This window comes from Platalea leucorodia (assembly GCF_965183815.1).
Source record: "Platalea leucorodia genome assembly, chromosome: W".
Classification (NCBI taxonomy): Eukaryota; Metazoa; Chordata; class Aves; order Pelecaniformes; family Threskiornithidae; genus Platalea; species Platalea leucorodia.
The window spans coordinates 34,134,348-34,206,050 of NC_138859.1; the positions used below are offsets into that span (position 1 = coordinate 34,134,348).

A 71,703-nucleotide genomic window follows, 5' to 3' on the forward strand; every position below is an offset into this window, starting at 1 on the left:
GGTGGAGGTGACCATTGGATGGCTGGAAACATTACCCTGTGACCCATACCACCACCCGAAACACCATCCTGGGCCTTGAAAAGGAAGTACTGTGGTGATACAGCACCCCAGTAAGAACTGAGTCAGACAACGGGACTCATTTCCAAAACAACCTCATAAGGACCTGGGCCAAAGAACAGGACATTGATTGGGTGTGCCACATCCCCTATCACACACTAGCCTCTAGAATGACTGAACAATATAATGGACTGTTAAAGACTATACTGAGAGCAATCGGTGATGGTGATGGGACATTAAAGCACTGGGATGCAAATCTAGCAGAAGCCACTTGGCTGGTTAACACCAGAGGATCTGCTATTTGACCTGGCCCTGCCTAGACAAAGCCCCTAGATACTGTGGGAGGAGATAAGGTCCCGTAGTGTGCATAGGGAGCTGGCTGAGAAAGACAGCTCCTCAGGAAATGGCAAATCCATTTGTGGGACTGTTTTCGCTCAAGGACCCGGGTGCACTTGGTAATGAGGAAAGATGGGGAAGTCTGATGTGTACCTCAAGGAGCTTTAACCTTGGGGGAAAATAACCCATGATTTGACTTTATGTTATAGGAAGTAGTACAGCAGGAATCACCTGAACCAATAGAGAATGCACCTCTCAAGAAGCTGGGCAAGTGCAGCAGTGACCCAACCTGAGCCAGCTTTGGCACCTAATAACTAAACACAGTATGCCACCTCTCCTGTCCTGAGCGACTACCATAACAGATGGAGCCCAAGTCATGGACTAAAGGAACTTTATGGACATTTTCTGGACATTTTACAGGGGTGGCCCATAGACTAAGGGAATGATATCTGATTATATATCAAAGGACTGGAAGGGGATGAGGGTGTAATATGTGGATAATGTAGGACCTGAGCATGATGTAAATGGTATGGAATAAGGGCTGGAAAATGTACTGGGTCTGGCTGGGAAGGAGTTAATTTTCTTCATAGCAGCGGTAGGGTGCTATGGTTTGGATTAGTGACTCAAACAGTATTGCTAACACACCAATATTTTGGCTAGTCCTGATCAGTAGTTGCACAGCATCAAGGCTGCCTCTGTTTCTCACTCTGCCCTCCCCCCCCCAGCAAGTAGGCTAGGGGTTGGCAAGAAGTTGGGAGGGTTTTGGGGGTGAGCAAGAGGTTGGGAGGGGACTCAACCAGGACAGCTGACCTGAACTAACCAAAGGGATATTCCATGCCATATGACGTCATGCTCAGCAATAAAAACAGAGAGGAAGGGTTTTGAGAGGGGGAAGGTAGCCATTGCTCAGAGACTGGCTGGGCATCGGTCCCTTGTCCTGCTGGGGGGAGCTGAGCGAGGGGTTGTGTGATCCTTAGCTGCCTACTGGCATTAACCCCCAACACCTGCTCTCTCTCCTTCTCCCCCCCCACCCCAGTCTCCCTCCCTCTCTCTCTCCTGGTGTCTCTCTCCTGGTCTCTCAGTCTCTTCTCCTCTCTCTTTCCCTTTTTATTCTCTTCTCTCTCTTCTGGTGTGTCTATCTCTTCTGGTATTTATCTTCTCTCATCTCTCTTCTGGTCTCCCTCCCTCCCTTTCTTTTGGCCTCACTGTCTCTCTTCATGTCTCTCTCCCTGCCTCCTGCCTCCTGCCCTCCCCCCCCCCCCGGTCTTGCTCTCCTGCATTCTTGCTTTTTCCTGGTCTTGTATTCTCTCTTTTGGCCTCTCTCGTTCTTTCACCCCTCCACCCCCCAGTCTCTCTTTTGCTCTCTCTCTTCTGGTCTGTCTTTTGGTCTCTTACCCTTTCTCTCTGTTCTACTGTCTCTCTCACCCAGGAGTCTGCACAATCTATTGGATAGATGATAGGTATGAAAGACTGGTGTATGCCAGTGTTACTTTTGGCCATTTCTTTATACTGTGTAGCAATTTTGGGAGTGTGTGTTATGGGGAGATCTTTAATGCATGGATATGCCATATCTTTTGAAATGTGTGCATGACCTTTATATCTGCTGGGCTTAATATTAGACTCCAGTACTGTCATTAAAAAAATTTCTCTAAATCTCATTGCAAAAAATAACCAGTATTTTCTGTTGGACCTTACCCTTAAATCTTTGTGGTTAGTATTATTTTTTGTGCCTTGCTATATAAATAAATTAACAAGTACATGACTTTTATTATGTGGACTGCGGAAATTATCCCTACTGATATGCCACTGCAGATTTTTTTAAAGGTTTTTAGTGCAGAGTTTTAAAATGTTTTTTAAAACTGCTGACCAATTGACTCCTTTGAGTAGAAAAAAACCCAACGCTGGAATGCTGACATAATGCTGGTCCCCTCTACCTGTTGAGCTTATGCCAGTGAATACAGAATGTAAACCTTGCATAATCGGAGAGGACATTCCTGCCTGAATATTCTCAGTATGTGTTGCTCTCTGCCACTGCTGCAGTACAAACATCTAAGGTTTTTTTATCACAATTTATTTAAAACCCTCCCTCGGTATATTCTTTTCAGTCTCTAAATTAGAAGAAAAAGCAATTCTTCAAAGCCATTTCCTTTTATGTGAGTCTTATAGCTATTCTGTATTTCTTTTTCTTTTGGGGATGTATTTTAAGTTCAGTTAGTACATAAGTTGTAGGCAAAAAAAAACTCAGGCCAGCTTTTTAACATTTAATAGGTTATTTAGTATTCTACAAGAAATACAGATGAGCATTGTAGTGATCCTGACCAGAAGACCATTGTACAACGAGGAGTTAGTGATCCACATAACAGTTAACCAGAGTAGGCCCAGGCCTGTGCTGTGCTGCTCTATATGTTGTACATACAGCTTGACATTCAGGCATGTTTTGTGCTGCACAAATTCCTTGGCCACAGGATAAACTTAGCCAGTGTTGTGGTTTAACCCCAGACAGCAACTAAGCACCACACAGCTGCTCACTCACTCCCCCCACAGTGGGATGGGGGAGAGAATCGGAAGAGTAAAAGTGAGAAAACTCATGGGTTGAGATAAAGACAGTTTAATAGGTACAGCAAAAGCCGCGCGCACAAGCAAAGCAAAGCAAGGAATTCATTCACTACTTCCCATCGGCAGGCAGGTGTTCAGGCATCCTCAGGAAAGCAGGGCTCCATCGTGCGTAACGGTTACTTGGGAAGACAAACGCTATCACGCCCAATGTCCCCCCCCTTCCTTCTCCTTCCCTCAGCTTATATACTGAGCATGATGTCATATGGTATGGAATAGCCCTTTGGCCAGTCTGGGTCAGCTGTCCTAGCTATGCTCCCTCCCAGCTTCTTATGCACCTGGCAGAGCATGAGAAGCTGAAAAGTCCTTGACTAGTGTAAACTCTGCTCAGCAAGAACCAAAACATCAGTGTGTTCTCAACATTATTCTCATCCTAAATCCAAAACACAGCACTCTACCAGCTACTAAGAAGAAAATTAACTCTATCCCAGCTGAAACCAGGACAGTATCCACCCCTTATTCCATACCATTTACGTCATGCTAAGGTCCCACATTATCCAATACATCCTCATTAACCACCACCCCACTTATTCTATGGACCACTCCTGTGAAACGTCTGTAAAATGTCCATAAACATCCACAAATGTCCACATAATGTCCATTGAGTTCATTTAGTCCATGACTTTGGGCTCCATCTGTGATGGTGGTCGCTCAGGACAGGAGAGGTGGTGTGTTGCGTGGAGTTATTGGGCACCAAAGCCAGCTCAGGTCGGGTCACTGCTGCACTTGCACTGCTTCTTGTAAGGCTTCTCCTCCATTGGTTCAGGTGGTTCCTGCTATGGTAATTCCTATAACATGCAACTCAGATCATGGGTTACAACAATTTAAAGGTATTTCCATTACAATCTCCACCCCTGGCCCCTTTGGGTCAGGATTAACATTGCAGGGAACTCCTCCCCTTGCTCCTAGCCTGGCTAGTAACAAGGGGTTCCTGCTATAGTAATTCCCATAACATGCAACTCAAATCCCAGGTTACAACAATTTAAAGGTATTTCCATTACAATCTCCACCCCTGGCCCCTTTGGTCCAGACCATTGGGTTTAACACTGCAATGGACTCCTCCCCTTGCCCCTGCTCCGGCTTGGACTTATCCACAGACTGCAGTCCCTTAGGGGTTTACCTGCTCCAAGTGGAGCCTTGTCTATGAGCCACAGTCTCTCCAGGGGTATACCTGCTGTGGCATGGATTTATCCACAGCCGCAGTCACTTAGAGGTGCACCTGTTCCAGCATGGCCTTCTCCATGGGCTGCAGTGCTTTCAGAGATATACCTGCTCCAGCGTGGCCTTGCCCACAGCCACAGTTTCTTCAGAAGTAAACTTGCTCCAGCATGGCCTTACCCATGGCCACACACTTTGAGGTGCTCCAGCATGACCTCATGCACAGCCACTGATGCTTCAAGGTGTACCTGCTGCAGCACGGTCTTATCCACAGCCACAGATGCTTCGAGGTGTACCTTCTCCAGTGTGGACTTATCCTTGGGCCACAATCCCTTCAAGAGGTATACCTGCTGCGGCACAGACATAACCATGGCCACAGGCGCTTCGAGATGTACCTGCTCTGGCATGGGCTTATCCACGTCCACAGACGCTTCGGGGTGTCCTGCTCCCACATGGACTTATCCACAGGTCACAGTCCCTTCGACTCGAGTTCACACTGGAGTTCCAGCCTGTCCAGTACAGCAGCACAGAAACAGCAGCGATGCCCTGGCCATCTGCCAGCCCAGGCACAGGGCTGTTGTTGTTATCAAAATGTTCCCAGGCACAGCAGAGTAAGATGATAAGCAGTTCAGCAAGCAGCAAAAGCAAAAAGCAGCCATTAACGAGCACTAGACTCTAATATACAGTAAGGCAAGCAAGCCCCGTGGCAAGTACAGAAGCCTGCCGATTAATACCTAAACAGCAATAACAGCTATGAATTCAATCATCTAGCACATTCCAATTAAATCTGTCATTATCTTGAACCCTTTGAGTCCCATCTGGGTCGCCAAAAAGGACTGTCGTGGTTTAACCCCAGACAGCAACTAAGCACCACACAGCCGCTCGCTCACTCCCCCTCTGGTGGGATGGGGGAGAGAATCGGAAGAGTAAAAGTGAGAAAACTCATGGGTTGAGATAAAGACAGTTTAATAGGGAAAGCAAAAGCCGCACACGCAAGCAAAGCAAAGCAAGGAATTCATTCACTACTTCCCATTGGCAGGCAGGTGTTCAGCCATCCTCAGGAAAGCAGGGCTCCATCGCACGTAATGGTTACTTGGGAAGACAAACGCTATCACGCCCAATGTCCCCCCCTTCCTTCTCCTTCCCCCAGCTTATATACTGAGCATGATGTCATATGGTATGGAATAGCCCTTTGGCCAGTCTGGGACAGCTGTCCTGGCTGTGCTCCCTCCCAGCTTCTTGTGCACCTGGCAGAGCATGGGAAGCTGAAAAGTCCTTGACTAGTGTAAACTCTACTCAGCAAGAACCAAAACATCAGTGTGTTCTCAACATTATTCTCATCCTAAATCCAAAACACAGCGCCCTACCAGCTACTAAGAAGAAAACTAACTCTATCCCAGCTGAAACCAGGACAGCCAGCTAACTGTAACAGAGTCGTCAGCTCCCAGCAATGATACCACCTGCATGGCCTTCCCTTTATCTAAAAGTGCAACCAGAAATTCTTTCTGACAGTAGAAATTATTAATATAGTTGTTTCCTTGTAAGAAAATCCTATAATATCTAGAATGACCAAAATGGAAGAATGTCTTCTTCTATGAACGGGGACTGCCCAGCATGCTGTGTATGGATCAGAGGCCCATTCTATGCTACACCACTCAGGGTTCCTAACATCTAAAGGGACGTAAGACAATACTATTCTCTCCTTACAGTATTAGCTCTATATATTGGGTTTACATTGCAAAGTTTTGGTAGTGGGGGGTGGTGGTGGCTGCAGGGGTGGCTTCTGTGAGAAGACACCAGGAGCTGCCCTCATATTGGACAGAGCCAGTTCCAGCCGGCTCCAAGATGGACCCGCCACTGGCTGAAGCTGAGCCAATCAATCAGCCACGCTGGTGGCACCTCTGTGATAAGATATTTAAGAAAGGGTAAAAAATGCTGCACAGAAGCTGTGAGAGATAGGATCCACCTATCTAGAAGAGGCAGTAGAATCTTCACTGGCAGATTGGCTGACTTAGTGAATCACGCTTTAAACTAACAAACTTGGGGGGTAGGGTCCACAGCTGTATATCCATAAGCAGCAGGGTGGATGAGCACACCTACCAGAATAGTGAGGAATGCTCCCCAACCCTTTCCAAAGGCAGGAACCCTAAGTCCAACCATGTAGTCTGGGCAATGAACAGGAGGAACTGGAGCTCCGTGCCCAGTCTGGGAGTTATAATGTCATAGGAATGACAGAAACTTGGTCGGAAAACTCACATGACTGGAACACCACAATGGATGGCTACAAGATCTTTTGGAAAGATAGGAAGGAAAGAAGAGGAGGTGGAGTTGCACTTTATGTAAAAGAGAAATTTGAGTGTATGGAGGTGAGCTATGGAGACCATGAAAGTTCTGTCGAATGCCTTTGGATCAAGATTAGATGGATCATCACCAAGAGGGATCTTATGTTAGGTATCTGTTACCAACCTCCCAAGCAGGGTGACGAGACTGACGACAAAACCTTACATCAGCCACTCAAGGAAGTCTCAGGCCAACAGAACCTGGTCCTCATGGGTGACTTCAATTACCCAGACATTTGTTGGGAAAACAGCACAGCGGTGCACAAGTTGTCCATCAAGTTCCTGGAATGCATTGAGGACTGCTTCCTGCTACAGATGCTGGAACAGTGCATTGCTAGATTTACTGCTCACAAACCAAGACGACTTACTTGACAACACAACTACCAGTGGTAGCCTTGGATACAGCAACCACAACATTGTGGAGTTTAAGATCCTGCTGAACACACTGAAGACCAGTAGTAGAACAAAGACCGTGGCTTTTAGAAGAGCCAACTTTAATATGCTCAGAGCCCAGCTGCAAGGGATTCCATGGGAAGCATCCATGGAGGGCAAAGGAGCTTGTGAGTGCTGGGAGTTATTCAAGAAGAGCTTCCTGGAAGCACAAGAACAGTCCATCCCCTACAAAGGGAAAGGAAGAAGGCAGAACAAGATACCACCCTGGCTTAACAATGAGCTTTTGGGTGTGCTTAAAAGCAAAAAAAGAAGCTTACCGGCTACAGAAAGGCAGCCAAATAGCCATCGAGGACTACAAGAACCTTGCTAGGGCGTGGGCTGGTGGTGCTCAAGAACTTGGGAGGGGACAACTGGGTTTACTGGACTGTGTGGGTTCAATGGACTGGCACATCAGCCCCATGGGAGTATGAAGCTCTAGTGGACACCGGTGCACAGTGTACTCTAATACCATCAGATTACAAAGGCGCAGAAGCAATCTGTATTTCTGGAGTGACGGGAGGATCCCAAGAACTGTCTGTGTTGGAGGCTGAGGTAAGCCTAACTGGGAATGAGTGGCAAAAGCACCCCATTGTGATCGTCCTGGAGGCCACATATATCCTTGACATAAACAAAATCAGGAGAGGGTACTTCAAAGACCCAAAAGGGTGCCAGTGGGCTTTTGGTATAGCTGCCTTGGAGACAGAGGAAATTAAACAGCTGTCTAGCTTGCCTGGTCTCTCAGAGGATCCGTCTATGGTGGGGTTGCTGCAGGTTAAAGAACAGCAGGTGCCAATCGCTACCATGACAGTGCACTGGCAACAATATCGCACCAATTGAGACTCCCTGGTTCCCATCCATAAGCTGATTCGTCGACTGGAGAGCCAAGGAGTGACCAGTAAGACTCATTCACCCTTTAACAGCCCCATATGGCCAGTGCAAAAGCCTAATGGAGAGCGGAGGCTAACAGTGGACTATTGGGGCCTGAATGAAGTCACACCACTGCTGAGTGCTGCCGTTCCAGACATGCTAGAACTCCAATATGAACTGCAGTCAAAGGCTGCCAAATGGTATGCAACAACTGATATCGTTAACATGTTTTTATTGATCCCTTTGGCAGCAGAGTGCAGGCCACAGTTTGCTTTTGCATGGAGGGGTATCCAGTACACCTGGCATCGACTGCCCCAGGGGTGGAAACACAGTCCTACCATTTGTCATGGACTGATCTAGACTACATTGGAACAAGGTGAAGCTCCTGAACACCTGCAGTATATTGATGACATCACTGTGTGATGTCCAATGGATGTGGTCAACAAAATAACAGCTATGTCTCCATCAACTAGCAAAAAGGAAACACAAGCTTTCTTAAGTGTCGTGGGTTTTTGGAGAATGCATATTCCAAATTACAGTCTGATCGTAAGCCCTCTCTATCAAGGAAGAAGAATAATTTCAAGTGGGGCCCTGAGCAATGACAAGCCTTTGAACAAATTAAACAGGAGATAGTTTGTGCAGTAGCCCTTGGGCCGGCGAGGCAGGACAAGATGTAAAAAAATGTGCTCTACACCGCAGCCAGGGATAACAGCCCCACCTGGAGCCTCTGGCAGAAAGCACCAGGGGAGACTCGAGGTCGACCCCTAGGGTTTTGGAGTCGGGGATACAGAGGATCGGAGGCCCTCTATACTCCAATTGAAAAAGAGATATTGGCAGCATATGAAGGGGTTCGAGCTGCTTCGGTAGTGGTTGGTACTGAAGCACAGCTCCTCCTGGCACCCCGACTGCCTGTGCTGGGCTGGATGTTCAAAGGGAGGATGCTACATGGAGTAAGTGGGTCGCACTGATCACACAATGGGCTCTAATAGGAAACCCCAGTCGCCCAGGAATCCTGGAAGTGATCGTGGACTGGCCAGAAGGCAAAGATTTCGGAATATCACCAAAGGAGGAGGTGACGCGTGCTGAGGAGGCCCCACCATATAATAAACTATCATAAAATGAGAAGCAATATGCCCTGTTCACTGATGGGTCCTGTCGTCTTGTGGGGAAGCATCGGAGGTGGAAGGCTGCTGTACAGAATCCTGTATGACAAGTCACAGAAACTGCTGAAGGAGAAGGTGAATCGAGTCAGTTTGCAGAGGTGAAAGCCATCCAGCTGTCTTTAGATATTTCTGAACAAGAAAAGTGGCCAATGCTTTATCTCTATACTGACTCATGGATGGTGGCAAATGCCCTGCGGGGGTGGTTGCAGCAATGAAAGCAGAGCAACTGGCAGCGCAGAGCCAAACCCATCTGGGCTGCCACATTGTGGCAAGATATTGCTGCCTGGATAGAGAACCTAGTTGTAAAAGTACATCATGTAGATGTTCACGGACCCAAGATTCGTGTCTCTGAAGAACATCAAAACAATCATCAGGTGGATCAGGCTGCTAAGATTGAAGTGGCTCAGGTGGATCTGGACTGGCAACATAAGGGTGAGCTATTTATAGCTCTATGGGCTCATGACACATAAGGACATCTAGGAAGGGATGCAACATACAATTGGGCTTGTGATCGAAGAAGTTGGGAGGGGACACAGCTGGGACAACTGACCCCAACTGACCAAAGGGATATTCCATACCATATGACATCATGTTCAGCAATAAAACTAGGAGGGGTGGTTGACGGGGGGCCGCTGCTCGGGGACTGACTGGTCATCAGTCGGTTGGTGGTGAGCAATTGTTTTCATTTGCATCACTTGTCTTTCTTGGGTTTTATTTCTCTCTCTTTGTTATTTTCCTTTTCATTACAATTTATTTTTATTATTTATTATTATTATTATATTTTAATTCAATTATTAAACTGTTTTTATCTCAACCCACGAGTTTTTTCACTCTTACCCTTCCAATCCCACTGGGGGTAAGTGAGTGAGTGGCTGTGTGGTGCTTAGTTGCCAGCCGGGGTTAAACCACGATAGCTCCCCATCCGATTTTGTCATAGTGACCCACTCCTGCTCCAATAGAGATCTGATGTTAAAACCTGCACTCTTCAGGTGATCCATCTTTTCTTGTGTTGTGTAATACAAATATCCAGATGTGCCCCCCACCAGATAGTTCCAGTCATTTTCATGGTAGCATTTGATATATCCATGGAAAAAGCACCCATTAAATTCAGAAGCTGTCTGCACCCCATCAATGAGTGCATAGCCATCCAAGAAGCAGAATCCTACTCGATATTCACTACTTTGTAACGCATGATGGATTTGACTATTTTCCTTTTGGCCGCATACATAAACTATCTAATAGAGGGTATTGAATATCTCTCTTTCTTCTGATGGTAGCCATCTGGAGGGAGGAGTGCAACTGTGTTAGGTTTAAGGAAATTCACTGAAATGTGGACATGCAAGTAGAGGCCAATGTAGTTTACTAAAAGGGATCTATACAGTGCTACACCTTCACCTATTCACTGTCCTCTTTCTCACAGAATGTGTGACGGGTCACCACCGTAATCTCATTCCTGTATGATCGGCAAACCTCCCTCAAAATGTTTACATCTTGTTGGTAAGAGTAACTCAGTACTTTTTGCAAGTGAAAATCTCCTGATTAGCTGTGTGCCATGCCAAGAATTGCTTTTTCTTTTCAAGCATCATGCTGTCCACCCCATAATATTTTGGTGGTGGAAGAGGGCCCCCATAACTTTGATTTTCAGCTTGTTGAATAAATGGGGATGTGGTGGGTTGACTTTGGCTGGCTGCCAGGTGCCCGCTCTATCGCTCCCCCATCTGTCACGGATGAGTGGTTAAGCTGCTTAAAAAATCACCGTCAGAGATATTTGCAAATAGTGGTTTTAATAGAAAGCTATAAAAGTGTGATTTAACAGAGTTCAATGGCAAGGTTCACTCTATTACTTATTAAATGAATGGAATATATATTTATAAAGAGAAAGAAAGAGAAAGTTGAGTTTGAAGAAAATACAAGGAGGAAAAGGAGGATTATATATGTTTATCAACAGTTTAACGTTTGCTTGCAGCAAGGAGACAATCACAAAAATTTAGCAATAACTAATCATTAATTAATCTAGCATCTACAAAGTGATTAAATGAAGTTTACTACAATATTTATATCACACACACACAATAGGCCTAAGTACTCATTATATGCGCAGTTAAAGGTACCAATAAAAATTCCCCCGGGTTTAGCGAAATACTCACTTTAAATGACTGTCTCAATGGGCGAGGGTCAAATCTCGAGGAGCAAGGAGCACCAGAGATCAGCTTGAGTTCGCTGCTCTGAGAGGCATCCCACTCAGAGGGAGATTCTGGTGCAGCCCGCTGCGGTTCAGGAGAGCTCAAAGGGTCTCAACTTGGTACCGCTGTTTATAGGGTCATGAGATGATTGACTTTAGGCATCAGTAAATTTCCCTTCTCCTTTCACAGCCCGTGTTGAAGATTACTGAAGTTCTCAAAAATTCCAGTGATGCTGGTACAGATCCTCCTGAGTTACAGCCTAGATAAGATAGGCCCCAAGGCTGCCAGGTGGTGACTAGTACAGACAAAAAATATAGTTCCAAGGTTGTCAGGGCTGCCTCCCTGGTACAGACAGTGCTGCTCCCACCTCAGCCATGTAAGAGTTTTGATACAGTCAAAGGACGCTTAAAATCTCGTAGGTAAAGATAAAGGCAGTTTAATAAAGAAAAGCTAAGGCCACGCGTGGAAGCAAAGGAAAACAAAAATATTTATCCTCTACTTCCCATCAGCAGGCAATGTCCAGCCACTTCCTGGGAAATAGGGCCTCAGTACATGTAGCAGTTGCTTCGGAAGCCAAACATCTTAATAACAAATGCCCCCCTCCCCTCCTCTTCCTTTCTCTTAGCTTTTATGGCTGAGTATGATGTCATATGGTATGGAATATCCCTTTGGTCAGTTTGGGTCAGCTGTCCTGGCTATGTCCCCTCCCAAGATCTTGCCCACTCCCAGCCTACTGGCCTTTGGGTGGGGTGGGGGTTTGGAGAGACAGCCTTGATGCTGTGGGAGCACTGCTCAGCAGTAGCCAAAACACCAGTGCGTTATCAACATCTTTCTAGCTACAAAGTACAGCACTATGAGGGCTGCTATAGGGAAAGCTAACTCCATCCCAGCCAGACCCAATAAAATTTCCACCCCTTATTCCATACCATTTGTGTCATGCTCAGGTCCCACATAATTTAATACATTTATATATCTTCTAACCATCCCATTTTATCTAATTCTCATTACTGAAATCCCTTCTTACCAACACTTACGACTTATATTACATACTTAAACCATCTTTATACCCAACATACAAATTTATACATTCCCATTAACTAATATCTCCTGTCCCTTAACAGATAGATATTATTCTCCCATTCCGTGGGCTTCCGTCGCTTCCCCAAGTGTTCATAATAACAGGCTTTGACTTGGGCCCCATCTGTCAAGATGAGTGCCCAGGACAGGAGGAGCAGCATGTTCGATTCTTGGGCGCCAACACCAGCTTGGTTTGGGTCATTGCTGCGCTCACCCAGTTCCTTGCAAAGCTCACTCTTTGTTGGTTTAGGTCATTCCTGCTACATTACTTCCTATAACATACAACTCACATCACAGATTATTTTCCCCCAAGGTTAAGTCTCCTTGAGGTACACACCGCATCTCCCCATCCTTCTGCATTACCCATCTCATGTACACCCAGGTCCCTGAGTGAAGACAATCCCATGAATGGGTTTGCCTTTTCCCAAGGGAGGAACAACCCACACCACCTTCCCAGACACTTCGCTATGTGCACTGCAGGGACCTTATCTCCTCCCACAGTATGTAGGGGTTTTGTTTGAGCAGGACCAGGATAGTTAGCAGATCCTCTGGTGTTAACCAGCCAAGTGGCTGCTGCTAAATTTACATCCCAGTGCTTTCATGCCCCATTGCCCAACACTCTCAGCATAGTCTTTAACAGTCCATTATATCTCTCAATCTTTCCAGAAGCTTGTGGTTGATAGGGGATGTGATACACCCACTCAATGCCATGTTTCTTTGCCCAGGAGTTTATGAGGTTATTTTGAAAATGAGTCCCATTGTCTGGCTCAATTCTTTCTGGGGTACCATGTTGCCACAAAATTTGCCTTTCAAGGCCTAAGATGGTGTTTTGGGCAGTGGCATAGTATATAGGGTGTGGCTCACTTGACTGCAGCACGTTTCACATTCATAGATGACCTCTGTGATGGCCTCAATGGTCAAGTCCACCCATCGATCACGAGCCCATCTGTACATTGCATACATACAGATGTCTGATGTTTCATGGGCCCATGGAGATGTGAATAGCTCACGCTTAAGTTCTCAGTCCAAGTCCACCTGAACCTTGTCTACCTGCTTGCTGTTTCAATGTTCTTTGGTCACATGGTTCTTGGGCATGTGAATGTCTACATGACATATCTTTACAAGTTTCTCTACCCGGGCAGTGATGTCTTGCCACAACACAGCAGCCCAGATGGGTTTACCTCTGTGCTGCCAGTTGGCCTGCTTCCGCTGCTGTAGCCACCCCTATAGGGCATTTGCCACCATCCAGGAGTCAGTATAGAGATAGAGTACTGGCCACTTTTCTCATTCACTAACCTCTAGGGCCAGCTGGATTGCTTTCACTTCTGCAAACTGACTTGACTCACTATTTTCATCAGCAGTTTCTGCAACTTGTCATGTGGGACTCCATACAGCATCTTTCTAGTTCTAATGGTTTCCTACAACACGACAGGACCCATCACTAAACAGAGCATATTGCTTCTCATTTTCTGGTAATGTATTATACAGTGGGACCTCTTCGGCACAAGTTGCCTCCTTGGACGATGCTCTGAAATCTCTGCCTTCTGGCCAATTCATGATCTCTTCCAGGATTCCTGGGCAATTGGTTTTTCCCCTTTTGAGCCAGTTGCATGATCAATGCTACCCACTTACTCCATGTAGCATCAGTTGTATGATGGGTAGAGGGGATGTTTTCTTTGAACATCCAATGTAGCAGAGGCAGTCGTAGCGCCAAGAAGAGCCATGCTTCTGTACCAACAGATTCTGAAGTGGCTCGAATCCCTTCATATGCTGGTAGTATCTTCTTTTCAGTTGGGGTATAGGGGGCCTCGGATCCTCTATACCCTTGGCTCCAAAACCCTAGAGGCTGACCTCGAGTGTCTCCAGGTGCTTTCTGCCAGAGGCTCCAGGTGGGGCCATGCTCCCCAGCTACAATGTAGAGAAAATTTTTCACAGCTGGTCCTGCCTGGACAGTCCCATAGGCTACCGCACAAGCTATTTCCTGTATGATTTTTTCAAAGGCTTGTCATTGCTCAGGGCCCCATTTCAAATAGTTCTTCTTTTGGGTCATTCAATAGAGTTGGCTCATAAGCTGACTGTAACCTGAAATATGCATTTTCCAGAATCCCACAGTTCCTAGGAAAGCTTGTGTTTCTTTTTTGTTAGCTGGTAGGGACAGGGCTGTTATCTTATTGATCACATCCATAGGGATGTGACGATGCCCATCCTGCCATTTTATTCCCAAGAACTGAATGTCCTGTGCAGGTCCCTTGACCTTGCTCTGTTTTATGGCAAAACCAGCTTTCAGAAGCATCCAGATTATTCTTTTCTTTTTCTCAAACACTTCCTCTGCTGTGTTCCCCCACATGATGATGTCATCAATCTATTGCAGATGTTTAGGGGCATCACCCTGTTCCAGTGTAGTTTGGATGAGTCCATGACAAACGGTAGGACTGTGCTTCCACCCCTGGGGTAGTCGATTCCAGGTGTACTGGATACCCCTCCATGTGAAAGCAAACTGTGGCCTGCACTCCACTGCCAAAGGGATCAATAAAAACATGTTAACAATATCAATTGTTGCATACCATTTGGCAGCCTTTGACTCCAGTTCATATTGGAGTTCTAGCATGTCTGGCACGGCAGCACTCAGCAGTGGCGTGACTTTGTTCAGGCCGTGAGAGTCCACTGCTAGCCTCCACCCTCCATCAGACTTTTGCACTGTCCATATGAGACTGTTAAAGGGTGAGTGAGTCTTGCTGATCACTCCAGGTGACAAATCAGCTCATGGATGGGAACCAGGGAGTCTCGGTTGGTGCAATATTGCCTCCAGTCATGGTAGCAATCAGCACCTGTTGTTCTTCGACCCACAGCATCTAGAGCAACAGACGGATCCTCTGAGAGACCAGGCAAGCTAGACAGCTGTTTAATCTTCTCCATACTCAAGGCAGCTATACCAAAAGCCCACCGGTACCCTTTTGGGTCTTTGAAGTACCCTCTCCTGATTTTGTTTATGCCAAGGATATATGTGGCCTCCAGGACGATCACAATGGGGTGCTTTTGCCACTCATTCCCAGTTAGGCTTACCTCAGCCTCCAACACAGACAGCTGTTGGGATCCCTCTGTCGCTTCAGAAATCCAGATGGGTACCCTGATGGCATTGGGGTACACTGCACCAGTGTCCACCAGATGCTTATAGTCCTGTGGTTCTGATATGCCAGGACATCAAATCCATATAGTCCAATAAACCTGATTGTCCCTTTCCTCCACCTGGACTGAGGCAGGACCCCCCTATTCCTGCGTGGATCATTCATTACCTGGCTCCTATAACTGCAAACCCAAAGTCCCCTCATCAGAATCAGAAGGAAGATCAGCCCTTCTACTGTGTCTGGGGAATTGCTCAATAGCAACTGGAGAAGGAATCTTCCTGGATGGACCCTTTTTGGCCTCTGTTTTTCCTCACATACGCGAGCTTCTAGGTTTGAGGTAGGTGCAACATCCCACTTCCTCATGTCGTCCCCGTGGTTGTACAGATAGAACCACAGGGTGGTATGCGGCCCCACGGGCCACAGTTCCTGCCAGGAGCCTGCTCCAGTGTGGGCTCTCCATGGGCTGCAGCTTCCTTCTGGGTATATCCATCTGCTGCAGTGTGGGGTCCTCCATGGGCTGCAGTGTGGATATTTGCTCCAGTGTGGTCCTCCATGGTCTGCAGGGGGACAGCCTGTGTCACCATGGTCTTCACCACAGGCTGCAGGGGAATCTCTGCTCTGGTGCCTGGAGCACCTCCTCCCCCTCCTTCTTCACTGACCTTGGTGTCTGCAGAGTTGTTTACTCACATTTTCTCACTCCTCTCTCCCAGTTGCTGTTGCGCAGCAGTTTTTATCCTTTCTTAAATATGTTATCACAGAGGCGTCACCAGCGTTGCTGATGGGCTCAGCTTTGGCTAGCAGCAGGTCTGTTTTGTAGCCAGCTAGAACTGGCTCTGTCTGACATGGGGGCAGCTCCTGGTGTCATTTCACAGAAGCCACCCCTGCAACCCTCCCTCCGCTACCAAAACCTTGCCACGTAAACCCAATACAGGGATACATTTAGAAAGGGAACATATATTATGCTGTCAATGTAGTCACTTTAATTTACACCAGCTGAGGATTCAGATACATGTATGATTATGAAGAATGGTAATTCCTTCAGATGTATCAAATCATTCAGGATACAGAATGTCAATATAAAGCATAGCTGAGATAAAGAAATATTTCTGAGAACAATGGAATAAGGTAAGAATAACTACACTGAAGCTGGTGCTAGTTCCTTTACATTTATCTCCATGTATGAGATAAGGACTCAATTTGGTCCACTATGAAGAAGATTAACTCTATCCCAGCCAAAATCAGCACAACAAATTAATTCCTTATGCCAAGTAGCATTCTTTATGTTCGAAGAATGTAATAGAAAATTAACATGATGAAATTAACTCTTGAAATGTTCTCCCATCATTAAGCCAGCACAGATTATAAGTGTTTGCCCTTTAACAATGTGTCATATCTGTCATTCACAAAATACAAGAGGCTAATAGAATCTGAGCCTATGAGAATAAGTTTTGCAAGGAAAATGGAGAAGAAAAAAATTCAATTCCATATATCACAGCTGGCCAAATTATTCGTCTTGATCTGTACATGGTTTTTGACCTGAATATGGGCAGTCCATGTCACAATTGCACTGCATGTTCAGCAACAGTCTGGTGTTTGACTGGAAACAGGCAGCTTTTGGTCATATCCTACGACTGAGCTTTGATATCCCTGGGATGCACCTCATCGCTGTGAGTACTCTTGCATGCTTCCCTCTCCAGAGGCCTTCTGATACAGAAGTTGCAGGCTTTGTGGCTCTTAACATAAGACTTCTGATGTGGGGCCTGCAGGAAGAAGTGGTTTACTTTGAACACTGAAATATATACAGTTCAAGCTTCAACTCAGAAATGAAGATCTTTCTATGTAGCTTTAGGCCTTTACTCTAAATTGAAGATCTTTTACAAAACTGGTACTTTTCCTGACAATGTCAAGCTTTCGCTCACTATTTTGATCCAATATTGTAATTTTCAATTACTTATAATTGCAAACATGTAACTTTACAACAGAAAGAATAACCCCATCAGAGCTCTTGTTCACACAGTGAGCTGCAGAGCTGGGATTTTTATTTGTGATTTTGAAAAACTCAGACTGAATGCATCTCTTTTCTTTCACATATGTTTACTTTTTTTGCAGCAGAATCTTGAACGAGATTTACTCATGCATGATCTTTTGTGGTATGCTGCTTAGAAATTAATCTCCCAATCTCTTAAATCAATCGCTGTAAGCTGTATCCAGAAGCTTGCCTCAATACAAGTTCTATCTAGGAACTTCAGCATGCAAGATTAGAGATGAACTGGGAACAGTTGCTTCAATCTCTTATGGAATTCTGACACACAGATCCAGAAATGGACACGAGGCCCTAACTATTAGATAGCCAGACCCACATGGATGTCGGTTTTTTTATCTTTTTTTTTTTTCTGATAACTGAGGCATCTGTAGAAACAGGTACTTCTAGAGTTAAGTTTTGGGTTTAGCTGTGCAGAGGTTTTCAGTACTGCAGTGCCCACATTCCCGCTTTGGGAGTATAAACCTTTTTTCCATGATTTCCATGACTTCCACATATTCAGTGTTCTGGCTTAGAGTATCACTTTTGGAAACAGAGATGAATTAAAAATGCACATACAAGGAATTTGCAAAAAAAAACCCCAACATTTAAAGATTCTTTTTCCAGTAGTATTTTGTCTGTTCCTTGAATAGTAAACCCCAAGCACAGATATTTATATGTAGAGTGTTAATAATAAATTATTAATTATAGTTCTTCTTTGACATATTTCTGCATCTTAAAAAACAGGAGAGGTAAGAAAAGAAAAAATAAATTAAGGTCTCTTTTTTATGTCTGTGAACAGGTTTTTAATAACTGATAATGGATAGAGCTAAGTTGTCTTGAATTGATTTTGTTGCTTTTCTTGCAAACATTAGTTTTGAAAAGGGGCTTTTAGAGCGTAACTACGCTTATCTAACTATTGTGCAAGATGATTAAAGTGAGGAGCCTTGTAATCTCACAACAAAGGACAGTCCCTGATAAGAACAGAAACTTATCTCAAGAACCAGCTGAAACCCAAGGAGCAACTGAGTCTGCACAAGAACAAGGGGTTAATAGCGGTGACGAAGAGGAGTCATCAGCCTTCATCCCCACGACCCCCGCGGCCACCACCAGGAGGCACTGCGCAAGCGCAGTTGGAAGGAGTTTATGGAAACGACTCCCTGGGGCTAATTTTAATACGAAGCGGGGACAGGTCATGCATATGTATAGGCGTATTGGGAAACCTTATGTATATGTAACACTTTGTTGTATAAATCCAGGACGAGCTACCACGTGGGCGCGCACGACTTTGGCGGGATGACCCCCCCGTGCTGCCCAGCGCTGAATAAACATACCTACTTTACAACCTTACAGGTTGTGGAGTCTGTTTCCGCACGTCAGTTTGGCGAGCCAGCCAGGAGAGTCTCTGCTCCACCGCGGGACCGACTGCGGAGCGGACGCTCCTAGGCGCGCCCCGAGCACCTTCCTCGGAGGAGCCTCCGCTGCCAGCCGCTCACCGTGGGAGCAGACAACAACCTCCTGAAGCCGCGGATTAAACGGTATGTTTAACAAGAAGGGCCAGTAAATCGTACGCTTGGCTGGGGCTGCTGATAAACCGCACAGAGACGTCTGGCGTACAGCATAGTCCCCGTAGGGGAGGAGGGTACCCTGGCCGATAGAGCGGCCAAAGAGGTTTGCTGACCGATAGAGCGGCCGCTAGCGATCTTGGGGGGTAGATCGAGCAAATCTGAGGTCACCGCTGCATCCCGGTGTCGGGAGCCAGGACGGACCTGCTAATGACTGTATAAGAAGCAGGAGAAGGGTAAGCGGACCTCTCACAAGAATTATTTAAATCTTTGCAGCTGCTGAAGGGATATCAACTGGAGCGATAATTACCTGTTTCATTTACCCGGATATTGCATATATTATATGTATGTATTGTACGTATTGTATGTATTGTATGTTGAAAATTTGGGTGTATGTGTGTTTGAGACACAGCATCGCTGTGAAGTGAGTGGGAGTCCTGATTTGCGGTTCCATGACTCCGCAAGGAGCACAGCCAGAGACTGACAAAGCGCCTGGAACGTTTATAAAATTTGTAAATATTTTGGTTTGTAAATAGGGCTGCCGTGGTGCTTAGCCAAAAATTTGTAAATCTTTTGGTGTGTAAATTGAGCTGCCACGGTGCTTAGCCATTCTCCTAAGTATCAGGGAACTGGCTAATCATCAAAGTGGCAGAACGAAGAGAGTCACTCCTTCGGTGGTTTGGGCTTGAACCTTGGGAATATTTAAACGAGGGAGGAAATTGGATAAGACGGGGAAACGAACGCTTTTACTTGAAGGGGGCATATTTAACTCCCGTGGGACAGAAAGTGGCTCTGGATTGGGAACGGCCTATTCCGGACGCTTTCTCAAATCCCCACATCGGCAGGCAAGCAGGGGTAATTCCTTGCTTTGCGTGTGGACTTACCACTAGACTGCATGGCAATTGGCATCCGACTTGGGTACTGCTAAAATGTAAATCTTGCGGGAAAAGGTGGTATTGCTTATCTAGCAGGCGGAAGGCAGGGTGCCTCAAGTGCCTTCCCCAAACCCCACGGTTTTATGATTGGGAAAGAGCCCATCAAAAATCTGAAATAGTGAAGTTTGTGTGTGGAAAGAAACATCTAATCCCAGAAATTTGGGACGTGTGGGAGGGAGACTGGGAGAAAACTATAGAGATCTGCAAGAAAAGACTTGCGTAGAAGCTGAAACAAAGAACTAGGGTTAACAAGAAGTAATATAAAAGACAGGTAGAAAAGTTAGAGAAATGGGTAACACTCAGGGCGGCATTTTAAAGAAGAGTCCCCTGGGTTGTATATTGGCTCATTGGAAGAACATTGTTGGAACCGGAGGTACAGAGAGCAAGAAAACTCTCATTAAATATTGCAATCAATGGTGGCCGAGCTATAAATTGGAAGATGGGGCTAAGTGGCCACTTAATGGGTCAATTGATTATATTACCCTCTCCTACAATTAATGTTGTTTTTAAGGAGAGAAGGAAAGTGGGATGAAGTATCATATGCAGATATGTTTTTCACCCTCCGAGACCATCCGGAGTGGCAAAGGGACTGTGGAATGGTGTCGCCACAGGACCCTATGGTACTCGCCCTTGAGCGGGAAAATAACAAAGAACTTAAAGGTAAACTGAGACGGTGTTGCTCAGCGTGTAGTATTGGACAAAGGTGTACAAGAATGAATAAAGTCCATCAAGCACCAGAACAAGATCTAACTGATTTGCTTAAGCCTCCCCCTCGATCACAGGAGCAGAATGCGAACTCGGACGGGACCTCCACTCCCTCAGATAGTCCTGTATCCTCCCGTACCAGAAAGAAATCTACCCTAACAGCTTTACAAGCACTTCTTCGAGAGGCGGTAGGGCCTGATGGCGGGACGATACTAATTAAGGTACCTTTTTCCACTACCGATTTAGAAGCATGGAAAAGGGTTGCAAAGGATTACAGGAATGATCCGGTAAGTGTAACTAAACATTTTCAGTTTATTGTAAAACAACACAACCCCGATTGGAATGATATACAATTATTATTAGAATTCATGACTGAGACAGAGAAACAACTGATTTTAAAAATGGCAGGAAATTTGGCTGAAGATCATTATAAGACTACAGGAGGGGATGTAAAGGAGTATTTCCCTCTCCAAGATCCAAAGTGGGATGCGAACAGAACTGTGCATATGGAAAGATTGCAGGCGTATCAGGAGTGGATTTTGAAGGGGATGGAGAGGGCCATCCCCAAAACCATAAATTGGTCAGCATTATATACAATTAAACAAGGTCCTTCCGAGTCCCCATCTGAATTCCTGGATCGACTGAGGGATGTAATGCGCCGCAGCACACCGCTGGATCCTGGGTCAGAGGTAGGGATACAACAACTAGTTGTATGGGAAAATCCTAGAAGTGGACATAAGACTCAGCTCACTTGGACGGTGTTGCCACAAGGATTTATGAACAGCCCTACTATTTTTGGCAGTCAACTTGCAAAAGACTTGGAATCTTGGGAAGCCCCGTCTGAGGAAGGAAAACTGTTACAATATGTGGATGATATCCTGATTGCCACTAAAACAGAGGACGATTGTATGGCCTGGACGGTGAGTCTACTAAATTTCTTGGGGCTCCAAGGGTACCGGGTATCTAAGAAGAAGGCCCAAGCAATACAGCGCCAGGTGATTTATCTGGGCTATGAAGTCAGTGCTGGACAAAGGACTTTGGGACAAGCCCGCAAAGAGGCAATATGCCAAACTCAGAGACCGCAAACAGTGAAAGAATTACGGACCTTTCTGGGGATGACTGGGTGGTGCCGACTGTGGATCTATAATTATGGACTACTCGTTAAACCATTATACGCACTAGCAACCACTGAACAGAAACACCTTCAATGGAACAGAGAGACCACACAGGCCTTTGAACTGTTAAAAAAGGCCTTAATGTCAGCGCCAGCCTTAGGATTCCCAGATGTGAGTAAGCCGTTTCTTCTTTTCTCCCACGAGAAGCAGGGGATTGCCCTAGGAACATTAGCACAAGATCTGGGCCCATATCGACAAGCAGTCGCCTATTTTTCCAAACAATTGGATGCAACTGCAAAGGGTTGGCTTGGATGCTTGCGAGCGGTTGCGGCCGTAGTACTAAACATACAGGAAGCCCGAAAATTCACCCTGGGCCAGAAAATGACTGTATTGGTGTCCCATACAATATCAGCAGTATTGGAAGCAAAGGGTGGACGCTGGCTTTCTCCACAAAGATTCTTGAGATATCAGGCTATACTGGTAGAACAAGATGATGTGGAGATCATAGTTACTAACATTGTCAACCCAGCCTCTTTCCTCAGTGGAAACACAGGAGAACCAGTGCACCATGACTGTCTGGAGACTATCGAAGCAACATATGCAAGCCGTCCGGACTTGAGAGACAGTCCTATGGAAAACGGGGAAAACTGGTTCACGGATGGAAGTAGCTATGTCTTAAGTGGTAAGAGACATGCGGGATATGCCATTACCACCAGTCAAGAAGTAATAGAGTCAGGACCTCTACCCATGAATACCTCTGCACAGAAGGCAGAAATAATTGCTCTGACCCACACTTTGGAATTGGCCCAAGGCAAAACTGTGAATATCTATACAGACTCGAAATACGCCTTCGGGGTCGTACACGCGCATGGAGCAATCTGGAAGGAGAGAGGACTATTGAATTCTCAGGGCAAAAATATTAAGCATGCAGAGGAGATATTGAAACTGCTGGAGGCAGTCCAACTCCCTGAAAAAGTGGCGATTATGCACATTAAGGCACACCAGAAGGTGAGCTCAGAATTGGAAAGAGGAAATGAGCTGGCGGACAGAGAGGCAAAACAGGTAGCCAAAGCAAAGGCAAAAATAGAAGGGGCTTTGGTCCCGGATGGGCGAATTTCTCTAGAAGGTAAGCCAGAATATGCCACGGAAGATCAGAAGCTTATCACAGATCTAGAAGGGTAGTATAACAAAGAAGGGTGGGCTTCCACCCCACAAGGGAAACTAATCATTCCCTCTTGTCTAACATGGCACCTGGTAAGAGAAGAACATAGGAAAAGGCATTGGGGAACAGAAGCTCTATATAAACATTTAATTAGAGAAATTGTGGCCAGAAATCTATATACCACTGTGAGACAGGTGACGCAACAGTGAGATCTTTGCCTCCAGACTAATCCCAAAAATACCCCCAGACCCGAAATGGGCCAAATTGGGAAAGGCAATGGGCCTGGGCAACAGTGGCAGATTGATTTTACAGAACTCCCAAGAAAAGGGGGGACATCGATATTTATTGGTACTAACTGACACCTTTTCAGGTTGGCCAGAAGCATTCCCTACTAGGACAGCCAAGGCTCAGGAGGTAACTAGAATATTAATGCAAGAGATATAATACCACGTTTTGGGGTTCCAGCAACCATATCCTCTGACAGGGGAGCACATTTTATCTCAAAGGTAGTACAACAAATTAGCTGCCATTTGGGTATAGATTGGCAACTTCACACCCCATATCGCCCTCAGTCGAGTGGCCAAGTAGAAAAAATGAACCACTTAATCAAACAGCAGATTGTGAAATTGGGACAGGAGACTAACTTGTCCTGGCCTCAATCTCTCCCTTTGGCTCTCTTGCGCGTACGAACTAGGCCAAGAGCAAAAGAAGGACTGAGCCCTTTTGAAATCTTATGTGGACAACCATATGGAATACAAAAAGGGATGTCCACACAGGCTGGGGATGAAATTATAACCTCTTACATTAAGCAAACAACTCAACAAAATTGAGAAACATGTGGTCGGGACTCGAAGTAGAGGTTTAGATGGACCCGTACATAACATCCAACCTGGAGATTATGTCTATATGAGGTCTCTTGCAGAAAGAACCCTGGAGCCACAGTGGGAAGGACCTTTCCAGGTACTCCTTACCTCCTTCACTGCAATCAAGATCAAGGAACAGATGCCCTGGATCCACCACTCTAGAGTAAAGAAAGCACCAAGGAAAGTCTGGACTTCTGAAGCCCAGGGACCTTTGAAACTTAAATTGCGAAGGCAGAATAGGGACTAAGACCTTTTTGCTTTTAAGTCCTATGTATTTAATCAGTGTAGCTATTTGGCAAGAAAATCTTTATATACAATTGACGCAAAATTCCTTTGTATAGCAATCCGGCGTGCCCTGTGGTGTTTCCAGAGTACGGGGGATTCCTATAGCGAATGGAAGAAGAACCAACTTCGACGAAAACTTGAATCTAACAAATATTTTGAGAAGACGTTAGATAGAGGAACGTTATATTAGAATAGGGTGTAGTAAAAGAATTTACTAACCTTGTAGAAAAGGGGGGACTGAAAAGGGGCTTTTAGAGCGTAACTATGCTTATCTAACTATTGTGCAAGATGATTAAAGTGAGGAGCCTTGTAATCTCACAACAAAGGACAGTCCCTGATAAGAACAGAAACTTATCTCAAGAACCAGCTGAAACCCAAGGAGCAACTGAGTCTGCACAAGAACAAGGGGTTAATAGCGGTGACGAAGAGGAGTCATCAGCCTTCATCCCCACGACCCCCGCGGCCACCACCAGGAGGCACTGCGCAAGCGCAGTTGGAAGGAGTTTATGGAAACGACTCCCTGGGGCTAATTTTAATACGAAGCGGGGACAGGTCATGCATATGTATAGGCGTATTGGGAAACCTTATGTATATGTAACACTTTGTTGTATAAATCCAGGACGAGCTACCACGTGGGCGCGCACGACTTTGGCGGGATGACCCCCCGTGCTGCCCAGCGCTGAATAAACATACCTACTTTACAACCTTACAGGTTGTGGAGTCTGTTTCCACACGTCAGTTTGTTGTTTCAAATTATTTCTTATCTTGTATTGGAAGGATTTAAAAGTAAAAAGAACTGATCTCTGGAGAAATTTTTAGAATTCTGGAGAGATAAATCCTTTTAAAAATATGGAAAAGAGCAAAGGATATAGAAAGAGGATAATCATCAGCCCAGATCTACTTAAAAGGAAACTCAAGAATGTAAAGAAATTTATTTCTAACAAAAGAGTAGGAAGACCAAGACTCCCTGGTTCCCATCCATGAGCTGATTCGGCATCTGGAGAGCCAAGAAGCAATCAGCAAGACTTAATCACCCTTTAAAAGTCTCATATGGCCAGTGCGAAAGTCTGACGGAGGGCAGAGGCTAGCAGTGGACTACTGCAGCCTGAACGATGTTATGCCACTGTTGAGTGTTGCTATACTGGACATGCTAGAACTCCAATACAAACTAATATAATCTGTCATTCTGAAGGGGAAAACAAAGATCCACACTGTTGTAGCAGTGAAGAGAAACCCTTCAAGTATTAATTCCCAGTGAGACTTTTCTGCAAATGAGAAGCTCATTAAAATGAACTCTCTTTCAGGGCACACTGCAACTCTTTTAATGGAACTGATTTGCCCCCTTTATGGAAGACTCACCTTTTCCCCAATAGTTTGCTTGCCAGGGAGTCAGGAGCCCCTGCTTGCTGATATGTTCGTTGCTTAGGATGCCTAGGACAGTCTGATTGTGACATAATGGTTTCTTTGAATCGCACAATGATCAGAGAAACACTTCTACTAAAATACCTTTGAGTCATAAAAAGTTAAGAGAAAGAACCCAAATATATTTTATTTGCTTAATAAAGCTTTCTGCTGGTGGACAGTAGGGGTGGCAAACTTTTCTTTATATCTTTCATATGACTTGATTTGTATGTATGTATATGTGTGTGTATATTTTCCTTACTATATTTCAGACCTTTTTACATCAGACTGCTATATTCTGTCATTGACTGTATCGATGTATCCTTCAATACATTTTTTTAAAAAATCTGTACTGCTATCACTTGTCCTTTAGCTTCTTTAAGAAGTTGGCACTGAATGCACTGATCCTGGTTTTACCGAAGTCAATGGGAAAATATTCTATAGGGGTTTTTTATGCTATAATATCAGGCTTTAAACAGCTATTTAAGCAAAACTGTAGAACAAAAAGCTTTCATCAATTTATAGATGAGACTTTTCTGTGCAAATTTTCATCATATTATGGTCATATTATAGTTTAGACCTGGAGCTAGGAAAATTAAGAACACCAGGAGAGTTTGTGAAATGTTAGGCTTGGCTTTTTCATATCATTTCACTTATGTAACCTAGGGTTTATACATTGCTGGTCTGAACTGAAGGAGCTTTCATCCTGAAATAAAGCTGAGCATGCTATTTTATTAAATGATCCAGGGAAACCTGGAAGTGGCAGTTGAGTTTCTAGACTTGGGGTAAAACTTTGAAGCATTGGACAGATTTAAAATTGCAAAGATGTTTTTTAAAAGTAAATTTGTTGTTGTTGTAATGTTTGTGGTAAATCCCTGAAGAATTAACCCCTTTTATTTTGGGAAAACAAACTGATTTCTTCTGCTTATTCTGATAGTCTACCTTTCATTTCTTTCTCTTGCCTACCAATTTGTTTTTTCTCTTTATTTTTTCTCTTAATGGAGACATTTCTTTATTCCCACATCTGCTGTCTAGCCAGAGAATGCCTTTTTTTTACCTTCTGCACATGCAGATCTGTAAAAATATGGCAGATTGCAGAGTTCAAGTGCTCCGAAATGTGATGTGAAACAGCTGCCCCTAATCATTTGCACAAGGAAGGTTTTTGGAGCTTCAGTTTCAGCTCTCATCTCCCTGGAATTCTGTATTTCCTATGTCCAGATCAAGTGGCAGACAATGTGAGAGGTCTTTGATATATGGGCATCATATTCAGAGCCAGTGCAGGAGACCCTTCATTAACAGCCACAGTGCGTTAATTTTATATAATTTTCGGTCACTTTGTTCACATTCAGATAAGTGTCATTCCTGCAGAGAGATGCACACAATTTTTAGAAGTCCCTTGTCAAGCCAGGGGCAATTCATATTAATGAATGGAATATTTTTTATGCATCACTCACCAATATAAAAGGACAAGCCACTCAGAATGTCAGGCATACAGACACTTGCAGCAAACAGATCCATTGTCTTCATTTCTTTAATACACTTTGAGTGACATCCTATGAGGACAGTCTTCCCTCAAGAATGTATTGTACACTTCACTTAAATGGCCTTCTTGAGTTGAACTGTCAGTCTTTTCACCTTGATGTGTCTTACCCACATCATGTTGGCAAAGAGCTCATATTGGGTTTATTTAGAGAATAACTCTAAGTAAAATGTTGGGGGCTATATAACTTAGATTGTAGGACAAAAAGTCCTCCTTATCTGATCAACCAATTGCATGATAAATTGTCTTGTTTGTGAGCAAACTATTTCCTCCTGGATGATGTATATCATATAGAGCAATCCACAGACTTTCTGATTCAAGAACAAAGGTTAAAAACTACAATTAATGAAAAACATACTGATACAAAAATTTACGGATGCTTCTCCTCACAGTCCGAATCTCCCCAAGGGAGAAACGGAGTATTCAGAGTCCCTGAAATGAAACTCAATAGCAACGAAGTTACTATTAAGCAGGTATCCTTTATTGCAGAGCTGGGCAGCACTGGGGATTCTCCACCATAAGTGCTCCACTGATTCGGTGGACTTTCAGAGATTATATACTATAAAATTCTACATATTCACAGGATTTCCGAGAAATCATTTACATAAAAATGAGGTTTCCTGGAACTTATTAACATATGCAAATGTCCGATCCACATGCGCAGTCGTCTCCCGTGGTGGTCTTCAGGTGGTCTTTGGGGGTCCTCAGATGAAGGCTCGTAGTCTTCTTCACTGTGTTCGCTGATTGACCTTTGCTTCTGCGCAAACTCAGTCCTAGGATCACGTAAATGGTGTCCTTCAAGGCTGTGGTCATTCTTTTGTGACCTCCTGTCTTCCATGCATTTGTTCTCCCAAGGCTGAGTTGTCTGAGATGGGATTATCCTGGAGCCCCCTTATCTTACAACCACTCTAACTACTCTCTAAATCACAAAGGCCTTTCTTTTGTATAGTTAAGTGACTAAGGTATTTAAAATATCCTCCTTGCCCCTAGGCTTTAATTCTTTCAGGAGGCATTTTGATGCAGTGGCTTTGTCTATCTTGGCTTTCAATACAACAAATGAAAAGCTATATCTGTCCTCTAGTGCATAGCTGGCTTTGAAAATCTCACTGTTCAAGCTAAGCATAATTTGAAAAGTAGGCACAGACAAAATGTGACATTTAAAATTGGAATAATGAGAAATGACTGATGAGTCTTCAAAAAAGAAAATATAATTATCAAAGGACAATTAAATGTATTTTATTATGTACTGCCATTGCATACATTACTACTGAAATGGTTTGATTTAACCTTTGCTAGAATGTTTATCAAACTGGCTTTGTGACCAGTGATGCTTTGGAATGTGAGCTGTGTAGAAGGTAATACTGGATGTTCAGTGCTTTCAGACCTACCTCTGTTTACCAAGCATAAGCACAAATACCAGTTAAACTACTTTCAGTTCTATCCTTCTGCTGTTCAAGTGCAGGAACAATTATCTCCATCAATATTTAATGGCCTACTTCTGAACAGACAGTGCCACAAGTACAGGCAAAAGTCCTGTTAACTTGCTGTTAATTTTCAAGCATAGAGGCATGGACAGTTACTGAAAATAAGCAAAAGTACATTTCCCTAAAGTAAGATACACTCAGCAGTCTCTGAATAATGGAATTATTTTTTTTTCCATAGTTCTGTTTTGTGGATTAAATCTGTACAGTCCTCTACATTCATATTTTGAAAGTAACTTTTCCAACTTTTTACTGCTGTTGATTATAAAAAAAGCTTGTGGCTACCTTGTTTTCAGGTTGGTCACTGTGGAGCTGGAGTGGGGTATAGCACTGAGGAGGGGTTATTTATTTTTCTCTATATATAATCATATAAGAAAATGATGGAAATTCTGCTTAAAAGGATACACCAAGAGATGCATCCAGGAGCAGATGCCCTGGTATTAACTGCTAAAAGAAACATTTTGGGGCCTAAAATGCAGAATATAGCAGACACTGTAGTGAAGAAATGTACTGTTTGTTGTGCTAATAATCCAAAAATTGAAAAGATTATGGGCAGACTTGTAAAGCAAGGAATAACTCCTGGGGAATACTGGCAAATAGATTTTTCAGAATTACCTAGATGCAACCTATATAAATATTTATTGGTATTAGTAGACACTTTCTCTGGTTGGCCAGAGGCTTTCCCTTGTCGTACCAATGAAGCTAGAGAAGTAACTAGGATTCTGTTAAAAGACATTATACCTAGATTTGGTATTCCAGAGGGTATCTCCTCTAACAATGGGCCTCGTTTTATTGCAGAAATAGTGCAGGAACTTTCCAAGTTTTTGCAGATCAAATGGGAACTACACACTCCCTGGAGGCCCCAATCTAGTGGAAAAGTAGAAAGAATGAATCAGACTCTTAAAAGACAAATTTCTAAACTTTGCCAGGAAGCACACCTTAAGTGGACAGAAGCCTTACCTTTAGCTCTTCTATGAATTCAAATAACCCCTAGGGTTAGGGAAGGGGTAAGCCCCTTTGAGATCGTATATGGGAAAGCATATCCCACAAACCTTCTAAGCGTCAAGGGAGACCAAATGCATATAAGAGGACAGGCTGCAATTAAATATTTGATTTCTCTTTCGCAGACTTTGTCTTCACTACACATGTGTCTAAATCAAAAGACTTCTCTTCCCTTGGATGCACCATTTCACCCATTCCAGCCAGGAGACACAGTCTATGTACAAACCTGGAAAGACAAACCATTGAAAGAGAAGTGGAAAGGACCTTATACCGTGCTGTTGAAAACTTCTACTGTGGTCAAGGTAGAGGGAATTAATTCCTGGATTCATTATACATGAGTGAAAAGAGCACCGAGGCCTCATCAAGATAAATAGACTTTCACACCAACTGCGCCTGGAAAATAGGACTGACCTATGTAGAAATTGAGTGCTCATAGTTATGACCCCCTCCTTTTTTTTAGCGTTGTTAGTTTAACTTTACTAAAATGAAAGTTGTAAATGTTATAGTCATATATTCAGTATTTGCTGTCTGTAAAGGAAATTTAGTCTTACAACTCATCCAGTCATTCGGGAGAATCCACAATATCAGCAGCTTGACTGCATGTCTTCCACTACCAAAATCTGCTGCAAATCCCCTGGAATGGGGAATCCTAACTATAGATTTAAATCGAACATTTGAAACCTTAATTGGCAACAGCTCGAGAGGCCTTGGTTGTGATGCTCTGGCAATAGGTCAAGGACAAAATATTACTTGTCTAAAAGTTTCAGACCTTCATAAAAAGGGAAACCACCCAAGACCGGGAGAGGGATGTAATAGATTCCCACAGGGAATGGATTTACCTTAAGTATGGATCGACCCCGAGGAAGGCGAGTGGCATTACATGCAAGGTGCATCCTGGTGTATTGAATGGACTGGAGAAAAAAGGTCAAAGAACATCAATAATAGAGAACCCCAATATCCTAGATGGAACTGTATACGAGTTTTTAATTGTTCCACGACTGATTATGAAGGCCAATGATTGGGTCCAGTTGCCAGAGCTTTACGATTAGTGTCTTTGTAGAAATTATACCACTCATATAAATGATACCTGGACTGGTACCATGATTCGAAATAGTTCTGTTAATTGTAACAAAACGACAATGCCTTCCATGGGTCATACTGTTTGGGTTAGTAGTGATGGAACCTGGACTAATCAATTGCCCTTAAAAGGAAAGGTGCATCAACATATGCTGGAGCATGTCCAAAGAAGGGCAACAAAGTTGGTGAAGGGTCTAGAGAACAAGTCTTATGAGGAGCGGCTGAGGGAACTGGGGTTGTTTAGTTTGGAGAAGAGGAGGCTGAGGGGAGACCTTATTGCTCTCTACAACTACCTGAAAGGAGGTCATAGCGAAGTGGGGGTCAGTCTCTTTTCCCTAGTAACAAGGGATAGGACAAGAGGAAACGGCCCCAAGTTGCGCCAGGGGAGGTTTAGATTGGGTATTAGGAAAAATTTCTTCACCAAAAGGGTTGTCAAGCATTGGGACAGGCCGCAGAGGGAAGTGGTTGAGTTACCATCCCTGGAGGTATTTAAAAGACGTGTAGACGTGGTGCTCAGGGACGTGGTTTAGTGGTGGACTTGGCAGTGATAGGTTAACAGTTGGACTTGATGATCTTAAAGGTCTTTTCCAACCTAAACGATTCTATGATTCTATGATTCTATACTTTAGGTATGCTAACCTTGTGCCCCTTATGGAGAAAGAGACCGTTAGAGTCCCAATTCTGGGGAAAATTGAAATGAGATGAAACAGACCCATGGAGACACCCCTCTACAGGAACAACAGTAGGATGGATATTAGAGGCCATTTTTAGTCCTCAAATTACATCATTTCAAAATCACATGTGGCTATATAATTTAACAGGATAAATAGAAATATTAGCTAATGCGACAAGAAGAGGGCTACAAGATTTGAATATCCAGTTACAAGCTACATCTAAAATAGCTTTACAAAATAGATTAGCGTTAGACTTAATGTTACTACATGAACATGGAGTTTGCGGATATTTAGATTTAAATAATAGAGACTGCTATGTTCACATCCCAAACATTACTGAAAATCTAGAGGGTCAATTGGACAAAATAAAACAAGTGGCAAAGTCAAGTCGTGACCTGAGGGCCTCAATGGAAGTGGGATGGTTAAACAAAATACTACATGGACTTGGATTCTCTCTTACTGGATGGTTGCAGAGCTTATTGCAAAATTTAATCATTGTCATAATTGTAGTCATAATTGCTTGTATTTTACTTGGATGCATTAGGAGTATGATAGTAAGACAAGTCACAAGAAATTATGTGGATGAAAAGAAAGAGTGAGACATATGAGACTCATGATAGGGTCTCATAGTCTCAAAGGGGGGAAAATGATATCCTGCAGAAAGTGAAAATTTTCCACTGAGCAAAGCTATGAACCACCTGTGCTCTGGGAAAGGAATTTAGGAGAGAGTTAAAAGATATAAGAGTATTTGTTTAATTAACAAACCATGGAAAACTAACAGCTATACCCTTGAAGAAGAGCTACCGGACTGATAAAAGGGAACATCTTGGCACCAAAGACTGGATGGTAGCCAGAAAAACATGAAGTCTGATAAAACTGCAGTAACTGGGTGAAAGGTAAATGTGGAGAGGGGAGATCGCGACCACCAACTCAATTAAGGACTGAAAAGACTTGCCCCCCCACACCTGAAAGGAGCATGTGTACTAATTTGCATAGTAAGCGAGGCTAATTTTAATATAGTAAACAAATAGTGTACAAAATGTTAATCACTAACCAATAAGTGTAAAATTAGGCGGGATTATACTAATCATGTAGTAAGATAAATATGCTGTAGTTTTGTACGAAGGTGTGCTAGCTTTGTGGATTTACCACCTAGCACCCGTCTCTGCGCAGACATGAAATAAAATACCTCTGCTCTGTGTGTTAATTGGCGTCTGCACACTGGGCAAACAACCCTGCTTTCGGGACAACGTAAGAACAAGTGTGCCTTCATAAATAAGTTTTTACAAAGAGATTCAGCATATTAAACTTCTATCATGACTGCTTTATCTCTGAAATCAGATATTTTAAAGTAAATAGTTGGCTGCCACATATATACATGTTAAATTTCACTGTTGATGGAGGGAAGACATTACTTAGAAAGATGCAGGGAGTAACAGTAGTGGAAACAAAAGCTTCTTTATTTACAGGCTAAATACAGCATACAGCAGCTTCACTGCAGGCTAGAATCATAGAATATCTCGAGTTGGAAGGGACCCATAAGGATCATAGAGTCCAACTCCTTGCTCCTCGCAGGACTACCTAAAACTAAACCATATGACTAAGAGCATTGTCCAGATGCTCCTTGAACTCTGACAGGCTTCGTGCTGTAACCACTTCCCTGGGGAGCCTGTTCCAGTAACTGACCACCCTCTCAGTGAAGAACCTTTTCCTAAGGTCCAATCTGAACCTCCCCTGACGCAGCCTCATTCCATTTCCTCGTGCCCTATCGCTGGTCACCAGAGAGAGGAGATCAGCACCTCCCCCTCCACTGCCCTCTTTGAGGAAAGTTGTAGACTGCGATGAGATCACCCCTCAGCTTTCTCTTCTCCAAGCTGAACAAACCAAGTGACCTCAGCCGCTCCTCCTAAGTCTTGCCCTCGAGACCTTTGACCATCTTGGTCTCCCTCCTCTGGACACACTCTAATAGTTTGATGTCCTTCTTATATTGAGGCGCCCAAAACTGCACACAGTACTTGAGGTGGGGCTGCACCAGTGCAGTGCAGAGTGGGACAATCACCTCCCTTGACTGGCTAGCTATGCTGTGCTTGATGCACCCCAGGACACGGTTGGCCCTTTTGGCTGCCAGGGCACACGGTTGACTCATATTCAACTTGCCATCAGCCCAAACCCCCAGATCTCTTTCCATGGGGCTGCTCTCCAGCCTCTCCTCCCCCAATTTGTATGTATAACCAGGATTACCCCATCCCAGGTGCAGAATCCGGCACTTGCTCTTGTTAAATTTCATATGGTTGGTGATTGCCCAGCTCTCTAGTCTATCCAGATCTCTCTGTAAGGCCTCTCTACCCTCGAGGGAGTCCACAGCTCCTCCTAGTTTAGTATCATCAGCAAACTTAATTAATGTACATTCCATTCCTGCATCCAGATCATTTACAAAAACATTAAAGAGCACTGGCCCTAAAATCGAGTCCTGGGGTACCCCATGGTGACTGGCCACCAGCCTGATGTAGCCCCATTTACTAAAACTCTTTGAGCCCAACCCATCAGCCAATTGTTCATCCATCGTATTATGGACTTGTCTAGCTGTGTGCTGGACATTTTATCCAGAAGGATACTGTGAGAGACACTATCAAAAGCTTTGCTAAAATAAAAAAAAAACCAAAACACATCTACTGGCTTCCCTTGGTCAACTAGATGGGTGACCTTGTCATAAAAGGAAATTAAGTTAGTTAAGCAGGACTTTCCCCTCGTGAACCCATGCTGGCTATGACCAATGACTGCATTGTCTTTCAGGTGTTTTTCAATAACTCCCAGAATAACCTTCTCCCTAATTTTACCAGGCACTGAAGTGAGACTGACAGGCCTGTAATTACCAGGGGCTTCCTTCTTACCCTTCTTGAAAATTGGGACAACATTTGCCAGCTTCCAGTCGACTGGGACCTCTCCAGACTCCCAAGACCATTGAAAAATAACAGAGAGAGCTCCCGCGATAACATCGGCCAGCTCTTTCAGTAACCTGGAATGAATCCCATTGGGCCCCATAGACTTATGTGCATCCAGCTGGAGCAGCAAGTCTCAAACAAGTTCAGAGTCAGATAGGAGTTTTTCATCCTCCCAGTCACGGTCTTCCAATACAGGGCTCCGGGGGTCCCAGGGCCCATCATCGGTGTTAAAGACAGAGGCGAACAAGGCATTAAATGTCTCTGCTTTATCTTCATCCCTATTTGTGAGGTGACCAACCTCATCAAGTAAAGGACCAGTGTTATCTCTGACCCTCCTTTTGCTGTTAACATATTTTAAAAAGCCCTTTTTGTTGTCCTTCACAGTGCTGGCCAGCTTGAACTTTATTTGAGCTTTTGCTGCACGAATTTTCTCCCTACAATGGCGAACAGCATCTCTGTAGTCCTCCCGTGTCGTCTGTTCTTGCTTCCAATGTCCATACACTTTCTTTTTCCGCTTAAGTTCTAGAAGATTTGAAGGGGGAAAGGGACAGAACCAGGCTTGCAAGAGATAAGCCTGGGGGTAGCAGGCCAATGCTTGAGGGACAATGTGCTAGCGAGGTCCTTCTGTCTGCCATCTCAGTGGAGGTAGGGGGGGTGGAGATCTGTGCGGCAGCAAAGACACAAGGGTTATTGATGTGTTAGAAACCACAGAAGCGCCTGAGAACGGTCACGTAGGAATTAGGGCTTCTCCCCCAAAAAAGGTGGCAGGATCAATAGCCCAACTGAAGTGCATCTACACCAATGCACACAGCATGGGCAACAAACAGGAGGGGCTGGAAGCCATTGTGCCGCAGGGAAACTATGACATGGTTGCCATCACAGAAACATGGTGGGATGACTCCCATGACTGGAGTGCTGCAATGGATGGCTATAAACTCTTCAGAAGGGATAGGCAAGGAAGGAGAGGCGGTGGGGTAGCCCTGTATGTCAGGGACTGTTTTGATTGTCTAGAGCTTAATGATGGTGAGGATAGGGTTGAGTGTGTATGGGTAAGAATCAGGGGGAAGGCTAATAAGGCAGATATCCTGGTGGGAGTCTGTTCAAGACCACCCAACCAAGATGAAGAAACAGACGAAGTATTCTACAAGCAGTTGGCTGAAGTCTCACAATCTCTAGCCCTTGTTCTCGTGGGAGACTTCAACTTACCAGATATCTGCTGGAAATACAACACGGCAGAGAGGAAGCAGTCTAGGAGGTTCCTGCAGTGTGTGGAAGATAACTTCCTGACACAGCTGGTAAGCGAGCCAACCAGGGGAGGTGCCCCGCTGGACCTGCTGTTTACGAACAGAGAAGGCCTGGTGGGTGACGTGATGGTCGGAGGCTGTCTTGGGCTCATTGACCATGAAATGATAGAGTTTTCGATTATTGGAGAAGTAAGGAAAGGAGTCAGCAAAACCGCTACCCTGAACTTTAGAAGGGCAGACTTTGGACTGTTTAGGAGTCTGGTTGACAGAGTCCCTTGGGAGGCAGTCCTGAAGGGCAAAGGAGTCCAGGAAGGCTGGACGTTCTTCAAGAAGGAAGTCTTAAAGGCACAGGAGCAGGCCGTCCCCATGTGCTGAAAGTCGAGCAGGCGGGGGAGAAGACCGGCCTGGCTGAACAGAGAGTTTTGGCTGGAACTCAGGATAAAAAGGAGAGCTTACCACCTTTGGAAGAAGGGGCAGGCGACTCAGGAGGACTACAAGGATGTTGTGAGGTTATGCAGGGAGAAGATTAGAAAGGCAAAGGCCCAGCTAGAACTTAAACTGGCCACCGCCGTTAAAGAAAACAAAAAATGTTTTTACAAATATATCAGCGACAAAAGGAGGGTGGCTAAGGAGAATATCCCTCGTTTATTGGATGCGGAGGGAAACATTGCCACGAAGGATGAGGATAAGGCTGAGGTACTTAATGCCTTCTTTGCCTCAGTCTTTAATAGTCAGACTGGTCATCCTCAGGGTTTTCAGGCCCCTGAGCTGGGAGATGGAGATAGGATGCAGAATGAAGCCCCAGTTGTCGAAGAGGTGGCAGTCACCGACCTGCTCCTCCGCCTGAATGCTCACAAGTCTATGGGGCCAGACAGGATCCACCCAAGGGTACTGAGGGAGCTGGCAGAGGAGCTTGCCAAGCCACTCTCCATCATTTGTCAGCAGTCCTGGTCAACCGGGGAGGTCCCAGCTGACTGGAAGTTAGCTAATGTGACTCCCCTCTACAAGAAGGGTCAGAAGGAGGATCCGGGGAACTACAGGCCTGTCAGCCTGACCTCGGTGCCAGGAAAGGTCATGGAGCAGATTATCTTGAGTGCCATTACGTGGCATGTGCAGGACAACCAGGGGATCAGGCCCAGCCAGCATGGGTTTATGAAAGGGAGGTCCTGCTTCACTAACCTGGTCTCCTTTTATGACAAGGTGACCCGCTTAGCGGACGAGGGGAAGGCTGTGGATATTGTCTACTTGGACTTTAGTAAGGCCTTTGACACAGTCTCCCACAGCATTCTCCTGGAGAAGCTGGCTGTTCAGGGCTTGGATAAGTGCACTCTCCGCTGGGTTAAAAACTGGCTGGACGGCCGAGCCCAGAGAGCGGTGGTGAATGGAGTCAAATCCAGTTGGTGGCCGGTCACGAGTGGTGTTCCCCAGGGCTCAGTACTGGGGCCGGTTCTGTTCAATATCTTCATTGATGATCTGGATGAGGGGATTGAGTGCACCCTCAGTAAGTTTGTAGATGACACCAAGTTGGGTGGAAGTGTCAATCTGCTGAAGGGTAGGAAGGCCCTGCAGAGGGACCTGGACAGGCTGGATCGTTGGGCCGGGGCCAACTGTATGAGATTCAGCAAAGCTAAGTGCTGGGTCCTGCACTTGGGTCACAACAACCCCATGCAATGCTACAGGCTTGGGGAAGAGTGGCTGGAGAGCTCCCCAGCAGAAAAGGACCTGGGGGTGTTGGTTGACAGCTGCCTGAACATGAGCCAGCAGTGTGCTCAGGTGGCCAAGAGGGCCAATGGCATCCTGGCTTATATCAGAAATAGTGTGGCCAGCAGGACCAGGGAGGTGATAGTGCCCCTGTACTCGGCACTGGTGAGGCTGCACCTTGAGTACTGTGTTCAGTTTTGGTCCCGTCACTACAACAAGGACATCGAGGTGCTGGAGTGTGTCCAAAGAAGGGCAACAAAGTTGGTGAAGGGTCTGGAGCACAAGTCTTATGAGGAGCAGCTGAGGGAGCTGGGGTTGTTTAGTCTGGAGAAGAGGAGGCTGAGGGGAGACCTTATTGCTCTCTACAACTACCTGAAAGGAGGTTGTAGCAAGGTGGGGGTCAGTCTCTTCTCCCTAGTAACAAGCGATAGGACTAGAGGAAATGGCCTCAAGCTGCACCAGGGGAAGTTACAGAACTGCTACCTTGGACTTTTGGAGGGCACACTTTGGCCTGTTCAGGAGCCTGGTTGACAGAGTCCCTTGGGAGGCAGCCCTGAAGGGCAAAGGAGTCCAGGAAGGCTGGACGTTCTTCAAGAAGGAAATCTTAAAGGCACAGGAGCAGGCCATCCCCATGTGCTGAAAGACGAGCCAGCTGGGAAGAAGACCGGCCTGGCTGAACAGAGAGCTTTGGCTGGAACTCAGGATAAAAAGGAGAGTTTATGACCTTTGGAAGAAGGGGCAGGCGACTCAGGAGGACTACAAGGATGTTGTGAGGTTATGCAGGGAGAAAATTTGAAGAGCCAAAGCCCAACTAGAGCTTGATCTGGCTACTGCACTAAAAGACAATAAAAAAAATGTTTCTACAAATACACTAGCAACAAAAGGAGGGCGACTAAGGAGAATCTCCATCCTTTATTGCATGTGGGGGGAGACATAGTGAGAAAGGATGAGGAAAAGGATGAGGTACTTAATGCCTTCTTTGCCTCAGTCTTTAATAGTCAGACCAGTTGTTCTCCAGGTACCCAGCCCCCCGAGCTGGAAGACAGGGATGGGGAGCAGAATGAAGCCCACATAATCCAAGGGGAAATGGTTAGCGACCTGCTACACCACTTAGACACACACAAGTCTGTGGGGCTGGATGGGGTCCACCCAAGGGTACTGAGGGAGCTGGTGGAAGTGCTCATCAAGCCTCTTTCCATCATCTATCAGCAGTCCTGGCTAACCAGGTCCCAGCTGACTGGAAGTTTGCAAATGTGACTCCCCTCTACAAGAAGGGCTGGAAGGAGGATCTGGGGAACTACAGGTCTGTCAGCCTGACCTCGGTGCCGGGGAAGGGTATGGAGCAGATCATCCTGAGTGCCATCACGCGGCATGTACGGGACACCCAGGGGATCAGGCCCAGTCAGCAGGGGTTTATGAAAGGCAGGTCCTGCTTGACTAACCTGATCTCCTTCTATGACAAGGTGACCCGCTTGGTGGATGAGGGGAAGGCTGTGGATGTTGTTTACCTGGACTTTAGTAAAGCCTTTGACACTGTTTCCCACAGCATTCTCCTGGAGAAACTGGATGCTCATGGCTTGGACGGGCATACTCTTCAGTGGGTAAAAAACTGGCTGGATGGCTGGGCCCAAAGAGTCATGGTGAATGGAGTTAAATCCAGTTGGCGGCCGGTCACAAGTGGTGTTCCCCAGGGCTCAGTAGTGGGGCCAGTTCTGTTTAATATCTTTATCAATGATCTGGACGAGGGGATCGAGTGCACCCTCAGTAAGTTTGCAGACGACACCAAGTTGGGCGGGAGTGTTGATCTGCTGGAGGGTAGGAAGGCTCTACAGAGGGATCTGGAGAGGCTGAGGCCAATTGGATGAGGTTCAACAAGGCCAAGTGCCGGGTCCTGCACTTGGGTCACAACAACCCCATGCAATGCTACAGGCTTGGGGAAGAGTGGCTGGAAAGCTGCCTGGCGGAAAAGGACCTGGGGATGCTGGTTGACAGCCGCCTGAACATGAGCTGGCTGTGTGCCCAGCATTCTGGCTTGTATCAGGAATAGTGCAGCCAGCAGGACTAGGGAGGTGATAGTGCCCCTGTACTCAGCGCTGGTGAGGCCGCACCTCGAGTACTGTGTTCAGTTTTGGTCCCGTCACTACAACAAGGACATCGAGGTGCTGGAGTGTGTCCAAAGAAGGGCAACAAAGTTGGTGAAGGGTCTGGAGCACAAGTCTTATGAGGAGCAGCTGAGGGAGCTGGGGTTGTTTAGCCTGGAGAAGAGGAGGCTGAGGGGAGACCTTATTGCTCTCTACAACTACCTGAAAGGAGGTTGCAGTGAGGTGGGGGTCGGTCTCTTTTCCCAAGTAACAAGCGATAGGACAAGAGGAAATGGCCTAAAGTTGTGCCAGGGGAGGTTTAGATTGGATATTAGGAAAAATTTCTTCACCAAAAGGGTTGTCAAGCATTGGGACAGGCCGCAGAGGGAAGTGGTTGAGTTACCATCCCTGGAGGTATTTAAAAGACGTGTAGATGTGGTGCTTAGGGACATGGTTTAGTGGTGGACTTGGCAATGATAGGTTAATGGTTGGACTTGATGATCTTAAGGGTCTTTTCCAACCGAAACAATTCCATGATTTTATAATAATCTGAGGGCCGTACCAGGCTAGGAAGTTTCCAGGTAATGTCTTTAACCCGAGCCCCAGGGAGGCAGCAAACTTTCTTAGAAGGCAGATCTGTTCGGCACATCAGGCCCTCTGTTCCCCTCAGAAGAGAGTCACCTATAACAATAACCCACCATTTTTTCTTCATGGAAGTGGTCATGATGTGGGGGATAGGCCTACTTGACCTTGGTGACTCCTCTAGCATAGATGAATCATCCACCTCATCATGTCCCTGTCCTTCCAATTCCAGAGCCTCATATCTGTTCTGTAAGGGCACCTGGGAAGGCAAGGTAGACAAGGAGAAGCTTCTCCCGCTGCCCCGAGGAGTATTTTGTTTCCATTCACCTCTGTCCCTCAGGTCACTGCCTTCTGCCTGGTGGAGAGAGAGTACGGGATCCCCCTTGTCATGTGTTATGCCGAGTTGACATTTCTGTTCCAGTGAGGGCAGAGTATGGTTCTGCCAGTCAGTCTCCTTCTCGGACTCCTGGATGCTCCTCAACCTCTCCAATTCCTCCCACCAAGCTAAGCAGTTCTTCTACCTGGGTGCACCTCTCACAGGCGTTCTCGCTACTGCCCTCAGACACCAGTAGAAACCTCAGGCACACCCTGCAGCCGGAGACCTGGATGGCTGCATGTTCCCTTGGGAGCTTTGTGGGGGTAGCTGCATTGGTCCCAGTGGGTGCTACCACAGGGGACACAGAGGACATCATAGCTTTTTGTTGGGTGGTCACCATTTCTTGAGCTCCCTGCAGAGGGATTATGACTAGTGGTGGGGGCCTGGGGGCAGGCAGTCTGGCTGGCAAAGCCGCAATCCCCCAGCGTCTTGGTGTCCTCTAGCAGCTGGTCATCTTTGCTGCCACCTGGTCCCTCCCCACACACAGCCCAAGGTTGTTGGGGGCCCAGAAACTCCCTCAGACATCCCCCAGGTACCTCGCAAGCCTCGCACTCCTCTCAGCACATCGCAGCTACTGCTGCTGCTTCACCGTCTCATGGTCACTGCAGCCAAGGCTGCCTTTGACCTTCGCATCCCCAATGAGCCCCTCTTTGTTGGTCAGTAGGAGGTCCAGCAGAGCACCTCTCCTCCTTGTCTCTATCACTTGGAAGAGGAAGTTATCATCAATGCTACCCAGGTACCTCCAGGATTGCTTATGCCCCCCTGCTGTGTTGTCCCTCCAGCAGATAATGGGGTGGTTGAAGTCCCCCCATGAGGACCAGGACCTGCGAACGTGAGGCTGCTCCTATCTGTCTGTAGAGGGCCTCATCTGCTTGTTCTTCCTGGTCAGGCAGCCTTTAGCAGTGTCACCTTTATCTGTTCTCTCTTTAATCCTAACCCATAAACTCTCATTTGGGTCCTCATCCATCCCCAGGCAGAGCTCCATGTGCTCCATTGCTTTCTCACATAAAGGGGAACTCCTCATCTTCCCAGCCTGTCCTTCCTAAAGAGCCTGTAGCCCTCCATTGCAACATTCCAGTGATCCCAACAAGATTATAGCCCTGCAACTGCACACGCAGCTCTGACTCCTCGTGCTTATTCCCCATACTGCGTGCATTAGCATACAGGCACTTCAGAGAGGCACCCCAGCATGTTGACTCCCTAGAAAGGGTTTTGGGGATTTCTCCATAATGGTGCCTTGTAGGCACTTCCTTGTTTGCATGCAAGTGCTGGAGTTGACCCTGCTTAAGCCCAGTTTTGTTGATTTTGTGATCCCTTCCTGTCACATCACCCCAATGCTGTTTGCTCATCGACCCTGTCCGTCATTCCCTCGCAGGGCCGCTGGTTACTCTCTCCCTCCCCCCTCATTCTTAGTTTAAAGCCCTCCTAATGAGGTCAGCTATCCTACTGGCAAAAATGCCTTTGCCCTGCTTAGTGAGGTGGATCCCCTCTCTCCCAAGCAGATGCTGATCTGCAAACAGGGTCACATGGTGTACTGGTTTTGGCTGCGGTAGAGTTAATTTTCTTCATAGTAGCTTGTAGGCATCAGTCGGTTCGTGGTGAGCAATTGTTTTCATTTGCATTGCTTGTTTTTCTTGTGTTTTATTTTACTCTCACTTTGTTGATTTTTTTTCCTTACAATTATTTTTTTAATTTTCTTTTTAACTATTGAACTGTTTTTATCTCAACCCACAAGTTTCTTTCTCACTTTTACCCTTCTGATTCTCCCCCACCATCCCACTGTGGGGGAGTGAGCGAGCAGCTGTGTGGTGCTTAGTTGCTGGCCGGGATTAAACCACGTCACAGTACTTCTTATCATCTTACTCTGCTGTGCCTGGGAACATTTTGATAACAGCAATGGCCATGCACCTGGGCTGGCAGATGGCTAGGGCATTGCTACTTTTCCTGTGCTGCTGTACTGGACAGGCTGGAACTCCAGTATAAACTCGAGCCACTCATTACATCATAGAAGGTTATCAAGTTGGTCAAGCATGACTTCCCCTTAGTGAATCCATGCTGACTACTCCTGATGACCGTCTTGTCTTTCATGTGCCTGGAAGTGGTTTCCAGGATTAGCTGCTCCATCACCTTTGCAGGTGTGCTGGTTTCAGCTGGGATAGCATTAAATTTTCTTCACAGTAGCTAGTATGGGGCTAGTATGGATTTGTGCTGAAAACAATGTTGATAACAGAGGGATGTTTTCATTATTGCTGAGCATTGCTTACACAGCATCAAGGCCTTTTCTGCTTCTCATACTACCCCACCAGCGAGTAGGCTGGGGGTGCACAAGAACTGACCAAAGGGATATCCCATATCATATGACATCATTGCTCAGCAATAAAAGCTGGGGGAAGAAGAAGGAAGGGGAGGACATTCGGAGTGATGGCATTTGTCTTCCCAAGTTACCGTTATGCGTCATGGAGCCCTGCTTTCCTGGAGATGGCTGAACACCTGCCTGCTGATGGGAAGTAGTGAATGAATTCCTTATTTTGCTTTGCTTGAATTGTCTCGACATTGCCGTTATACCGCCATCTTCTGGCTTCAACATCCAGCCCCTGACGAAACCGCCACAGGACGCCTGCGCAGAGACCAGGGTGCGAAAGGCGGGACCATGAACTGCACGTACGCCTGCGCAGACACCAGGGCGCGAAAAGCAGAAGCACGAACTGCACGTACGCAGACACGTTCTGCGCATGTGCATGGCCCTATAAAAGGACCGCGTGCGCCTTTTGAGGGTCTCCTCTTCTTCTTCTCCTCCTACCCCGCACACTCCTGGGAAGCTGCTCCTGCGGACACAGAGGCTGGACCGGCTGGACATTTGACGGGATAACGCCAGACTCGGAGTGGTGGTAGCTAGTTCCCCCATGTGGCCCTCTTCTCACCTGCCTGAGCACGCTCTTTCTCTCTCTCTTTTCTCTTGCCCGCTCTCTTGCTCTTTTTCCCTCCCTCTCTTTTCCCCCTGTCTCCCTACCTGGTCCTCACCCCTTTGTTCACCGAAATAAAGTCAAAGGGTTGTACGGCATCTGACCTCGTTTGCGTCTTAATCTCGTCCTTGGGATCGTATCGAAACCTCCCCCGACATTGGATCGGGACATTTAATTGGCATCACAGACAGGATCCCCTGAGACGAAAGTGCCGTACTACCTTGTTGTGGTGTGCTGTGTGATTGTGTGTGAACGAGACATACGAGCAAGTACGAAGCGAGTGCGGAGTTCCGATCTGCGGTTCTGCTCTCCCACGAGGGAAGCAGCCGGAGACAAATGAAGCGTGAGGATGGAGTGAATGTTGGTTCTTCTTTGTTCATAGCTTACATATTAGTGTACGGTCTGGCCTCCTGAGAGCGTATAGGGAGAACGTGGACTTTAAGGCGGGACCCTCTCAGGATGACACGCCCCTTTGTAGGAATTTTTAGGTATTAGTTTACGTTTTGGCCTCCTGGGAGCGCATAGGGGAAACTTGGATACTGAAGTGTGACCGTCTCAGGACGATATCCCCTTTGTAAGTGATGGCCGCCCAAAAGGCAGCCTATGTTTGTGACTATGTGCTTTCACTGGATGAAGGGACAGAGAAATTGTATGACCTTTTGGAGGCACACCAGTCTCGCCCCTCACCCCAGGGACAAGACTGGGCAAGGGAACACTGGTTTCAGTTGCAGAGTGTGGTGGACAGAATAAGAATATTGCAGAAGGAGGCTAAGGTTAAGAGGGGGAAGGGAAAGGCTATAATTTGTGCAGTGTTAGGAGTGAGTCTGACCACCACGGCGGAGGAGAAAAAGCAGAGGTCCTGTCGGACAGATACGGTGGTGAACTCCCTGCAGATGGTAATAAAAACCCTGCAGGAACAGTTGGAGGAGGAGAGGCGCCAAAATGCGATATTAAAAAATGAGTTGAAAAATCAACTTTTAAGGGAAGCAGACACACCGCTGAGGGTAGAAACAACGCTCACGGAGAAGGGGATACAGCAGATCTACCCCCAGGGGGATTTGCAAAGAGCCAAAGAGACCGTAGAGAGCCCCCCCACATGTACCCGCTGATCAAAACGGAGTATGTGTATGAGGACGAGGGTGACAATCGTCCCCAAGTTATTACTAAGGAGGTCCCGTTTACCGCAACTGAACTAGCAAAGCTGAGAAAGGACTTTGCGAGGAATACAAAGGAATCGGAGACCGAGTACATGTGGAGAGTGTCTTTGTCGGGGGGGGGGGGGATGGGATCTTACTGTCAGAAAAAGAGGCAGAAGGGTATTGGGGTCCGGGTGTGTTTTTAACTACGGGCGATCTCCGAGCCCCATGGTCGTTGACCCAGAGAGCCGCATACTGGGCCGGGGGGGTTGAGCCCCCTGGAGAGGGGAGACCCCTTAGCTATAACGGGCACAGTAGATCAATTAGTAGAGAGTGTGCAAAAGGTGGCATGCCTTCAGATGATGTATGACCGCGAGCTCAAGTCCAGCCTGGGCTCCCCAATGTTAATGCCTGTAGACCCGGAGAGAATGACCCCCCTGATACGGGGACTTCCGGACTCCCTGAAACCCTTTGGGATCCAATTGCAAGGGCGGATTTATAACACCCCCCGGGGAAGAAAGGATTGCAGCCGCTCGGGAGGGGATAATGACCCCTGACTACTGGCGGCCAGGGAAGAAAGTATGGACATGATTGACTTCAGGAGGAAATACAGCCCTGTTAGTGGACCACCCCAAAGAACCGAGACCAGGGCTGTGCGAGCGGCAGAACGAGTTAGTGGGCGGCAATCACCCCTTGGGAGCAGCCGGGACCCGACCGGGAAAGAAAAACCCCTGAGTCGACAGGGACTGTGGCAGTTGGGGCTCCAGAAAGGCATTCCCCGAGATTTAATGGACGGGCTCCCAACCAAGAAATTGGAGCAGCTCGTGCGGAGATGGTCAGAGCAAGGGGCCATTTCGAGGCCAACTCCTAGCACCCCACCCCTGATAAACTTTGGGGAGAAACCAGCCGGGGAAGACAAGGTGGCGGAAAACTAAAACCTCCGCCCCCTGAAGGTGAGGGGGAGGGCGGAGGGTGGATGTTCATAAGACAACTCACCTGCAATGCAAAGGGAGACTTGCTGCTTACGGTAGTGGTAGGACCAAAGAAAAGACAGGTAACCTTTTTAATCGACATGGGGGCACAAATTACTGCACTGAGGTGAACAGAAGCGGAACGATGTGGGATCTCGGTTCCCTCTAGAAACCTGATTATTTTAAATGCTCTGGGAAAGACACAATCGGTACCTATGACCCCAGTGTCACTATGGTTACCAGGGGAGGATGGCCCTGTTAATACTATGGTGGCCATAGGATCTTTTCAAATGAATCTCTTAGGCATAGACGTTTTAAAGGGTAGACAGTGGCGCGACGTCTAGGGAAACTCGTGGTCTTTCAGCATCCCCCAGATCAGGCGGTTAGCCGAAGCCCCCGGCGCGGAGGTGCACCTGTTGCAAACGGCGCCTGCCCTCCCCCCGTCTAAACTGACAAATGTAAAACCCTACCCACTACCGATGGGAGCCAGGGATGGAATCGTGCCAGTTCTGGAGGACTTAAAGGGGCAGGGGATCATAGTTCCCACTCACTCCCCCTTTAACTCCCCGGTATGGCCGGTCCGAAAACCAAATGGCAAATGGAGGTTAACAATAGATTACCGGAGGCTGAATGCCAACACAGGCCCATTAACAGCTGCTGTACCGAACATTGCCGAGCTCATAGCCGCCACTCAGGAGCAAGCACACCCTATTATGGCGACTATTGACGTTAAAGACATGTTCTTTATGGTCCCCCTGTAGCCGCAGGACCCGGATCATTTTGCCTTTACCTGGGGGGGGCAACAGTACACCTTTACATGGCTCCCTCAGGGATACAAGCACTCCCCCACTTTAGCCCACCACCCTCTAGCACAGGAGCTGGAAGCAATTCCCATAAGGGCGGGGGTGAAGATTTACCAATACACAGCAAAATTCACGCTAAATGGATTGTTCCTTCCTTCTGACCAGAGAAGCGAGTTTGCTTCTACTTTTGTTTTTCAGGAGGGAGCAGCCGATCTGGACACACACCACCCGAAGATCAGGATGCACATGTTATTCGTGGTTATACTAGTTTGGGAATGTACCTATAAAAGCGGCAGAGGGCTAATTCCTTCACCCTCCCCCGACCCGTTTGATCCCTTTAAGGACAATGAATTTGTATTATTAGCCAAAGCTGTAAGCCGAGCTTTTAATTTAAGTCATTGCTGGGTTTGCAGGGGACCTCTGGGGCTGTCAAATTGGCCGTGGACGTCCATGCCCCTCACCCCAGCCCAAATTGTGAGTAATTATAGTAAGACCACGAATGACACTTGGGGCGATAGTGGAACGTGGCCGGTTCAATTTCCCGCTGTGGGGCAATATTGTTTAAATCGTACTCAAAAAGGAGGGGTCTATGTGGGAGAAAGCAAGTGCCAATGGACACTTACGAACAAGTTGGTAAATGCCGATAGGGGTATCTCCATATGGGCGTGGCTTGATAATGCCGGATGCAGTCGAGGGTTCAAAGGGTACTGGGCAAATAAAAACAAAACATTAATTCTCCAACAATCTAGGGACCACGTTTACAAGCAAACCTGTGAATGGAAAAACAACTTCGGGGCCTGGTATTGCACCGGCCGGACAAATAATAACCCAACCGTCTTTTTTAGCCCCGTGGGCAATGATAACACAATGTATTTCCAGTTCCCCGGGGATGCAGCGGGGCCATTCGCCAATGGGGCCACAGCTAAAAGGGGCCATTATTGGATTTGTGGACATACTGCCTATAAACGACTGCCAGCGCATTGGTCAGGGGTCTGCTATGTGGGGATTATCCGGCCTTTATTCTTCCTTCTTCCAGACACAGACGGTTCTCAGTTGGGGATAAGATTGTACGATAATCTGGAAGACGGAAAGATTGCCTGCAGCAAGCGAGCTGTTGAGGTGAACATAGGTGGAACACAAAAATGGGGGGAAAATGAGTGGCCTCCTGAAAGAATAATCCAACATCACGGGCCTGTCACCTGGAACCCCAGTGAACCGATATCAGGGACGAGGGAACCAATCTATAATTTGAACCATATAATCCGATTACAAGCTGGTTTAGAAATTACCAATAAAACCGCCAACGCTATAGATCTTTTAACTCAACAGTCTCAACAAATGCGCACGGCAATCCTTCAACACTGCATGGTTTTAGATTATTTACTGGCTGAAGAAGGAGGGTTATGTGGGAAATTAAACGTCTCTAACTGTTGTTTAGAAATAGATGATGTAGGCGAGGTAGTCCTCCAATTAACCAAAGACATTAGAAAAATAGCCCACGTCCCCATCCAGGCCTGGAACGGTTGGAATGGTAATCTATGGTCCTGGCTCCCGGGGGCGCCCTGGGTGAAACAGTTGCTCTTATATTTGTTATGTGCGTTTGCCACTTTAATGTTTTTACCCTGTATAATCCCCTGCTTTGTTCAGCTAATATGATATGTGGTATCTAATATGCAGTTCGTACCTACCACCTCACCCGATGGCGTAAAATGAATCCGTGCCACTCGCCAGGTAGAACCCACCACAATAACCATTGTTCAGACCTCTTTAAAAAAGGAAATTGCATATTCCTACCCATGTCATGCTCACCGGTCGTTCTGTACTTGTTATAATGGTGAACTACCTCGCCCAACAGATTTCTCAGGGTTGTTCTATAAAGTTAAATATTGTTAAGCTTAGAAAGGTTAAGGAAAAAGAGTGTTTACATTGGACAATGTTCCCGTTTGTTTGTTTGCAATTGAGCGCTCTCTTACCATGTCCCATGTCACCTTTCTCCTCCACCCTCTCCCCTCTTTCTCTGCTTCTGTCTCCACCTCTGCTCTGTCCTCTCTCTCCCTCCCTCCTTCTCCCCCTCTCTCCCTCTCTCTCTCTCCCCCTCTCTCTCTCCCCACCTCTCCTACCACTGTGAAGACTGCAATGTCGAGCCACGGGGTGGTGTCGAGGACTGTTATGCAACCAGAATTGTCTCGACATTGCCGTTATACCGCCATCTTCTGGCTTCGACATCCAGCCCCCGACGAAACCACCACAGGACGCCTGCGCAGAGACCAGGGCGCGAAAGGCAGGACCATGAACTGCACGTACGCAGACACGTTCTGCGCATGTGCATGGCCCTATAAAAGGACCGCGTGCGCCTTTTGAGGGTCTCCTCCTCTTCTTCTCCTCTTACCCTGCACACTCCTGGGAAGCTGCTCCTGCAGACGCAGAGGCTGAACCGACTGGACATTTGATTGATGGGATAACACCGGACTTGGAGTGGTGGTAGCTAGTTCCCCCATGTGGCCCTCTTCTCACCTGCCTGAGCACGCTCTTTCTCTCTCTCTTTTCTCTTGCCCGCTCTCTTGCTCTTTTTCCCTCCCTCTCTTTTCCCCCCATCTCCCTACCCGGTCCTCACCCCTTTGTTCACCGAAATAAAGTCAAAGAGTTGTATGGCATCTGACCTCGTTTGCGTCTTAATCTCGTCCTTGGGATCGTATTGAAACCTCCCCTGACATTGGATCGGGACAGAAGGGTTCAAGATAATGACATATTTGATTGGAATGTGCTAGATTGAATTCATAGCTGTTATTGCTGTTTAGCTATTAATTGGCAGACTCCTGTGCTTGCCATGGGGTTTGTTTGCCTTACTGTATATTAGAGTCTAGTGCTCGTTAGTGGCTGCTTTTTGCTTTTGCTGCTTGCTGTACTGCTTATCATCTTACTCTACTCTGCTTGGGAACATTTTGACAACAGCAATGGCGATGCGTCTGGGCTGGCAGATGGCCAGGGTATCACTGCTGTTTCTGTGCTGCTGTACTGGACAAGCTGGAACTCCAGTGTGAACTCGAGTTGAAGGGACTGTGACCTGTGGATGCGTCCACACCAGAGCAGTTACACCTCGAAGCGTCTGTGGCCATGGTTATGTCGATGCTGCAGCAGGTATACCTCTGAAGGGATTGTGTCCCAAGGATAGTCCATGCTGGAGAATCATAGAACCATAGGCTGACAGGTCTGTAGTTCCCCGGATCCTCTTTCCAGCCCTTCTTGTACATGGGCACCACATTTGCAAAGTTTCAGTCAACTGGGACCTCTCTGGTTTCTGGGCCCCCAACAACCTTGGGCTGTGTGTGGGGAGGGACCAGGTGGCAGCAAAGATGACCAGCTGCTAGAGGACACCAAGACGCTGGGGGATTGCGGCTTTGCCAGCCAGACTGCCTGCCCCCAGGCCCCCACCACTAGTCATAATCCCTCTGCAGGGAGCTCAAGAAATGGTGACCACCCAACAAAAAGCTATGATGTCCTCTGTGTCCCCTGTGGTAGCACCCACTGGGACCAATGCAGCTACCCCCACAAAGCTCCCAAGGGAACATGCAGCCATCCAGGTCTCCGGCTGCAGGGTGTGCCTGAGGTTTCTACTGGTGTCTGAGGGCAGTAGCGAGAACGCCTGTGAGAGGTGCACCCAGGTAGAAGAACTGCTTAGCTTGGTGGGAGGAATTGGAGAGGTTGAGGAGCATCCAGGAGTCCGAGAAGGAGACTGACTGGCAGAACCATACTCTGCCCTCACTGGAACAGAAATGTCAACTCGGCATAACACATGACAAGGGGGATCCCGTACTCTCTCTCCACCAGGCAGAAGGCAGTGACCTGAGGGACAGAGGTGAATGGAAACAAAATACTCCTCGGGGCAGCGGGAGAAGCTTCTCCTTGTCTACCTTGCCTTCCCAGGTGCCCTTACAGAACAGATATGAGGCTCTGGAATTGGAAGGACAGGGACATGATGAGGTGGATGATTCATCTATGCTAGAGGAGTCACCAAGGTCAAGTAGGCCTATCCCCCACATCATGACCACTTCCATGAAGAAAAAATGGTGGGTTATTGTTATAGGTGACTCTCTTCTGAGGGGAACAGAGGGCCTGATGTGCCGAACAGATCTGCCTTCTAAGAAAGTTTGCTGCCTCCCTGGGGCTCGGGTTAAAGACATTACCTGGAAACTTCCTAGCCTGGTACGGCCCTCAGATTATTATAAAATCATGGAATTGTTTCGGTTGGAAAAGACCCTTAAGATCATCAAGTCCAACCATTAACCTATCATTGCCAAGTCCACCACTAAACCATGTCCCTAAGCACCACATCTACACGTCTTTTAAATACCTCCAGGGATGGTAACTCAACCACTTCCCTCTGCGGCCTGTCCCAATGCTTGACAACCCTTTTGGTGAAGAAATTTTTCCTAATATCCAATCTAAACCTCCCCTGGCACAACTTTAGGCCATTTCCTCTTGTCCTATCGCTTGTTACTTGGGAAAAGAGACCGACCCCCACCTCACTGCAACCTCCTTTCAGGTAGTTGTAGAGAGCAATAAGGTCTCCCCTCAGCCTCCTCTTCTCCAGGCTAAACAACCCCAGCTCCCTCAGCTGCTCCTCATAAGACTTGTGCTCCAGACCCTTCACCAACTTTGTTGCCCTTCTTTGGACACACTCCAGCACCTCGATGTCCTTGTTGTAGTGACGGGACCAAAACTGAACACAGTACTCGAGGTGCGGCCTCACCAGCGCTGAGTACAGGGGCACTATCACCTCCCTAGTCCTGCTGGCTGCACTATTCCTGATACAAGCCAGAATGCTGGGCACACAGCCAGCTCATGTTCAGGCGGCTGTCAACCAGCATCCCCAGGTCCTTTTCCGCCAGGCAGCTTTCCAGCCACTCTTCCCCAAGCCTGTAGCATTGCATGGGGTTGTTGTGACCCAAGTGCAGGACCCGGCACTTGGCCTTGTTGAACCTCATCCAATTGGCCTCAGCCTCTCCAGATCCCTCTGTAGAGCCTTCCTACCCTCCAGCAGATCAACACTCCCGCCCAACTTGGTGTCGTCTGCAAACTTACTGAGGGTGCACTCGATCCCCTCGTCCAGATCATTGATAAAGATATTAAACAGAACTGGCCCCACTACTGAGCCCTGGGGAACACCACTTGTGACCGGCCGCCAACTGGATTTAACTCCATTCACCATGACTCTTTGGGCCCAGCCATCCAGCCAGTTTTTTACCCACTGAAGAGTATGCCCGTCCAAGCCATGAGCATCCAGTTTCTCCAGGAGAATGCTGTGGGAAACAGTGTCAAAGGCTTTACTAAAGTCCAGGTAAACAACATCCACAGCCTTCCCCTCATCCACCAAGCGGGTCACCTTGTCATAGAAGGAGATCAGGTTAGTCAAGCAGGACCTGCCTTTCATAAACCCCTGCTGACTGGGCCTGATCCCCTGGGTGTCCCGTACATGCCGCGTGATGGCACTCAGGATGATCTGCTCCATACCCTTCCCCGGCACCGAGGTCAGGCTGACAGACCTGTAGTTCCCCAGATCCTCCTTCCAGCCCTTCTTGTAGAGGGGAGTCACATTTGCAAACTTCCAGTCAGCTGGGACCTGGTTAGCCAGGACTGCTGATAGATGATGGAAAGAGGCTTGATGAGCACTTCCACCAGCTCCCTCAGTACCCTTGGGTGGACCCCATCCAGCCCCACAGACTTGTGTGTGTCTAAGTGGTGTAGCAGGTCGCTAACCATTTCCCCTTGGATTATGTGGGCTTCATTCTGCTCCCCATCCCTGTCTTCCAGCTCGGGGGGCTGGGTACCTGGAGAACAACTGGTCTGACTATTAAAGACTGAGGCAAAGAAGGCATTAAGTACCTCATCCTTTTCCTCATCCTTTCTCACTATGTCTCCCCCCACATGCAATAAAGGATGGAGATTCTCCTTAGTCGCCCTCCTTTTGTTGCTAGTGTATTTGTAGAAACATTTTTTTTATTGTCTTTTAGTGCAGTAGCCAGATCAAGCTCTAGTTGGGCTTTGGCTCTTCAAATTTTCTCCCTGCATAACCTCACAACATCCTTGTAGTCCTCCTGAGTCGCCTGCCCCTTCTTCCAAAGGTCATAAACTCTCCTTTTTATCCTGAGTTCCAGCCAAAGCTCTCTGTTCAGCCAGGCCGGTCTTCTTCCCAGCTGGCTCGTCTTTCAGCACATGGGGATGGCCTGCTCCTGTGCCTTTAAGATTTCCTTCTTGAAGAACGTCCAGCCTTCCTGGACTCCTTTGCCCTTCAGGGCTGCCTCCCAAGGGACTCTGTCAACCAGGCTCCTGAACAGGCCAAAGTGTGCCCTCCAAAAGTCCAAGGTAGCAGTTCTGTAACTTCCCCTGGTGCAGCTTGAGGCCATTTCCTCTAGTCCTATCGCTTGTTACTAGGGAGAAGAGACTGACCCCCACCTTGCTACAACCTCCTTTCAGGTAGTTGTAGAGAGCAATAAGGTCTCCCCTCAGCCTCCTCTTCTCCAGACTAAACAACCCCAGCTCCCTCAGCTGCTCCTCATAAGACTTGTGCTCCAGACCCTTCACCAACTTTGTTGCCCTTCTTTGGACACACTCCAGCACCTCGATGTCCTTGTTGTAGTGACGGGACCAAAACTGAACACAGTACTCAAGGTGCAGCCTCACCAGTGCCGAGTACAGGGGCACTATCACCTCCCTGGTCCTGCTGGCCACACTATTTCTGATATAAGCCAGGATGCCATTGGCCCTCTTGGCCACCTGAGCACACTGCTGGCTCATGTTCAGGCAGCTGTCAACCAACACCCCCAGGTCCTTTTCTGCTGGGGAGCTCTCCAGCCACTCTTCCCCAAGCCTGTAGCATTGCATGGGGTTGTTGTGACCCAAGTGCAGGACCCAGCACTTAGCTTTGCTGAATCTCATACAGTTGGCCCCGGCCCAACGATCCAGCCTGTCCAGGTCCCTCTGCAGGGCCTTCCTACCCTTCAGCAGATTGACACTTCCACCCAACTTGGTGTCATCTACAAACTTACTGAGGGTGCACTCAATCCCCTCATCCAGATCATCAATGAAGATATTGAACAGAACCGGCCCCAGTACTGAGCCCTGGGGAACACCACTCGTGACCGGCCACCAACTGGATTTGACTCCATTCGCCACCGCTCTCTGGGCTCGGCCGTCCAGCCAGTTTTTAACCCAGCGGAGAGTGCACTTATCCAAGCCCTGAACAGCCAGCTTCTCCAGGAGAATGCTGTGGGAGACTGTGTCAAAGGCCTTACTAAAGTCCAAGTAGACAATATCCACAGCCTTCCCCTCGTCCGCTAAGCGGGTCACCTTGTCATAAAAGGAGACCAGGTTAGTGAAGCAGGACCTCCCTTTCATAAACCCATGCTGGCTGGGCCTGATCCCCTGGTTGTCCTGCACATGCCACGTAATGGCACTCAAGATAATCTGCTCCATGACCTTTCCTGGCACCGAGGTCAGGCTGACAGGCCTGTAGTTCCCGGGATCCTCCTTCTGACCCTTCTTGTAGAGGGGAGTCACATTAGCTAACTTCCAGTCAGCTGGGACCTCCCCGGTTGACCAGGACTGCTGACAAATGATGGAGAGTGGCTTGGCAAGCTCCTCTGCCAGCTCCCTCAGTATCCTTGGGTGGATCCTGTCTGGCCCCATAGACTTGTGAGCATTCAGGCGGAGGAGCAGGTCGGTGACTGCCACCTCTTCGACAACTGGGGCTTCATTCTGCATCCTATCTCCATCTCCCAGCTCAGGGGCCTGAAAACCCTGAGGATGACCAGTCTGACTATTAAAGACTGAGGCAAAGAAGGCATTAAGTACCTCAGCCTTATCCTCATCCTTCGTGGCAATGTTTCCCTCCGCATCCAATAAACGAGGGATATTCTCCTTAGCCACCCTCCTTTTGTCGCTGATATATTTGTAAAAACATTTTTTGTTTTCTTTAACGGCGGTGGCCAGTTTAAGTTCTAGCTGGGCCTTTGCCTTTCTAATCTTCTCCCTGCATAACCTCACAACATCCTTGTAGTCCTCCTGAGTCGCCTGCCCCTTCTTCCAAAGGTGGTAAGCTCTCCTTTTTATCCTGAGTTCCAGCCAAAACTCTCTGTTCAGCCAGGCCGGTCTTCTCCCCCGCCTGCTCGACTTTCAGCACATGGGGACGGCCTGCTCCTGTGCCTTTAAGACTTCCTTCTTGAAGAACGTCCAGCCTTCCTGGACTCCTTTGCCCTTCAGGACTGCCTCCCAAGGGACTCTGTCAACCAGACTCCTAAACAGTCCAAAGTCTGCCCTTCTAAAGTTCAGGGTAGCGGTTTTGCTGACTCCTTTCCTTACTTCTCCAATAATCGAAAACTCTATCATTTCATGGTCAATGAGCCCAAGACAGCCTCCGACCATCACGTCACCCACCAGGCCTTCTCTGTTCGTAAACAGCAGGTCCAGCGGGGCACCTCCCCTGGTTGGCTCGCTTACCAGCTGTGTCAGGAAGTTATCTTCCACACACTGCAGGAACCTCCTAGACTGCTTCCTCTCTGCCGTGTTGTATTTCCAGCAGATATCTGGTAAGTTGAAGTCTCCCACGAGAACAAGGGCTAGAGATTGTGAGACTTCAGCCAACTGCTTGTAGAATACTTCGTCTGTTTCTTCATCTTGGTTGGGTGGTCTTGAACAGACTCCCACCAGGATATCTGCCTTATTAGCCTTCCCCCTGATTCTTACCCATACACACTCAACCCTATCCTCACCATCATTAAGCTCTAGACAATCAAAACAGTCCCTGACATACAGGGCTACCCCACCGCCTCTCCTTCCTTGCCTATCCCTTCTGAAGAGTTTATAGCCATCCATTGCAGCACTCCAGTCATGGGAGTCATCCCACCATGTCTCTGTGATGGCAACCACGTCATAGTTTTCCTGCCACGCGGGATGGGGGAGAGAATTGGAAGAGTAAAAGTAAAAAAACTCGTGGGTTGAGATAAAGACAGTTACATAGGTAAAGCAAAAGCCACTTGCACAAGCAAAGCAAAATAAGGAATTCATTCACTACTTCCCACCAGCAGGAAGATGTTTAGCCATTTCCAGGAAAGCAGGGCTCCATCACGCTTATCAGTAACTTGGGAAGACAAACGCCATAACTCTCAACATCTCCCACTTCCTCCTTCTTCCCCCAGCTTTTATTGCTGAGCATGACGTCATATGGTATGAAATATACCTTTGGTCAGTTGGGGTCAGCTGTCCTGGCTGTGTCCCCTCCCAACTTCTTGTGCATCCCCAGCCTGCTCACTGGTGGGGAAGTGTGAGAAGCAGAAAAGACCTCGACGCTGTATAAACACTGTTCAGCAATAACTAAAACATCCCTGTGTTATCAACACTAAATAACTACTATAACTATAACACCTACAAGTCAGTACTGCCATTGTCCAGTGCCCCATGCTGGGCACCACAAAGGACTGTGGTGGGTTAACCTTTGCTTGCCACCAGGTGCCCACCAAGCCACTTTGTCACTCTCCTCCTCAGTGGGACAGCGGGGAGAAAAACTCATGGATTGCGATAAAAGCAGTTTAATAAAGAAAAGCAAAGGTTGCACGTGAAAGCAAAGGAAACAAACAAAAATTATTCTCTACTTCCCATCAGCAGGTGTTGGCCAGCCACTTCCTGGGAAGAAGGGCCTCAGTACCCATCGCGGTTGCTTCAAAAGACAAACATCTTAATAAGGAATGCCTCCCCAACTCCTCCTCCTTTAGATTTTATTGCTGAGCATGCTGCCATATGGTAAGGAATATCTCTCTTTGTCACTTTGGGTCAGCTGTCCTGGCTCTGTCCCCTCCCAACCTCTTGCCCACCCCCAGCTTACTGGACTTTGGGGGTGGGGTGGTTGGAGAGACAGCCTCCATGCTGTGGGAGCGCTGCTGAAACATGGGTGTGTTATCAACGCCCTTCTAGCTACAGCTCCAAAGCGCAGCACTATGAGGGCCGATATTTCCCTGCTGCCTGTGGATCTGGCAGGTGGATATTTCCAGAAGGAACTTTTTCATCCTCTTTTCTCCCCCTGTCCTGTGGAAGAGGGGCAGCTGGGTGGACCCTTGGCAGCCGGTCAAGAAGCATAGGATCGTTTAGGTTGGAAAAGACCTTTAAGATCATCGAGTCCAACCGTTAACCTAACGCTGCCAGGTCCACCACTCAACCACGTCCCTGAGCACCACGTCTACACGTCTTTTAAATACCTCCAGGGATGGTAACTCAACCACTTCCCTCTGCGGCCTGTCCCAATGCTCGACAACCCTTTCGGTGAAGAAATTTTTCCTAATACCCAATCTAAACCTCCCCTGGCGCAACTTGGGGCCGTTTCCTCTCGTCCTATCGCTTGTTACTTGGGAAAAGAGACCGAGCCCCACCTTGCTACGACCTCCTTTCAGGTAGTTGTAGAGAGCGATGAGGTCTCCCTGTACCGTTTAATACCGTTTAATATCTTCATCAATGACATAGCTAGTGGGATTGAGCGCGCCCTCTGCAAGGTTGCGGACGACGCCAAGCTGAGTGGTGCAGCTGATACTCTAGAGGGAAGGGATGCCATCCAGAGGGGCCTTGACGGGCTGGAGAAGTGGGCCCGTGCGATCCTCGTGAAGTTCCACAAGGCCAAGGGCAAGGTCCTGCGCCTGGGTCGGGGCAGTCCCCGATATCAGTACAGACTGGGTGATGAATGGGTTGAGAGCAGTCCTGCAGAGAAGGGCTCGGGGGTACCGGTGGACGAAAAATTGGATACGAGCTGGCAGTGTGCGCTTGCAGGCCAGAAAGCCAATCGAATCCTGGGCCGCGTAAACGGGAGCGTGGCCAGCAGGTCGAGGGAGGTGATTCTCCCCCTCTACTCCGCTCTCGTGAGAGCCCACCTGGAGTCCTGCGCCCAGCTCTGGGGTCCCCAGTACAAGACAGACGTGGACCTGTTAGAGCGGGTCCAGAGGAGGGCCACGAAAATGGTCAGAGGGCTGGAACACCTCTCCTCCTATGACGAAAGGCTGAGGAGAAGAGAAGGCTCCGGGGAGACCTTATTGCGGCCTTTCAATACTTGAAGGGGGCTTATAAGAAAGATGGAGCAGCGGATAGTGTGTACCTAGCCTTCAGGAAGGCTTTTGACACCGTCTCCCGTAAGATCCTCGTAGAGAAGCTGATGAAGTAGGGGCTGGATGAGCGGACAGTGGGGTGGGTTGAAATCTGGCTGAACAGCTGGGCCCAGCGGGTGGTGATCAGTGGCATGAAGTCTAGTTGGAGGCCAGGAACGAGCGGTGGACCCCGGGGGTCAATGCTGGGCCCGATCCTGTTCAACATCCTAATTAACGATCCGGATGATGGGTAGGCAGGCAGACAGACAGACAGGCCCCTCAGCGAGTTTGCTGATGATACAAAACTGGGAGGAGCGGCTGATACACCAGGGGGTTGCGCTGCCGTCCAGAGGGCCCTCGACAGGCTGGAGAAACGGGCAGGCAGGAGCCTCGTGGGGTTCAACAAGGGGAAGCGCAAGGTCCTGCACCTGGGGAGGAACAACCCCATGCACCAGTATATGCTGGAGGCCGACCGGCTGGAAAGCAGCTTTGCAGAAAAGGACGTGGGGGGCTCCCGGTGGACACCAAGTTGAACGTGAGCCGACAACGTGCCCTTGCCGCAAAGAAGGCTAAGGATATCCTTGGCCCGATATAGAGGCAAGCAGGGTTTATATATGTTACAACACAGTTGTGTAGCCCAATCGAATTGCTCGCTGTCCCCGGGGGTGCAGGGCACCACAGACCACCCTTGGGCGGCTTTGGGGGCACCGCCTGTTTTTCTAAAAGCCTCCTACCCAGCTTAGCGCAAATCCTAGCTTGATCTGCCCTCCAGCCCTCGAGCCACCAGTGCCGAACACACGCTTTGTATTTTATTTTCTCCCAGGAGGCGTGCAGCTTAGAAACGTCTGCAATTGAAGCGGGGCTTTCAGGGAACAATTTCGAGCAGCTTCTGTTGGTTCTGCGAAACGTTCTGAAAAGTTAAGGCCTGGCCTGCCCTGCCCTGGCAAAAGCAGTCGTTTGACTGGAGGGAGCAGCACCAAAAAGCCACAAGCACGTTTGGGGCGGACTCGATGCGGTAATAAATAACAATAGATAGTCCTTCTAGCTACAACAGCCTCTTCTGAGACCTCGTTGCCCGCCCACGGGGTCGCAGCACTACACGGCACAGATCCCTCCACCCCCAGGCCGGATCCCTCCGCGCCCCGAGGGCACGCAAACTCCCCGAGCCCCGGTAAGCACCAGGTCGGCGAGGGCGGACCCGCCGAGGGGGCGAGGACAAGCGAAAACGACAGACGAGACAGCCAGTCGAGACGCGGGATCGGCCGGCGGCGATCTGGCGGCCCAATGGGCGCCGCGGAGGGCCTGGCCGAGTGGAGGAAGCGCGGGGGCGACAAGGGGCGTTGTCGTGGCTGACGAGATTCTTGGGGCGCGGGCCGCCCGGCCCGGTGGCGCCGCTTCTGTCTTCGGAAAGGTCATCGGCAAGGCGCTTCCCCGCCAACGTCATCGACGAGGACGAGGAGGTAGCCGCGGCTTTGCTCTGTGCGCGGTTCCCTTTCCCTGCCCTCCCCTCCCGTCCCCTTCCCTTCCCCCCCTCGCCCCTCCCCCCGCGCTCGCAGGCACCCTGAGCCGAGGACCCGTTGCGCGGTGCCCGGGAGCGCGGCAGGGCGGGTGGCGGCGTTGCTGCGGGTGGCTGGAGGGAAGGAGGGAGGGAAGGAGGGACGGGGGACGGGCGGGGCCTTTCTGGGTTGTGGCGCTCTCTACTGCACCATCCCTAAAACATCGCGCTTCTTCGGTGCCCCCCCCCCCCTTCCCCGGCTGCCGCGGCGCGTACTGGGTTGCTGGTGCTGTCCGGCTCGCCTCGGTTCCCAGCCCCACCGTGTCGTGCGTGCGCGCGCGCAGAGGAGGGCCTCTGACGGTAACGCACTTGGCGGCAGCCGCAGACGTTTGCCGCGTGATATCCCTTTGGCACCGCAAGTCGTGCAAAGTTTGCTGCTGCTGCTGCTGCCGAGGGGTGGGAGTGGTCCTGCCTCGTGTAGGAGGATAGTCTTGAAACCTTAGATTAAGCACACGCAGTCAATCTCCTCGGGGCTTCCCGGTGTGCGTACGCACGCGCGTATGTATGTAAACAGCGAACGTCTGAGCAGTGACCGTAATGAGTTAATAGAAAGTACTAACATCGCGTAAGAGAAATCAGCGTTTCGGCTTGTGTTTGGGGTATCTGGTGATCTGCTTCTGTACGAGTTCAGTGGGGCATACTGATTTGCTGAAGCTATTACCTTTCTCTGAAGCCAATTGCGTTTTAACTGTTTTATACTCTTCCTCCAGCGCCTCGCGTTCCACGATCTTTCACCCCAAGCTCCGACGCTTGTCCTGGTCATGCCGAAGGAGCCAATTATCAGGTTATCTGAAGCAGAAGATTCTGGCGAATCTGTAAGTACCGTGGAAGCGTTCTGTATGCTAAACTGTACCTGTAATTAGTTCTGAATTTACTGGACTCTTTCCCATCCCCCCCTTTCCCCCTTGATAGGGCACAGTAGGCTGTTTGGGGTTTTCTGGCGCTATAATCCTTTGCCTCTAGCTTGCAACGGGATTGAGCTTTTTGACTAAAAGTAGCGATATAAAGCAATGCTCGTCCCTGGGTATGTACTTCTGGTGCAAAATGCGGTGTTGTTTTGGGGCGCAGTCTGATGCCTATTGTCATGGTTTGGAGTAAGAGCAGCAGTACTTCTTCTAATGCGGAGAAGAGGGCTTGGGGTTTTTGGTAGGTCAGGGCTGAGGAAGGGCAAAGCTGGTTGAGAGGTGCCGGGTGCTTTGCTTTTAGCTATGAAAGTCAAGTTCAAAGGCTTTGTCAACCCATGCAAAGACAGCCTAAAGTTTCTTTTCCGCCCGAATGGCTTATGTTGCCCAAAGGTATAATGGGGGCTTGAACCCGGAGACGAGCTTAGCTTCTGTGGCCGTTTTGTAGTCCGTTACCGTCGAGCCTGAAAAAAACTGCGTGGCTCTTTCCCCCGCCCCCCCCCCAGTGTGCCTACTTGGTCTTTGTAGCTTTGCTTGGAAAATGTCAGTTGCAGGCGGACAGACAGTAATTTGAAGCGCAATGGTTGAATTGCTAGGAATTGGCGAACTGGTTTCTCTGGGTGGTTCTCTGCTCTCATGCCTTCCCTCCCTGCCCTCTCCCCTCTTTGCGTGTGGCTTTTGATTTTATTTATTTATGGTTTTGTACTTCCTTCTCCAGCTTCTTGAGCATCTAGTGATTGTTGGCAAGAAGCGTGCTGCTCACCTGGGCCTGACCAATGGATTCCGGACGGTTGCGGACGAAGGGCCCGAGGGTGGGCAGCCTGTCTGTCACGTACATCTACGTATTCTGGGTGGCCGTCAGTTGGGCTGGCCGCCTGGCTAAGATTTTTGCACCACAGGAGTTGCTGCACGTGTACAAATCGCCACCGAATGGATTTCGTCTGTTGCCCGTCAGTCTAGCCACTGTTGATGTCTAATTTTTTGTGACGTGTGCCTGTGGAAGGTAATAAAAGCTTTGAGCAGCAGTTGCACAATAAAGACTTAGCATGGGGATATCACCTCTGTCTGGTGCGTCTTACTGAGGGGAATAGTTCTGCAAGTTAAAACGGTGTCTCCCCGGAGTGTAAGTATGTGGAATGTTTCAGTCTGCTAACGGTGTTCTGTAGATAGATAGCGATTTGCCCAGTCACTTGAAGCGTGACGCTGGAACCGCTTGGCAGTCTCCTGCGTCTTGCAGGAAGCAGGCGCTTAGCTTTTTGGAAGTGGTACGCAAATGTACATAAAGCCAGTGTGGGCTGCTGCTAAAACTTTAGAAAATACTGTATGTGACGCTACAGGCGTGCCGTGCGAGGGTGGTTTCGGCACAGCGCAATGTGTTGGGAGCATCCAACTCCTGTTGGAGCGCTTTATCGATGGCCGTGTGATAAGGCCGCGTCGATATCCCTTTTCTGGTGAGGAGGGAGGCGGTAGGAGAAAACAGTCGCTCTGAGTGGCAGCTGTGGTGCTTCCATAGCACAGTGGAATAGCGCTCTCTGTCACTTTGGGTCAGCTGTCCTGGCTCTGTCCCCTCCCAACCTCTTGCCCACCCCCAGCTTACTGGACTTTGGGGGTGGGGTGGTTGGAGAGACAGCCTCCATGCTGTGGGAGCGCTGCTGAAACATGGGTGTGTTATCAACGCCCTTCTAGCTACAGCTCCAAAGCGCAGCACTATGAGGGCCGATATTTCCCTGCTGCCTGTGGATCTGGCAGGTGGATATTTCCAGAAGGAACTTTTTCATCCTCTTTTCTCCCCCTGTCCTGTGGAAGAGGGGCAGCTGGGTGGACCCTTGGCAGCCGGTCAAGAAGCATAGGATCGTTTAGGTTGGAAAAGACCTTTAAGATCATCGAGTCCAACCGTTAACCTAACGCTGCCAGGTCCACCACTCAACCACGTCCCTGAGCACCACGTCTACACGTCTTTTAAATACCTCCAGGGATGGTAACTCAACCACTTGCCTCTGCGGCCTGTCCCAATGCTCGACAACCCTTTCGGTGAAGAAATTTTTCCTAATACCCAATCTAAACCTCCCCTGGCGCAACTTGGGGCCGTTTCCTCTCGTCCTATCGCTTGTTACTTGGGAAAAGAGACCGAGCCCCACCTCGCTACGACCTCCTTTCAGGTAGTTGTAGAGAGCGATGAGGTCTCCCTGTACCGTTTAATACCGTTTAATATCTTCATCAATGACATAGCTAGTGGGATTGAGCGCGCCCTCTGCAAGGTTGCGGACGACGCCAAGCTGAGTGGTGCAGCTGATACTCTAGAGGGAAGGGATGCCATCCAGAGGGGCCTTGACGGGCTGGAGAAGTGGGCCCGTGCGATCCTCGTGAAGTTCCACAAGGCCAAGGGCAAGGTCCTGCGCCTGGGTCGGGGCAGTCCCCGATATCAGTACAGACTGGGTGATGAATGGGTTGAGAGCAGTCCTGCAGAGAAGGGCTCGGGGGTACCGGTGGACGAAAAATTGGATACGAGCTGGCAGTGTGCGCTTGCAGGCCAGAAAGCCAATCGAATCCTGGGCCGCGTAAACGGGAGCGTGGCCAGCAGGTCGAGGGAGGTGATTCTCCCCCTCTACTCCGCTCTCGTGAGAGCCCACCTGGAGTCCTGCGCCCAGCTCTGGGGTCCCCAGTACAAGACAGACGTGGACCTGTTAGAGCGGGTCCAGAGGAGGGCCACGAAAATGGTCAGAGGGCTGGAACACCTCTCCTATGACGAAAGGCTGAGGAGAAGAGAAGGCTCCGGGGAGACCTTATTGCGGCCTTTCAATACTTGAAGGGGGCTTATAAGAAAGATGGAGCAGCGGATAGTGTCTACCTAGGCTTCAGGAAGGCTTTTGACACCGTCTCCCGTAAGATCCTCGTAGAGAAGCTGATGAAGTAGGGGCTGGATGAGCGGACAGTGGGGTGGGTTGAAATCTGGCTGAACAGCTGGGCCCAGCGGGTGGTGATCAGTGGCATGAAGTCTAGTTGGAGGCCAGGAACGAGCGGTGGACCCCGGGGGTCAATGCTGGGCCCGATCCTGTTCAACATCCTAATTAACGATCCGGATGATGGGTAGGCAGGCAGACAGACAGACAGGCCCCTCAGCGAGTTTGCTGATGATACAAAACTGGGAGGAGCGGCTGATACACCAGGGGGTTGCGCTGCCGTCCAGAGGGCCCTCGACAGGCTGGAGAAACGGGCAGGCAGGAGCCTCGTGGGGTTCAACAAGGGGAAGCGCAAGGTCCTGCACCTGGGGAGGAACAACCCCATGCACCAGTATATGCTGGAGGCCGACCGGCTGGAAAGCAGCTTTGCAGAAAAGGACGTGGGGGGCTCCCGGTGGACACCAAGTTGAACGTGAGCCGACAACGTGCCCTTGCCGCAAAGAAGGCTAAGGATATCCTTGGCCCGATATAGAGGCAAGCAGGGTTTATATATGTTACAACACAGTTGTGTAGCCCAATCGAATTGCTCGCTGTCCCCGGGGGTGCAGGGCACCACAGACCACCCTTGGGCGGCTTTGGGGGCACCGCCTGTTTTTCTAAAAGCCTCCTACCCAGCTTAGCGCAAATCCTAGCTTGATCTGCCCTCCAGCCCTCGAGCCACCAGTGCCGAACACACGCTTTGTATTTTATTTTCTCCCAGGAGGCGTGCAGCTTAGAAACGTCTGCAATTGAAGCGGGGCTTTCAGGGAACAATTTCGAGCAGCTTCTGTTGGTTCTGCGAAACGTTCTGAAAAGTTAAGGCCTGGCCTGCCCTGCCCTGCCCTGCCCTGGCAAAAGCAGTCGTTTGACTGGAGGGAGCAGCACCAAAAAGCCACAAGCACGTTTGGGGCGGACTCGATGCGGTAATAAATAACAATAGATAGTCCTTCTAGCTACAACAGCCTCTTCTGAGACCTCGTTGCCCGCCCACGGGGTCGCAGCACTACACGGCACAGATCCCTCCACCCCCAGGCCGGATCCCTCCGCGCCCCGAGGGCACGCAAACTCCCCGAGCCCCGGTAAGCACCAGGTCGGCGAGGGCGGACCCGCCGAGGGGGCGAGGACAAGCGAAAACGACAGACGAGACAGCCAGTCGAGACGCGGGATCGGCCGGCGGCGATCTGGCGGCCCAATGGGCGCCGCGGAGGGCCTGGCCGAGTGGAGGAAGCGCGGGGGCGACAAGGGGCGTTGTCGTGGCTGACGAGATTCTTGGGGCGCGGGCCGCCCGGCCCGGTGGCGCCGCTTCTGTCTTCGGAAAGGTCATCGGCAAGGCGCTTCCCCGCCAACGTCATCGACGAGGACGAGGAGGTAGCCGCGGCTTTGCTCTGTGCGCGGTTCCCTTTCCCTGCCCTCCCCTCCCGTCCCCTTCCCTTCCCCCCCTCGCCCCTCCCCCCGCGCTCGCAGGCACCCTGAGCCGAGGACCCGTTGCGCGGTGCCCGGGAGCGCGGCAGGGCGGGTGGCGGCGTTGCTGCGGGTGGCTGGAGGGAGGGAGGGAGGGAAGGAGGGACGGGGGACGGGCGGGGCCTTTCTGGGTTGTGGCGCTCTCTACTGCACCATCCCTAAAACATCGCGCTTCTTCGGTGCCCCCCCCCCCTTCCCCGGCTGCCGCGGCGCGTACTGGGTTGCTGGTGCTGTCCGGCTCGCCTCGGTTCCCAGCCCCACCGTGTCGTGCGTGCGCGCGCGCAGAGGAGGGCCTCTGACGGTAACGCACTTGGCGGCAGCCGCAGACGTTTGCCGCGTGATATCCCTTTGGCACCGCAAGTCGTGCAAAGTTTGCTGCTGCTGCTGCTGCCGAGGGGTGGGAGTGGTCCTGCCTCGTGTAGGAGGATAGTCTTGAAACCTTAGATTAAGCACACGCAGTCAATCTCCTCGGGGCTTCCCGGTGTGCGTACGCACGCGCGTATGTATGTAAACAGCGAACGTCTGAGCAGTGTCCGTAATGAGTTAATAGAAAGTACTAACATCGCGTAAGAGAAATCAGCGTTTCGGCTTGTGTTTGGGGTATCTGGTGATCTGCTTCTGTACGAGTTCAGTGGGGCATACTGATTTGCTGAAGCTATTACCTTTCTCTGAAGCCAATTGCGTTTTAACTGTTTTATACTCTTCCTCCAGCGCCTCGCGTTCCACGATCTTTCACCCCAAGCTCCGACGCTTGTCCTGGTCATGCCGAAGGAGCCAATTATCAGGTTATCTGAAGCAGAAGATTCTGGCGAATCTGTAAGTACCGTGGAAGCGTTCTGTACGCTAAACTGTACCTGTAATTAGTTCTGAATTTACTGGACTCTTTCCCATCCCCCCCTTTCCCCCTTGATAGGGCACAGTAGGCTGTTTGGGGTTTTCTGGCGCTATAATCCTTTGCCTCTAGCTTGCAACGGGATTGAGCTTTTTGACTAAAAGTAGTGATATAAAGCAATGCTCGTCCCTGGGTATGTACTTCTGGTGCAAAATGCGGTGTTGTTTTGGGGCGCAGTCTGATGCCTGTTGTCGTGGTTTGGAGTAAGAGCAGCAGTACTTCTTCTAATGCGGAGAAGAGGGCTTGGGGTTTTTGGCAGGTCAGGGCTGAGGAAGGGCAAAGCTGGTTGAGAGGTGCCGGGTGCTTTGCTCTTAGCTCTGAAAGTCAAGTTCAAAGGCTTTGTCAACCCATGCAAAGACAGCCTAAAGTTTCTTTTCCGCCCGAATGGCTTATGTTGCCCGAAGGTATAATGGGGGCTTGAACCCGGAGACGAGCTTAGCTTCTGTGGCCGTTTTGTAGTCCGTTGCCGTCGAGCCTGAAAAAAATTGCGTGGCTCTTTCCCCCGCCCCCCCCCCAGTGTGCCTACTTGGTCTTTGTAGCTTTGCTTGGAAAATGTCAGTTGCAGGCGGACAGACAGTAATTTGAAGCGCAATGGTTGAATTGCTAGGAATTGGCGAACTGGTTTCTCTGGGTGGTTCTCTGCTCTCATGCCTTCCCTCCCTGCCCTCTCCCCTCTTTGCGTGTGGCTTTTGATTTTATTTATTTATGGTTTTGTACTTCCTTCTCCAGCTTCTTGGGCATCTAGTGATTGTTGGCAAGAAGCGTGCTGCTCACCTGGGCCTGACCAATGGATTCCGGACGGTTGCGGACGAAGGGCCCGAGGGTGGGCAGCCTGTCTGTCACGTACATCTACGTATTCTGGGTGGCCGTCAGTTGGGCTGGCCGCCTGGCTAAGATTTTTGCACCACAGGAGTTGCTGCACGTGTACAAATCGCCACCGAATGGATTTCGTCTGTTGCCCGTCAGTCTAGCCACTGTTGATGTCTAATTTTTTGTGACGTGTGCCTGTGGAAGGTAATAAAAGCTTTGAGCAGCAGTTGCACAATAAAGACTTAGCATGGGGATATCACCTCTGTCTGGTGCGTCTTACTGAGGGGAATAGTTCTGCAAGTTAAAATGGTGTCTCCCCGGAGTGTAAGTATGTGGAATGTTTCAGTCTGCTAACGGTGTTCTGTAGATAGATAGCGATTTGCCCAGTCACTTGAAGCGTGACGCTGGAACCGCTTGGCAGTCTCCTGCGTCTTGCAGGAAGCAGGCGCTTAGCTTTTTGGAAGTGGTACGCAAATGTACATAAAGCCAGCGTGGGCTGCTGCTAAAACTTTAGAAAATACTGTATGTGACGCTACAGGCGTGCCGTGCGAGGGTGGTTTCGGCACAGCGCAATGTGTTGGGAGCATCCAACTCCTGTTGGAGCGCTTTATCGATGGCCGTGTGATAAGGCCGCGTCGATATCCCTTTTCTGGTGAGGAGGGAGGCGGTAGGAGAAAACAATCGCTCTGAGTGGCAGCTGTGGTGCTTCCATAGCACAGTGGAATAGCTCTCTCTGTCACTTTGGGTCAGCTGTCCTGGCTCTGTCCCCTCCCAACCTCTTGCCCACCCCCAGCTTACTGGACTTTGGGGGTGGGGTGGTTGGAGAGACAGCCTCCATGCTGTGGGAGCGCTGCTGAAACATGGGTGTGTTATCAACGCCCTTCTAGCTACAGCTCCAAAGCGCAGCACTATGAGGGCCGATATTTCCCTGCTGCCTGTGGATCTGGCAGGTGGATATTTCCAGAAGGAACTTTTTCATCCTCTTTTCTCCCCCTGTCCTGTGGAAGAGGGGCAGCTGGGTGGACCCTTGGCAGCCGGTCAAGAAGCATAGGATCGTTTAGGTTGGAAAAGACCTTTAAGATCATCGAGTCCAACCGTTAACCTAACGCTGCCAGGTCCACCACTCAACCGCGTCCCTGAGCACCACGTCTACACGTCTTTTAAATACCTCCAGGGATGGTAACTCAACCACTTGCCTCTGCGGCCTGCCCCAATGCTCGACAACCCTTTCGGTGAAGAAATTTTTCCTAATACCCAATCTAAACCTCCCCTGGCGCAACTTGGGGCCGTTTCCTCTCGTCCTATCGCTTGTTACTTGGGAAAAGAGACCGAGCCCCACCTCGCTACGACCTCCTTTCAGGTAGTTGTAGAGAGCGATGAGGTCTCCCTGTACCGTTTAATACCGTTTAATATCTTCATCAATGACATAGCTAGTGGGATTGAGCGCGCCCTCTGCGAGGTTGCGGACGACGCCAAGCTGAGTGGTGCAGCTGATACTCTAGAGGGAAGGGATGCCATCCAGAGGGGCCTTGACGGGCTGGAGAAGTGGGCCCGTGCGATCCTCGTGAAGTTCCACAAGGCCAAGGGCAAGGTCCTGCGCCTGGGTCGGGGCAGTCCCCGATATCAGTACAGACTGGGTGATGAATGGGTTGAGAGCAGTCCTGCAGAGAAGGGCTCGGGGGTACCGGTGGACGAAAAATTGGATACGAGCTGGCAGTGTGCGCTTGCAGGCCAGAAAGCCAATCGAATCCTGGGCCGCGTAAACGGGAGCGTGGCCAGCAGGTCGAGGGAGGTGATTCTCCCCCTCTACTCCGCTCTCGTGAGAGCCCACCTGGAGTCCTGCGCCCAGCTCTGGGGTCCCCAGTACAAGACAGACGTGGACCTGTTAGAGCGGGTCCAGAGGAGGGCCACGAAAATGGTCAGAGGGCTGGAACACCTCTCCTATGACGAAAGGCTGAGGAGAAGAGAAGGCTCCGGGGAGACCTTATTGCGGCCTTTCAATACTTGAAGGGGGCTTATAAGAAAGATGGAGCAGCGGATAGTGTCTACCTAGGCTTCAGGAAGGCTTTTGACACCGTCTCCCGTAAGATCCTCGTAGAGAAGCTGATGAAGTAGGGGCTGGATGAGCGGACAGTGGGGTGGGTTGAAATCTGGCTGAACAGCTGGGCCCAGCGGGTGGTGATCAGTGGCATGAAGTCTAGTTGGAGGCCAGGAACGAGCGGTGGACCCCGGGGGTCAATGCTGGGCCCGATCCTGTTCAACATCCTAATTAACGATCCGGATGATGGGTAGGCAGGCAGACAGACAGACAGGCCCCTCAGCGAGTTTGCTGATGATACAAAACTGGGAGGAGCGGCTGATACACCAGGGGGTTGCGCTGCCGTCCAGAGGGCCCTCGACAGGCTGGAGAAACGGGCAGGCAGGAGCCTCGTGGGGTTCAACAAGGGGAAGCGCAAGGTCCTGCACCTGGGGAGGAACAACCCCATGCACCAGTATATGCTGGAGGCCGACCGGCTGGAAAGCAGCTTTGCAGAAAAGGACGTGGGGGGCTCCCGGTGGACACCAAGTTGAACGTGAGCCGACAACGTGCCCTTGCCGCAAAGAAGGCTAAGGATATCCTTGGCCCGATATAGAGGCAAGCAGGGTTTATATATGTTACAACACAGTTGTGTAGCCCAATCGAATTGCTCGCTGTCCCCGGGGGTGCAGGGCACCACAGACCACCCTTGGGCGGCTTTGGGGGCACCGCCTGTTTTTCTAAAAGCCTCCTACCCAGCTTAGCGCAAATCCTAGCTTGATCTGCCCTCCAGCCCTCGAGCCACCAGTGCCGAACACACGCTTTGTATTTTATTTTCTCCCAGGAGGCGTGCAGCTTAGAAACGTCTGCAATTGAAGCGGGGCTTTCAGGGAACAATTTCGAGCAGCTTCTGTTGGTTCTGCGAAACGTTCTGAAAAGTTAAGGCCTGGCCTGCCCTGCCCTGCCCTGCCCTGCCCTGGCAAAAGCAGTCGTTTGACTGGAGGGAGCAGCACCAAAAAGCCACAAGCACGTTTGGGGCGGACTCGATGCGGTAATAAATAACAATAGATAGTCCTTCTAGCTACAACAGCCTCTTCTGAGACCTCGTTGCCCGCCCACGGGGTCGCAGCACTACACGGCACAGATCCCTCCACCCCCAGGCCGGATCCCTCCGCGCCCCGAGGGCACGCAAACTCCCCGAGCCCCGGTAAGCACCAGGTCGGCGAGGGCGGACCCGCCGAGGGGGCGAGGACAAGCGAAAACGACAGACGAGACAGCCAGTCGAGACGCGGGATCGGCCGGCGGCGATCTGGCGGCCCAATGGGCGCCGCGGAGGGCCTGGCCGAGTGGAGGAAGCGCGGGGGCGACAAGGGGCGTTGTCGTGGCTGACGAGATTCTTGGGGCGCGGGCCGCCCGGCCCGGTGGCGCCGCTTCTGTCTTCGGAAAGGTCATCGGCAAGGCGCTTCCCCGCCAACGTCATCGACGAGGACGAGGAGGTAGCCGCGGCTTTGCTCTGTGCGCGGTTCCCTTTCCCTGCCCTCCCCTCCCGTCCCCTTCCCTTCCCCCCCTCGCCCCTCCCCCCGCGCTCGCAGGCACCCTGAGCCGAGGACCCGTTGCGCGGTGCCCGGGAGCGCGGCAGGGCGGGTGGCGGCGTTGCTGCGGGTGGCTGGAGGGAGGGAGGGAGGGACGGGGGACGGGCGGGGCCTTTCTGGGTTGTGGCGCTCTCTACTGCACCATCCCTAAAACATCGCGCTTCTTCGGTGCCCCCCCCCCCTTCCCCGGCTGCCGCGGCGCGTACTGGGTTGCTGGTGCTGTCCGGCTCGCCTCGGTTCCCAGCCCCACCGTGTCGTGCGTGCGCGCGCGCAGAGGAGGGCCTCTGACGGTAACGCACTTGGCGGCAGCCGCAGACGTTTGCCGCGTGATATCCCTTTGGCACCGCAAGTCGTGCAAAGTTTGCTGCTGCTGCTGCTGCCGAGGGGTGGGAGTGGTCCTGCCTCGTGTAGGAGGATAGTCTTGAAACCTTAGATTAAGCACACGCAGTCAATCTCCTCGGGGCTTCCCGGTGTGCGTACGCACGCGCGTATGTATGTAAACAGCGAACGTCTGAGCAGTGACCGTAATGAGTTAATAGAAAGTACTAACATCGCGTAAGAGAAATCAGCGTTTCGGCTTGTGTTTGGGGTATCTGGTGATCTGCTTCTGTACGAGTTCAGTGGGGCATACTGATTTGCTGAAGCTATTACCTTTCTCTGAAGCCAATTGCGTTTTAACTGTTTTATACTCTTCCTCCAGCGCCTCGCGTTCCACGATCTTTCACCCCAAGCTCCGACGCTTGTCCTGGTCATGCCGAAGGAGCCAATTATCAGGTTATCTGAAGCAGAAGATTCTGGCGAATCTGTAAGTACCGTGGAAGCGTTCTGTACGCTAAACTGTACCTGTAATTAGTTCTGAATTTACTGGACTCTTTCCCATCCCCCCCTTTCCCCCTTGATAGGGCACAGTAGGCTGTTTGGGGTTTTCTGGCGCTATAATCCTTTGCCTCTAGCTTGCAACGGGATTGAGCTTTTTGACTAAAAGTAGTGATATAAAGCAATGCTCGTCCCTGGGTATGTACTTCTGGTGCAAAATGCGGTGTTGTTTTGGGGCGCAGTCTGATGCCTGTTGTCGTGGTTTGGAGTAAGAGCAGCAGTACTTCTTCTAATGCGGAGAAGAGGGCTTGGGGTTTTTGGCAGGTCAGGGCTGAGGAAGGGCAAAGCTGGTTGAGAGGTGCCGGGTGCTTTGCTCTTAGCTCTGAAAGTCAAGTTCAAAGGCTTTGTCAACCCATGCAAAGACAGCCTAAAGTTTCTTTTCCGCCCGAATGGCTTATGTTGCCCGAAGGTATAATGGGGGCTTGAACCCGGAGACGAGCTTAGCTTCTGTGGCCGTTTTGTAGTCCGTTGCCGTCGAGCCTGAAAAAAATTGCGTGGCTCTTTCCCCCGCCCCCCCCCCAGTGTGCCTACTTGGTCTTTGTAGCTTTGCTTGGAAAATGTCAGTTGCAGGCGGACAGACAGTAATTTGAAGCGCAATGGTTGAATTGCTAGGAATTGGCACACTGGTTTCTCTGGGTGGTTCTCTGCTCTCATGCCTTCCCTCCCTGCCCTCTCCCCTCTTTGCGTGTGGCTTTTGATTTTATTTATTTATGGTTTTGTACTTCCTTCTCCAGCTTCTTGGGCATCTAGTGATTGTTGGCAAGAAGCGTGCTGCTCACCTGGGCCTGACCAATGGATTCCGGACGGTTGCGGACGAAGGGCCCGAGGGTGGGCAGCCTGTCTGTCACGTACATCTACGTATTCTGGGTGGCCGTCAGTTGGGCTGGCCGCCTGGCTAAGATTTTTGCACCACAGGAGTTGCTGCACGTGTACAAATCGCCACCGAATGGATTTCGTCTGTTGCCCGTCAGTCTAGCCACTGTTGATGTCTAATTTTTTGTGACGTGTGCCTGTGGAAGGTAATAAAAGCTTTGAGCAGCAGTTGCACAATAAAGACTTAGCATGGGGATATCACCTCTGTCTGGTGCGTCTTACTGAGGGGAATAGTTCTGCAAGTTAAAATGGTGTCTCCCCGGAGTGTAAGTATGTGGAATGTTTCAGTCTGCTAACGGTGTTCTGTAGATAGATAGCGATTTGCCCAGTCACTTGAAGCGTGACGCTGGAACCGCTTGGCAGTCTCCTGCGTCTTGCAGGAAGCAGGCGCTTAGCTTTTTGGAAGTGGTACGCAAATGTACATAAAGCCAGCGTGGGCTGCTGCTAAAACTTTAGAAAATACTGTATGTGACGCTACAGGCGTGCCGTGCGAGGGTGGTTTCGGCACAGCGCAATGTGTTGGGAGCATCCAACTCCTGTTGGAGCGCTTTATCGATGGCCGTGTGATAAGGCCGCGTCGATATCCCTTTTCTGGTGAGGAGGGAGGCGGTAGGAGAAAACAATCGCTCTGAGTGGCAGCTGTGGTGCTTCCATAGCACAGTGGAATAGCTCTCTCTGTCACTTTGGGTCAG

The 71,703-nt window shown here is 49.0% G+C and overlaps 2 protein-coding genes across 2 annotated transcripts; both read left to right on the forward strand.

The window, feature by feature from the left end:
* Positions 1-20,854: 20,854 nt before the first annotated feature.
* Positions 20,855-60,434, forward strand: LOC309601928 (uncharacterized protein; the record flags this gene model as incomplete). The annotated part of the gene is made up of 6 exons (XM_082335182.1): positions 20,855-20,862; positions 21,378-21,495; positions 22,162-22,372; positions 58,301-58,554; positions 59,360-59,464; positions 60,270-60,434. The coding sequence occupies 6 exons, from the start codon at positions 20,855-20,857 to the stop codon at positions 60,432-60,434; spliced, it is 861 nt and encodes a 286-aa protein (XP_082191308.1).
* A 3,184-nt stretch (positions 60,435-63,618) lies between these two features.
* Positions 63,619-65,737, forward strand: LOC309601929 (adenosine 5'-monophosphoramidase HINT1-like; the record flags this gene model as incomplete). Its single annotated transcript, XM_082335183.1, has 3 exons — positions 63,619-63,858; positions 64,663-64,767; positions 65,573-65,737. Coding segments are annotated over 3 exons (510 nt in total), but the record flags the coding sequence as incomplete, so codon positions are not given.
* Between the last annotated feature and the right edge of the window lie 5,966 nt (positions 65,738-71,703).